The 59,383-nt window shown below is 42.2% G+C and overlaps 2 protein-coding genes across 3 annotated transcripts; one reads left to right on the plus strand and one right to left on the minus strand.

The window, feature by feature from the left end:
• Nucleotides 1-6,438: 6,438 nt before the first annotated feature.
• METTL9 (methyltransferase 9, His-X-His N1(pi)-histidine) lies at nucleotides 6,439-48,793 on the minus strand. Of its 2 annotated transcripts, none has more exons than XM_073362182.1 (5): nucleotides 48,474-48,793; nucleotides 33,610-33,800; nucleotides 30,092-30,301; nucleotides 19,881-20,065; nucleotides 6,439-7,164 (listed from the first exon to the last, which is right to left on the minus strand). In XM_073362182.1, exons 1-5 carry the CDS (start codon nucleotides 48,645-48,647, stop codon nucleotides 6,962-6,964), a joined length of 963 nt encoding a protein of 320 aa, XP_073218283.1. In that variant the 5' UTR covers nucleotides 48,648-48,793; the 3' UTR covers nucleotides 6,439-6,961. The 2 variants fall into 2 exon arrangements, with proteins under 2 accessions (XP_073218283.1, XP_073218282.1); XM_073362181.1 differs by having other exon boundaries at nucleotides 6,439-7,167.
• Nucleotides 8,182-16,148, plus strand: IGSF6 (immunoglobulin superfamily member 6). The gene is made up of 6 exons (XM_073362183.1): nucleotides 8,182-8,277; nucleotides 9,876-10,226; nucleotides 11,313-11,416; nucleotides 12,321-12,377; nucleotides 13,344-13,427; nucleotides 14,669-16,148. The coding sequence occupies exons 1-6, from the start codon at nucleotides 8,211-8,213 to the stop codon at nucleotides 14,708-14,710; spliced, it is 705 nt and encodes a 234-aa protein (XP_073218284.1). The 5' UTR covers nucleotides 8,182-8,210; the 3' UTR covers nucleotides 14,711-16,148.
• Nucleotides 48,794-59,383: the final 10,590 nt, after the last annotated feature.

Here is a 59,383-nt window from a genome sequence, read left to right on the forward strand (position 1 = left end):
TGAAAAACATAACTCTGTTTGAGATATTAAATGGTGCCCTCTCCTATAGATTGAATCTTAAAATAAAGATCCGTTCATTATTTTAAAAGTAATAATACAGATGATCATGCACACTGGACCATCCGGCACCTAACTTTGCGAGAGATCATTGTGTGGGTTTGCCTGCCTTGTTTCTGGTTAGTGCTATAGGGTGACATTTTAGCTGCATGCACATTCAAACACCCTGTCCATTTTTATTATAACAGAATTTGGACACATTGTCTTTTCTTCTGCGTTAAATTCACTGTTGCAAATGGTATTCGGATTCTGAAATTAGATGTTTATCTCTTTACTAAATTGCATGCTTCTACATTTTCATTTCTTTACATAGTGTGTATGTGCAAAGATTTATAATATTCTGTTACCATAACAAGTTTCCAGTTGCCTTCTACAAATGCCTCTATTAACTCTGTAACACGGATTATAAAATTAACAATGAACCAAACTTTTGGATGATGAAAGATTTTAAACATTTGGTTTTGAGAAGTTGCAGTCTCATGAGTCCTGTTCATTCTGCACAGACTAAAAAGCTCTGTGCACTTCCCTTTCAGCTATTCCATTCGGAGTTCTACAGGGCACCTGTCTCATTCAAACGTATCCAATTTCCCAGACAATGAACTTTCTTGTGTTAGTTTCTGCATTTGCCCTATTAATTTGGCAGTAAGGTTTAGAATTACACTGCACAGTTTAACAAATCATTCCACCACCTTTCTCAATCCTGATTTAGTCGTTCAAACTAACTTGATCTGATGTGTATGATTTTGTTTTAATTAAAGCATGTGCAGTAAACCTATAAGGAGGCTGAACTGAACTGGACAACTAACAGTTGCATGAGAAAACACTGCCATTAAATGGCCTTATTTAATGACAGTTTTGTAGTGTTCTGCTAAACACTGAAACTATCAAACAAAAATCAGTCAAAAAGAGTTCATCTTAAATTGTAAGCAGTTTTTTTATTTTATGGCTATGCCATTCCCGCCTTCCAAGGGATGACATGCAAGAAAGCTGCAGAATGTGTTTTGTCTTCAGATCTAGAATGCTTCCTTTTCATGATTTTGTTACAGGGACCTGCCATTGTCTTTATTTGCCCTTTTTATTCCAAATGGCAGTGTAGAGAAATTCCTGACTTTTTATCACAGTATTATTTGACTCAGTGCCCTACTGAAGCCTAATTGCTTTGTGTTAGGTCAGTGTTACCTCAGATAGCTATTCTCAATACTCACAGGCATGATTACTGATACAGAAACACAATGATAACACCTTTCATCCAAATTCTCCAAACCAGCGGCTCTGAATCTTTCCAGACTAGTCCTTTAACACTTAAAAACTACTTGCTTCCGAAGTCAAACATAAAAATACAAGTGTCACAGCACATTACTGAAAAATTGCTTACTTTCTCATTTTTACCATATAATTATAAACTAAATCAACTGGAATACAAATATTGCACTTACATTTCAGTGTACAGTATATAGAGCAGTGTAAACAAGTCACTGTCAGTATGAAATTTTAGTTTGTACTGACTTTGCTAGTGCTTTTTATGTAGCTTGTAAAACTAGGCAAACATCTAGATGTGCTGATGGACCCCCAGAAGACCTCCGCTGCAAGCCCGCAGTGGTACACCTACCCCTACTTGAGAATCACTCATCCAAACGGTTCAGCAATCTTTGCAAACTATTACCAGCGGCAGCTACTATATAGAGGGATCACTACAGGACCCAGCCGGGAACACAGCGGCATCTAAACAGTGCATGGCCGCACCACCCAGCAGGGTGGGGATGAAGCTGAAGAAACACCTTGCTTATCTGACTGATCTGAGAGGGGATGATTATTAATTATCATTAAGGACGGCCGAATACGGTTACCCAACTGGACTTTAGCCAGAATCCCAGCCTGAACACAACCGGAGACAGGTGCCCCAAACCTGGGCATGTTCCCGCATGTGAAGACGCTCCCTCACCCCTCAACGCGTCGCTACGAACTTTCCCCACCTCCCCCACCAGAGGAGCCCAGTAGCACCGGGTCGCCGTCGCCAGCCGAGGAACTTCCAACGCCCTGGCTTCCCTCCCGCGCTGAGGGCCCCAGTGCCAGCCCCGGCTGACCGGCCCCTCTGGCGGGGGCGCCTCGGAAAGGAGCGTGGGGCGAGGGCGGGACGTGGGCTGGACGGCGGAGGAGGGTGGAGACGGGAGGCTGAGTGGGGAGGGGAACGGAGGGGCGAGGGGCTGGCGGAGGAGGGAGGGAGTTGGCGCCAATGGGTCTCTCCCAGGGGATCCCCTGGCAGCCTCCGCCGGCCCCTTGACCTGCTGCTGCGGCGGGCGGCTCCGCTGCACTGGGCGCCCCCCGGGGAGGGCACGGACGCGGGGCTCGCCCAGGAGGGCAGGGAGGCGGCGGCCTCCCGGAGATGGCGGGAGCCAGGGCGCTCTGCTGCAGCCTGGCGGGCCGGGGGCTGGCGCCGGCTCCCTCGCAGGGAGCCCTGCCCGGCTCGCCGTGTCCGTGACCTGCACCGGGGCCCTCCGCTGTTCCTCGGAGCGGGGGACCTCGGGCTACTCAGCGGCGGCTGGGCTGCTTTTTCCCGTTCACAGCTTTTTCTCTTGTTCTAACCCGTTTTAATTTGCTCCCCAAACCATTCAATAAAAACCCTTATTTGAACACGAACCAAAAATGAAGAGGTAGACAGAATGATAATCTATTATACAGTGCCTTTTGTCCCGAAGGATCCCAAAGCAATTTAGAAGCCGAGCGCCTCCCTGTTTGTTTATTACACGTTAAGGGCGACACTTTCACATCGTTAATATATATAAAAGCAGCTTGCTAGTTTTAACTTTACCAATATTCGCACCCCAAAATGTACACAACCCCCTTTACTCTGCCAAAATTTAAACAGCAGACGCTTTGCTAAAAGCTAAATGCTGTGTGGTGTAGCTATAGCCTTACAAAAGACTTCATTACTGTTACAAAACATTTGCTACTCCATGGAAAAAATTAATTGCCATTAAGGTTGTATAATGAAACCTTGCCAACACGGAAGGTACAAAAGTGAAGGTAATGAACAATTACATAAAGATTACAAAGGTGGCCTGAAATGTCTAGAAACTGCTTAAGATTCCCAATCGCTAATTGAGTTTGTTTAGACTTAAAAACCAACAACAAAAGACACTAGATAAGTCAGTACAGTAGAACCTCAGCGTAATGAGCACCAGAGTTCGGAACTGATCTAACCACCCATCTCATTTGGAACGGAAGTACAAATCAGACAGCAGCAGAGAAAAGAGGGGAAAAAAGGCAAATACTGTGTAGTACTGTGTTAAAGGTAAACTAACAAAAAAGGGAAAGTTTAAAAAAAGATTTGACAAGGTAAGGAAACGATTTCTGTGCCTTTTTCATTTAAATTAAGATGGTTAACAGCAGCATTTTTCTTCTGCATAATCAAGTTTCAAAGCTGTATGAGGTCAATGTTCATTTGTCCTCTTTTGAAAGAACAACCATAACGTTTAATTCAGAGTTACGAACAACCTCCATTCTCCAGGTGTTCCTAACTGAGGTTCTACTAATTCTTTTACTTACTTGCTAATATTAGAGTTCTGAGCTCTGTGTTCTCTCAAAAGAGTTAGACACACCGTTTGCAGCAGAAGGTATGCAGCTGCTGTATCTGTATTTGGTGTTGGGGAAGCAGCTAATTGCTGCAATGAAATACAAAATCCTAAATGCCTGAACTTGGCTTAGTAGATGGCTAGCCTTTTTGTTCACCTTTTATTATAGTCAAGAATTGTGCCAAGTTAGTGAGAACTTTTAATTGCCTTATTTGAGAGGTCATATTTTTCACCAATGCTGCTCTCAAAATTAGATGTTCAAGAAGTAAGATTAATATAGTTCTAGAACCATTAAATAATGACCTAGGAGGTGAAAGGCTGCTGCCTCTCATTATCCAGCCTCTGAACTGTGCAATCCTCCACTAGCTTTTTTCCTAGCACACAATATACTTTAAACTGCAATTTTTCATATTTGAAAAAAAAACCAACTCTACTTAACTAGCATTTCAAACAAAGCTCAGATAATCCTCCTCTGAGGCATTCTGATGTGGCAGTTCTGGTCTCAACCAGCAATGAAAACATGGCTCTGAAAAACAGACAAATCTGTTTTTACTATATTATACTATATATACTATATTACAGTGCAGCTACCAGTCAGAGCCAGAAGTCCCATGTACCTTAGAAACAAAAGTTTCCTTTTGATACAATTACATATTTTTGGGGGTATTGTATCAGGTTTATTAAAATTAGTATTATACAACTCAAACTGGATACCATCAGATTAGGCCTGAATAAAGACTGGGAGTGGTTGGGTCATTACAAAGCCTAAACCTAATTTCCCCAATACTAATTTCTCCCTACTATTTCTCACACCTTCTTGTCAACTGTCTGTAATGGGCCACTCATTACCACTTCAAAAGTTATTTTTCCTCCCTTGGTATCCTGCTGTTAATTGATTTATCTCATTAGATGGACCTCAAACTTGGTAAGGCAACCCCCATCCTTTCATGTAATTTATGCCTGCTCCTATATTTTCCACTTCATGCATCTGATGAAGTGGGTTCTAGCCCACAAAAGCTTATGCCCAAATAAATTTGTTAGTCTCTAATGTGCCACAAGGATGCCTTGTTGTTTTTACAACTCTATATATAGTCTTCCTATATGTCAATCAGATTCCAGATGATTAGGAATATTAATCAGTACAATCTATATAGTTCATTATCCAAACTATTCTTTCCCACATAAATGATATCAGGACAACATAATCCAGTTTCAGCAAATCAGGGCTTTCAAATCAGATGTTTGGATAAATGAGGTTCTACTGTAAGTGAGATTTTGCCTTGTGCAGTTAAGATGATCTGTGGCCACCAGGAACCAGTTTCTAGGGCCAGATTTTAAAAGGTGTTTAGGCACCTCAAGGTGCAGATAGGTACCTGTAGGAGTTACATGTCAAAATTCTGCATCGTTAGGCACCTAACTTCCTTAAAAAATTTGGTCCTAAATCAATTAAAACAGCTTAGTTTTTATTTCAGCTTTCCCCAGGTAGGGTGTGAAACCTGAGATGGCAGATGTTGGGTGAGTCAGTTTTAATGGCTTGAAACTTCAAAATCCTTTTATTGCTAAAGTAACTAACTTCATTTATAAATAAGTTTAATGTAAAATCAACCTGAACTGTAGAAATCCAAAACACACAATGCTTGAGAACAAAGAGGAAGCTGGCAGAATAGGCATCTTCAAACTGTGGCCTGCATTAGATCCAATAGTGACATAGGACAAGACTGTACCCAGACCCTGCCTGGCTGCAAGGAGCCACTTCTATCGTCTGCAGTGTCAGTGATGTCGGTGTCAGTCCTTGTACCCTTAGACTGAGATTTTGTGAGCTACCTGAAAAATTTAGACACCCAATTTCTGTTAATGAAAATCCCTAGGTAGTGTTGAACATCTCAGCTTTGAAGTGGAAAGACTTTATAGAGCTGGTGTCACTATCTTCTCCAGCGGGGATAGGGAGAAGAGCCATGGTCCCACCCTGGTCTGCACAAGCGGCCAGGGACAGTGGGTACTACACCTTCTTCAGGGGTGCCACACCAGCTATGCCCCTCCAGTGCTCCTTAGACTCAGGGAAGCATTATTGCTACTGCAGGTACAGTGCTTTCCAGAGCTCTTGCCAGGGTGGCTGGATATCTACACTTCCCTTATCAAGAAGCTATGTCTACATGCCACGATCTAGTTCAGAGACTCTTCCAATTCATACAGCCAGCATGTCAAAGACAGCTTCTGGAGAAGCTTTCTTTGACAAAAAAAAAAAAAAGCTGGAGCTGATCCCTTCTTGGGCAGATTAAATTAAAATTTTAGTGAAACTCCCTGGAAGGGGAAGATTAAACTGTTTAATTTAAACTAAATGTTCAATCAAGCATGTGGAAGACTCCAAACAGACACCATAACAATGTTGCAGGGAAGGTAATTATCCTAGCATAAGTGTGTGTATATGGAAGTGGTGATGGAGGATCTCAGGTGAAAATTCCTACCTTAGTTCTTGAGTTGGAATTCTTTGGAGAAAATTTGCTCAACCTGTGGAAGTCTGTCATATCCATCAGTTTAAGGAACAGCTTTCATAAGTCCTGACTAACCCTCCTTCGCTGGAAATTGGTGTGTGCAAAAGCAAGGAGGATTTATGAGAGAGGAACATGGAAGAACCCCTCCAAAAATGATTTTTTAATATTTGATTATATTAGTCTTCTACACAATAGTTAAATGCTTTTAAATGAATTCAGTTGTACTGCTACAAGGTTCTTTTCTCTATATACGTAACAGTTTGTGCAAACAAGCATGGCTATGTTTACATAAATGAACACAAAAATTAATGCAAAGGTCATCTCAAAAAAAGTTTATTAGCATGATTAAAAAGATGTGTTGAAGAATGACAGTCAGAGATAAAATAACTTCTTAACATGGAAGAATATCCATTCCAACTCTATATTCAACAATGTTCTGAACTGAATGGACAGCTGTATTGCCAATTTTCACTTGATATCTTAAAGAACAATCCATACTGTGTATCGGTTCATGTATCATCATAACTACTGCTTTTGTCTGGTTATGATCCCTACTGCAGTTAAGTATAAAAAATATCTTCCATTAATGTTGGAATGCAGACTGCATTGTTGGGCTAAGAGTTGGTAAAAATTCTCAACTGAAGTCTGTTTTAAAAAAACTGTCCTTTTTAAAGATACTACAAAGAAATACATTAGTATTTTGGCCTTTAAAATTCTTACATGATATTTATTTAGAATGGCAATCCCAAAATTCCCTCCCATTAAGTAATCATAAATCAGACACCTCTATCAGAGGCTGCTTCTTGGGTTTGACTCTGGAGACTTCTACTTCGTATACGCTTACATGGGCTTGAGGACGAAGACAGCATCATCTAATACATAGTAGTCATTATACATATCACCTTCACATAAGTATGGCAGTCTGGTGAAAGCCTCTATGGCAAAACCAGCTTTTCTGAAAACTTCTGGCAGGCTATTCACCTGTTCTTCCCAAGTCTGCCCCTTGATTTCCAAAACTTCTGAGGGTTTTTCCCACTTGCCACCTACTGAGAAAACAAAACAATTGTATTTAAATTTTAAAAGGATCCTTTTCAATGTATGGCAGTCTCTTAAAGAAAGCATGCTATGCTGCTTACATTCCATTTCGGACTTTATGATCCATATTACCCAACACATGGTGGGTAGAGCATTTTCCAGGTCTACCTGAAGACCACAATATTCAGGGGTCTTGTTTGAGTATAGAGAGGGTTGCCACCCACAAAGCTCAGATTTTTTTTAAATCCTCTACTAATAGTTCTATGTGCAGGCCCACTTGACCAAATAACTATTTGACTAACAATAGTAAGATCACCTAGTGAAACTCAAATCTGGCAGATGTAGTCTGAGAAACTCTAAAATCTTGGCTAACATTAAAATGCCTTCTCATACTTATCTGTCATACTTCCGTGCTGGAACTGGCTTCAATTAGTTATAATAAATAAAGCCAGACGCTAACCACCATAATTTGTTATGAATTCTTCAGGAATACTGTGGTCATACTACTAGCTAAAAACCAAAATCAATCCCTTAGCCCCTCCCCCAAAAAATCCACCTCAAAAGACTCCACACCAAACTAGGAAAGAAATCCTAAGTCGGTCCTGTGGAACAGCATCTACAGAACTTCTGTTCATTCAAGGGCCATTTTGATAAGTGAGAAGAGAAGGATTATTTGTTTAGGGTCCTCTCAAAGAGGAAATGGAGTTCTGGATAATTTTATATAATAAAAAATAAAGTTGTCATTTGTTATAGCCAATGAAATCATCAGAAGCAATCGAGCAATGTAGTCGTTTTAAAATTTAAAAAAAAACAACTCGCTGTCAAAAAAATAGATTTTTACCAATCCCATCTAACTGAAAAGTGTAATTGATTATGTTTTAAATACATACTGTATCTTTAAGAAATTTACTGAACACAATGTTTAATTCCTGTAAATATATGCAAGTAGGAAGTATCTGAGCATGAAATTTAGAGCATTATGTAACTCCTAAAGTTTCCTAATTAACTTCCTCTTTTTTTGAGCAGAAACATTTCTGGACAAACACACAAAGAAATGGCAACTTTCAATAAATGCAAAGTCGTGCTACTGTTGGAATTCAACTGGATTCTATACTATGTCGGTAAGACTTTTTTTCCCCCCCCCCCAATTTACTGTCTTCTTCACCTGTTTTAAAAGATTCATATGTATTTCTTACAAATAAGATTGAAAATGCAGTGCTCTCATTTGGAACAAGTCTGTAAGATAAGAGGGGCAGGAAAAAATTCTGCTTTGGAGTTAGCTAATTTCTGCTGTCTTCATAAAGTTTCCTAATCAAATGAATATTAATGAAAGATTGTTCTTCCAAAGGATTATACAAAATGCCCTCATAACCTATGACCATCAGTCCAAATCCTCTGCCTCTTGTATAGCAGACCCCAGATGCAGCAAAATGGCTGCAGGTATGCTCTATGGAGTTGGTAAGAGGAAGTTTCTGGGAATCCAGCACATGGTGTCTGCATCAGCTGCAAGTCACAGAGTTCTGCTCCATAGGGGCATCCTCCAACCCAGTGAACAGTGGGCTTAGGGCAGGGACAGAGAGATTAGCTACTTGGTGGATATACTGTACCAGCCAATCAGTACCTTTCACAGAGTGGGAGTGCAGCAGCTGCTAGGGCTACTGCAGCCTCAAGGAAACAGTTGTGACCATGGGGTGGCTCTGCTGCTGCTTTGTGGCACAGAAAAAAAAGAAAGAGAATGCCCTCTCTCTGTTCCTGTGGAACCCCTATGAACTCAACCTGCCTGCATTTGGTCCACCAGGAGCTCGGACAGTACAAAGATGAAGAGTCACATAAGTATCCAGACTAAGGTGACCAGATAGCAAGTGTGAAAATCAGGACCGGGGGTGGGGAGTAATAGGCCCCTATATAAGAAAAAGCCCCAAATATTGGGACTGTCCCTATAAATCAGGACATCTGGTTACCCTAATCCAGACAATATTAAGTAGTAACATTCTATGCTACCCTAACTTTACATTTTTATTGTATTGATTACATACAATACATAATTTGTAATAATCCAAATCTGATCAAAGATGAGTCCACTTCAACTTATTTTTTGTTTTGTAATTTGTTTGCTAAATACTTTCTTGAAAGTAAAACAAAATAAAAAATGTTGGTTTAGCAATCTCTCATTTCTAGAGTGTCCATTCCAATTATCTAAATTTTAGGTATTTAACCATTACTTTGATATAATAATTTTGTCATATTTAAGTTTATTAAAGTTATTTATTTCTATAAGGTCTTGGTAAAAAAATGCATTTGTCATAACAGTTATAGTAAACAAAACTTGTAATTTGCTGGTGATTCAGTTCCTTAATTGAAGTTCTCTTTCGTGTTTAACCTTCCCTTGCCTTCTTTTTTCTGTATATTGCTTAATTTTAAAATGTCAGTATCAGCAAGTGGCACTGCTGACATGTGAAACCCATGATCAGTTAGCAATCACATTCATATTTTCCTATGTATATGAAAAATAATGAATAAAGTTCAAAATAGTATTTAGCCCATGAGGCAATCTTCTAAGAAGAAACTTAATGAAAACAACCGAAAGAGGTCCCACAGTGGAAATATCACCGCTTTCTCTCTCTTCCCCCCCTTTCTAAATTCAAGGTCACATATTTAATTTGCAACATCCCTTACTCTTAAATTCTCTCTCAATCAAGTATGTGTTTATTCTCAACAGGTCATGTTGTAGATACCTGCAAAGTTACCGTAAAACAACACCAATTTAAGGAAGTAGACGACAGTGTCAGCACTGTGAATGTAACATGCAGTTTCTCTGCTTCCGGATGTCATGGCTCCCCTCAAATGCTATGGTTTCGCTATAATGATTTTACACATGAGGCTTTGTGTACACCTCAATGCATAGAGAAGTTCCAAGTGATTGAATCACTGTCCGATCATAATGTTTTACTTCAGATCAACAAACTGACTGTAAATGACAGTGCCATTTATATCTGTGGAATAGCATTTTCAGATTCAGATACACACACATCCAAGCAAACCGGGGGAGGAACGATATTGGTGAAAAGAGGTCAGTCACTACTTCCCATGAACAATCGTAAAAAAATACATTATTTTGTTTTCTAAATATTTCTAATTATTTACACTTGCAAAATATGGTACGTTAATAGTTTACTGGAAACCTTGTTGATTTTACTATCAATTTGAACAGCAAATAAGACCCAATGTCATACTCTGGGTATGTGTGTTAAAGTCAAACTGACATGAACTGGAGTTCCAGGTGCAGAATTAAGATCAACTAGGGAGATACTTTGTTAACAAAGCTAAAAATCAGCAACTTTGTATGGTTTACTAACCAGATGCTGTACTATCATGTAATGCAAGTGACCCTTCAGAGATGTTCTATAGTAATCCAGGAGATTGGATGCTGTATTTTCCTTTTTGTTAACTGTCAAAACTGAACATACAAATACTCCATGTCAAGCTTCATGGAGGGTTTTGGGACTGGCACACAATAAATCATACACCAACAGTAATAGTCACAAACAAGTAAATGGCTTCTGTTGAGAAACTGCCATATTCAGGAGGGACTGTGTCTAGCAGACAGAGCAGGATTCTGGGACTCTGGGCTGATTCTCTGCCACTGATTCATTGTGTGAACTTGAGCAAATCATTTTACTTTGGTGTCTTTAGTATCTCCACCTATGTAACAGGGATAAAGATATTCACAGGGATGAGGAGGCTTAATTAACTAAATTTCTGGTTACATGTGCTTCAATAACAAGCTCTAGAAATATGTACAAAAGTTAAAAAAACCAAAACCCTAACTAATGGACTCTCTCTCCCCCTAACCGAGTTCCATACTCTCCCTGCATTCACCCCACCACTCACACTGCTAACGTCTGAACAAATACATGAGCCTTCTTCATACTTGTTACTTAAAAGTTAGATTTTAGACCAGAAGAGGGCTATGGTGGGAAGAAAACAAAATCCCAAATCAAGGGCTCTCCAGTCCCCAGCTGTTTGAGTCTAGTGACCCTTATCAAGTGAGTTCCTCAGATGAAAGTGGTTATAATACAAATATTATTCTTACTAAGAATATGATCAAAATAGAACAGGTTCCCATTATTCTAACAATTTTTTATTATGACTAAAGGGTCTGAGAAGTACAGCACTGAAGAATACATCCCCATGATAGTCCTCTCATCTTTGCTGTTTCTATACAGCACTGCCATACTTGCAATCTTTATATTCTATAAGGTGGGTTTAATTTTGACTTTTCTTATTTGGTTGTTTTCATTCTGACTTCTCAATAGCTTTAATGTTTTCCTCAGGATCCAAGGGTCATCATGGATTTTAATTACTTTTGCATCACAGACAGCAAACGAGTTTTACAAAGGTTGTGGTTGATGATTACATCTCATATGCATCTGCAGACTCTCACACATAGATTCAGATTAGATACTCATTACATCTCACACACATCACTTACCGATTTTTTTTTTTTTTAGAGAGAGTTTCAAGAGAAAAGCAGCAGAAACCAAACTATCCTTGGAACAATTTACAGCAAGTTTGGTATATATTGCCAGAAGTCACTTTGTAAATGAGACAGACTATCAAAAATACAAAAATATGATAAGATTCAAATATTTTGAAAGAAAAATAGTTATCAAATAAAGAGCATTACTACCAAATACACAGGTTGCAAGCTCCATGGATTAATGTCTATTGATAAACAAATAATGAAATTTATATAACACTAAATGCCAAGTGCAATGAAATTATTTCAGGCAATACTCTTACTTACATAATGAAGTCCTATTCAAATGATTGTAGGATGCATGGAAAAGGGAGTTGGAGGAGGGTTACAGGGCATCCTAAACTTGGAAAAGCTCCCCCAGAACCAGAGAGAGGATGTTTGCATGTTTAAAATGCACCCAGTTATTGAAGACACTGACATTGGTCTTTATTAAGAAAGTGTGGTGGTTTTTTGTGTGTTTTTGTTTTTAGAACAATCATCAATATTTGGAACCCTTAAATGAACTTGATAAATAATGAGATATCCCTAAATGTTATGAGCAGGCAATACATTTTGCTACAGTACCTCTTCAGTTATTATTTGGCATGGAGGGCTATGTAAATAAAGTTGATTTTTGTTTTGCAGTCAAAATCCAAACTGGTAAAGAAAACCAGGAAAGGAGATGTGAAAGGAGAGCACCATGTATGTTAATATTCACTTAACTTGTCTTGGGTGTCTTTGATTCATAGATTTTTTGTTTTTTAAATATAACCTTGAACACTTCCAGGGACATTAAATTGGCTAACTGAAGGCTCAGACAAAGGGGTTACCTGGGCTGGAAGTATATAGAGCTCAAACTGTAGATGTAAGTGATTAAGGGCTCCTGTGCTGAAGATTTATAGAAAACTATTTGCTGAATTTAGAGTCGGAGTTTAAAGATGAGACGGTCACCAACACCACCTAGCCACTCCCACACCAACCCCAACAACTAGAATTATATCAAAGTATCCTTCAGGAGACTAGGCTGTTATGTGCCACAGGCAGAAAACAGGAGAGACCAAGGTGCACCAATGCCCAGGTCCCCTATAATGGCAGGGAACTGATTAAGTAAGATATGCCCAGATGATCTAGCAAGTGACCTCTGCCCCAAGCTTTAAAGTTTCTGTTCATCGGTCCTTTTTGGCTAATTGGACAGTGAGAACTAAGCTAAGGGCCACCTCCAACAGGCAACTTCTTGTCTTAAGTGATGGCTTTTCAGTAACATCAAGATTACAAGTAAACCATGTTTGAACTATAGTTAAAAAGCCAACCTCTGCCATGCAACTGATTTTTCCTGGTCCCTTGGATGGTGGCTTTGGCTTTAGATGGGTTCCACCATACTTAAATCCTGTTTAGAATATATACTGCAACACCCTCTTGGAAAAAAAAAATCCACAAGTTAAAGAAGGAATTTAACTCGACAGTGAGAAATCATTACTGTTCTACAGCCAGGGCTCCCTTTGGCCACGAAACTTACTGTTTTGAAGTTGTGGTGACATCTTGATTAAATTTTAAAAAGTTAAAAAAAAAAAAGAAGAAATTAGCAAAGATATATCATAGAGGCAAGTGCATTTTTCCAAATCTGTCTCTAATGTAAAATTGTTGTTAACCACATTTTAACCACTGCAGAAAAATACGAGTGGGCGAACAGTTTGTCGAGCAATTGTACAAGAACTGTACAAGAAGAGATATGCTGAAGACCATCATCAGCCTGTGAGTAATGAGTAACATGAAAAGGGGGTTTCCAAAATCTTGTGGCTATTTACTGTAGTTCATTGTATGTGGAAAAAATGGAGAAGCAAATTTCAGAACTATATTACATTTTCTACAGAACTAGACTTCTTCGCTGTCTGAGTGTCAGGATTGGCAAGATTTAGTCCTGAACCAGCAATAGCTTTTCTATACTTACAATGCTAAAAGTTTCAGAAGTCCAATACTGTGCATCCCAGCAGGGTTAAATTGGGATCTACATACTGTTGCGGAGTGGAGATACCCCTCTTTCCAAAGGGATTTTGAACTCATTTTATGTCTGAGAAGGCCTGAGATGCCAGTCTTTAAAGCCATGACATATTTTAGGTATAGAAAAACATTGCAGTTCACTTTTGGAGGCATTTTAATTTAATTTTAATTTCTCTCCCCCTCTGAACACTGAATAGTTGGACCCATGGTAATGAAGGCACATGGCTTTACAAGTGGAGAGTTACAAAAAGTTACAATAAAAAGTTTTTTAAAAACCTCAAACATTCCTAAAACACTTATTGTAATATATGCAACATATACAGAATACTTCATGGTATTGTATCACAGAATGAAAGTTATTTCATCCTCCCAAATTTATAACAACATTTTTTAACCAAATCATAGTGTATTTTGCCATGTAAGTTACAGGAGAACTATTGTAGAAAAACTCACCACTTTCAAGTTAAGAAAACTACTCTTGAATCTACACTGCACAAGCAAAACAGCTCCTTTCTTATTCTAATCAGGGAGCAGAACATACACTTCCCAGATTAAGTACAAAAATGAAACAGGCATTCAGCACTGACAGGTCAAACACTTGCCCTCCCATAAAGCCTGTATTTTAATATTCTTACCCCTGACAGTTTTCCTCTATAACTGCCCTCCATAAAGCCATCAAACCCCTACTGATGTAATCCAGGACCTGGCAGATGTGGGCATACACATAATGTAAACATGACTGTCCTGCTGACTCTTTGTGCTCCCCTGGGAGCTGTATTCAGGGTAGTCAACAGTGAACGAAAAAGGTTAAGAATCCTGCAGATGCCACAAGTATGAAGGCATCTGGATAACGGACAGAAGGAAGGGGGAAGTATTCTTCAGCAGTAGCAAAGGAAAGGAAGTTTGCCCCACTAAGGAAATCTTTTTAGAAAGCCAACTATTACACAAACATTGTAACCTTTTACAATATATACTTTTTTTTTTTTTTTTTGCAGGAGTGTTTGGAACCAGATGACACCATCTATCAAAACAGATGATAAAATTCAAAGTACACACATACTCAAGATCCTTTATGTGAAATACAACTGAACATGTCTGAGACTTCAAAAATTAATTTTCTGAAAGAGTCGTACCTTGCTAAAAAAAATATGAATCCTCACTGAGCAGTGCTTTTTTTTTTTTTTAAAGTGTTTTGCAAATAGATCATCAAATACAAATGACAGTATTCCAGCTAAAGTGTGAATATTAATTATTACAGTCCTATGTTTAACATTACCAAGCCCTCTCCCTCTGAAAAATAAAAATATTGTAAAAGGACTTTATTTTCCATTGATGAACTACTAATACTTCATGGAAATTTTCATATTTAGGGTTAGTTCTACACAATTTTTTTTTTAATTTCTTTTGTGAATTTAATGCTTCTGAAAGGTTTGTGATAGGCACAAAAAGAAAATGATGCCTTGAGGTCAAATTCTGCTCTCACATTGGTGTAAATCAGCTATAACTACCACTGATGTCAATAGTAACTCAGGATTTAGACCAGAGTAAGAGGAGAATCTGGCTGGCTGTACGCAGAACAGGTACAAAAAATAGGCAATATAAAAGCATACACACTAATGTAATGTCAAAACTGATCCAGAGGGACCGTATGGCAGGTTAGGAAGGTAGCTTAGTCTACATGTCAATCCAAGGACTGCTCTTCTTTCAATGTTTATATGTATATGTGTTATGCAGACAGTATCCCCAAGTGCTAGCCAGAAGCAGTGCCTCATTCCCCATTAGAATGACACCCAGTCTCTACAAGGACATGAAGGGCATTCTATGAACCCTCTCCTTCTTCCCTTTGTGCATCTGCACAGAACTGGATATAACTTAGACTGTTGGACTACAGTCACGCTTCACCAGTTCTCACTTAGCTAATCTGCACACCTCAAGAATCTTACAAGATACCTGCTGGTCTCACCCATCCTTTCAGCAAAGAGTTAATTGTGTCCCGTAGTGAGGCCTCATCTAACATTTTGCAACTTAAGAACACTGGAACTGCCAGACTGGAGCAAAGCAGAGATCCGTCTAGTCCAGTGTCGCCTACATAGGCAAGTACCAAATATTTCACAGGAAGGTTTTAAAATGCACAAAAATCCACATTACATAATGGACAAATATAGGAGCAACATGTCTAATAAACTTTCTTCCTAATCCCAAGCAATTAATGGCTAGCTGCTTCTCTCTTCAAGCATGGTATCTTATACATTTTTATTCTAGTAACTAAAGTTATTCTTATTTGTATAAATATCAAATCCTTTTTTAAACCCTAAGCTTTTTGCCTCAATGATACACATAGGAGTGAGTTTCACAGATTAATTAGATAAGAAAGCATTTCTTTATAACACTCATTACAAAATACCTACTAGTGAAGTATAAATATTAAAGTACAAATGAACAGAGTACGTTTTGTAATGCACTATGATTAACTTATTAGTAAGATTTCTGCTTGTCAATTCATAAAATTTTGAACTCCACAATAACTTTGTGTTAGGGTGAATTAGTGAGGTTTTATGTACTTTGGAAAATAAAAACAAAGGTGTATTTCTCTCAAACTCTTTGGTAATAACTTGTGAATAAGCTACTTTGGACTCTAGATGTCATTGTAATTCCAGAAACATTTGAAAGAACAAAGTAATATTTCTTTTGTTTCTTATAGTTTTATAAGAACATTTGTTTCGGTCATTTAAAAAAATTAAGAACAAGGAAACAGAGGCTGTGTCAAGCATAGCAGAGTATAATTCTCATTAACAGTATAGTTAAATTATTCCATTTTCAGGCTCCAATCGTGCCATTGGATCCACACATAGGCTGACCCATTTGCTTACACATATGAGGTCTGAATCAGAGCTCATATCTGTAAAATAATAAAAGACTTTTCTAAAAGGGGTTTAAAACTCTTTAGTACAGTAATTGAAATACATGCTTTCTAGGATCTTCCACATGTTCCGAGTGTTTGTTCTTGTTTACAATGTACATATAGTGAATTCATTCTTTGCTTCTTTTAACATATCTTGTAAAATAATAAAAAGCTTTGATATCTTAACTACAACGTTTAGAACACTACTTGGTCTGACACAGAGCTTTTTGCATGACATACAATGTCATCCCAGTCTTGCACTGGAGAGTAGGTTAGACGGTTCAATGGGGAGAGTTTTAGTGGAGTATCTTCTGCTGATATTGATTTAAAATTTTCTATAAAAAGTTGTGTATGGGTCCAGAGTTCTGGACAGCCGGATTTACAAAATGGAATGAAAAAACCTTTGGAATGTGGGGAACCACCACTACATATAGTGGTGACCCCAGTCTATCATAATGGCATCTCTCTTTAAACAGAATCATAGACATCTGAGTGAATCAAATGGTACAATAATGTTTTATGAAATGAAGTTAATCACATCAATTAAGGAAGTCAGATTCTTATTTTGTGTTTGACATTTTAACTCAACTAAACATGTACAATGACATGATTCAAAATATTGACCTGGCCAGGATGGGACAGGGGATTGGATTGACATTTAAGTGATTATATAGTTTATGGTTAGTTTGCCTCTTAAAATAGACAGTTAAAATTGAAATTTAAGTCTAATTCTATTTTAAGGACCAGCTTTACATTAAAGCCATTGTTCTTTGTCTACTCTGCAAAAGTCCTAAGAATCTAGTGGTCCTGTCTGGTGCTTGCCTGATTTGATTATCTGAAACCACATATATAAGAGATTCTTCTTTCATCTGGATTTAGTAAGAGGTTTGTGGTTATTTAATTGCTGAAAAGAAGGAAGGCATTTCTTGTTAGAAGTTTGTAACAACTTGGAACAGGTTTTGTCCTAGCAGTTTGCATAATCTGAAGGTACCAAATTCAACTTTTAGAACATAAAGGTCAAAATTAATCAAATGCAATGGCTGCTTCACTATTACCATCTCCATTCCCCCAAGCAAAAAAAGTGCTCTTTACTTATTTGCTATTGGTCAATGTCTCATCAGAAATTGCTTTTAATACAATTAAAATATATTGAGAACCAGGCATGTTCAAAACTTAGAGACAGATAATTACTTCTTTAAAAATATCCAGATGTACATATACACCAATGGAGATATCCACTTTCAGATAGACAAAACTGGAATATCGAAGTGCTGCTGATAGCCAGTCTATAGCAGTGGGTAACAAACATGCTGGATGTGTTTCAAGATAAACAAAGGGTTCCCAAACTTGGATTGCGGCTTGTCCAGGGTAAACCCCTGGCGGGCCACAAGACACTTTGTTTACCTGAGCATCTGCAGGTACAGCCGCTTGCAGCTCCCAGTGGCCGTGGTTTGCTGTTCCCGGCCAATGGGAGCTACAGGAAGTGGTGCGGGCCGGCCCACCGCTTCCTGCAGCTCCCATTGGCTGGGAACGGCGAACCACGGCCACTGGGAGCTGCGAGCGGCCGTACCTGCAGATGCTCAGGTAAACAAAGTGTCTCGCGGCCTGCCAGGGGCTTACCCTGAACAAGCTGTGAATCAAGTTTGGGAACTTGAGATAGACACTGCATAACTGGAGCAGCCTTCACTGATAAGGGCTTACCAAAGCTATCATGACACACCACCCTGCAGGTCACACAAGACCATCAGGGAAAGCATTGTGATCTGATCTGAGATTAGAGAAAAGCAGCAACAACAAAGCAAGGGAAATGAAGCTGTCTGAAACAAAATGTCTCGTTTGCCACTGATCACCAGCACAAGCAAAGCTTCTTTCTGGTTTACAAGATGCCATACAGAAGATTCTAACAAGAAATGTCTTGAAGTTCCATATGCAGAGAACATGTTTTCAAGTCCTAGTGGCTTATTAGTCCAATAGCCAATTCTCCTTCCACTAGATACTAGGGGATTGAACCATGAGAAAGTAAAAGTGGATTCCTCAGATTTCTCTCTCTGTTTCTCCACCATCTGTTTTGCTAGAAAGTTGCATTAATTTTTTTTCAATATTGTTGTTACCTAACATGATGCAGGACTCGGAAAGAAAAAGACAGGAAAGCAGGTCCTGGATGGATCAGTGATTGCAAAACAGAGAAATTAAACTTAAGTGTATAATTATAAGGTACACAAGAAACAAGATAATATACAATCACTGCATATCACAGACTTTGCTTATATTTTTTCAATGTAGAATATAAAAGACACTGTTACACAGGCAGAACTGTATTTTACTATTAACTTGAATCTTATAGAAAATTTAGGACAGGAAGAAAATCTTTTCCATATTAAACAGAATAAGAAATTGTATCCAGATATGTTTGAAACATTGTATAGGTTCATTAAAAAAAATCCAGATTGGGACTCCTAACAGGGGCTGGATTTTTAGAAGTGCTGAACACCTATCCTCTGAAAAATCAGCCCCAGAACTAAGGCACATAAAACCACTAGTAACTTTTAAAGATTTAGGCCATGATGCTCATGATACTCATTGAGGGAAAAAACAGATATATTTGAAAAGTGCTCTCAGATTCTTCTCCAAAACTTAGACAAAGGGATAAAAGTTAATGATCAAACGTGAACCTCAAAAGAGATATGCTGGATCATTTAATACAGAGTAAAACAAACATGATCAGGTATTTATATATATATCAGTAATACTGTTTTAATTACTACTCACTCTGATGAATTTCTTGATGCAACTGAAGTCACTGACACTGAAGTATAGCGCTGTAAATAGTTTGATCCTAGCTACCCAAGAGACATCTCACCCTATGCACTACTGCACAGCAAAGATCAGTTAAGGTACTCTTGTTCACAGTATCTAGATCTAGATATCTGGGATTGCTTGTACCATGAATTCAGTGGAGGTCCCTTGTCTGAAATTTGCTTCCCGCATTGCTCCAACAGAGCCCAAGTATGAGAGCCTTCAGGATATGGTATAGGACCCATACATTTGCTCAGTCTTTCACTGATGGTAGTGAAAGGAGGGGGGAGGGGCAGTGAACAGTTTCAGTCCAAGTGCGTCCATCTACTTACAGTATATGTTTTATGTACAATTCTAGGAATTTTGAACATGCAATTAAGAGATATTGATCAGAACATTTTAAGTCTGATAAATATAAAGTTATTTTAGACAGTATTAATTCACAACACTATAACCTAAAACACCTTTCCCCTATGATCCCAAGTATCTTTTAATCTGTATCTACTTACCATTTTCCACATATGGATGAAAAGGCAAAACTAGTGCAAGAATGACTCTGCCTCTAGTTGGCTCCAATACACTTCTAATATCTTTTAATACAGTCAGTGGCTGATCACAGCGATCAAGCAAATTCAAGCAGCTGATAACGTCATACTGGAATCCTGTGTTCTGCCATTCATTTATACCGAGCACTCTAAAGAGAGAGAGAGAGAGATGGAAAGTGTTACAGTTAAACAACTGCAGGCTGAGTGCAGAGTTCTCAGTACACAGCCTGCCTATAGCAATTAGGAGAAGGAGATAATTCCCTACCACTGAGGCTGACCTTACCTTTATCAGACACTCTCTTTATACTGACAGGTTTCAGAGTAGCAGCTGTGTTAGTCTGTATCCGCAAAAAGAAAAAGGAGTATACTGAGAGCACATAGGGCTTGTCTGCATGGGGGACTTAGTTCGCACTGAGGGGATACACTGGTTGGTGTGCAATACGTAAGCCACACTAAGAGCATGCAGATGGGGTTGCTTTGCCCTCTTTTAATTTGCATCATTGTGTGTACACAGCAGGAGCTGGATGTGCATTAAGCATGCAGTATACTGTGTGCATTCTGGGATTTTTCTTGCTGAGCATTGTGAGATGCATAGCAGAAACCAGGGGAATTCTGGGACTTGGGGGGGGGGTCAAACTCCAAAAATCCCATGCTTTTACTTCTTCCATTCCATACTTCCCCTCTTTCTGGGTGGGCTAGCACCATTTTTGAATCACTGTCAGCTAGCATGGATTCAAGAATGCAGTGCATTACTTTGCTAGTACCTGGAATTTGCAAAACACACAGAAACTGTTTGTGCTCTATCTGAACTCTCAGAGCAAGGTAGCTTCAGTTTTGGAAGCCAACAGCAGCACCTGCAGTAACACCAGCAGGTGGAGAAGGATGATGACGATGACGACGACACTGAGGAAGAAGAGGTTACTTACCTGGTACAGTAAATGAGTTCTTCGAGATGTGTCCCACTATGGATGCTCCACTTGAGGTACTCATGTGCCTTTGATCAGTTTTTTTCAGCAGCAATGCTTGTTTGGTCCACACATGTGCCCTAGCCATCCTCATGTCCATACTGAGGATATAGGTCGGCATGGCACATTAGCAGCTGCACAGCAGAAGAGGATGCAGCCAGAAACCCAATTTAGAAAGTCTAGGTGGACACTGGTGTTACTTTAGCTCTCTGTGATAGAGAATAATAGTCTTGGAGAAATTTTAATAGGCTAGGTCCTCTCCAAATAGTAAACTAGCACCCTCTAATGTCTAAAGTATGAAGGGCAGCATCCTCCCTAGTCTGATGGGATTTAGAGTGGAAAACAGTGGATGAAAAGTCTGATATGTAAATTGGAGACTATTTTGGGTAGGAACCATGGGTGGTTGGAGGCATACGTTATCCTTGAAGACCATATAAGGCAGATCAGCCATCAAAGCCCCTAATTCACCAACTCTTTGAGTGGAGGTAATTGCCACTAGAAGGGCTGTTTTCATGGAAAGGTTTAGAAAGGTACACGTAGCTAGCAGCTAAAAGGGAGTTTTCATCAGAGAATTAAGAACTAAGTTCAAATCTCAGGCTGGGATGGGCTCTCTGACATTTAGGAAGAGGTTTGATAATTCTTCGATGAATCTCGAAGTTGCAGAATGAGCAAATACCAAAAAACCTTCCACAGGAGAATGAAAAGTTGTGATGGCCTCTAGGTGGACCTTAATGGAGCTTTAACAAAAGACCTCCTTTCTTCAGAGTGAACAGGAATTCCAGGACCTCCAAGAGGAGTGAGTCGACAAGAGACAGGGCAAAGGTAGGCGTAACAGTGGTAAAATCTCTTCCATTTCTGAAGGTAAATTTTCCTGGTGAGTTCCTTTCTGCTGTTCGAAAAGACTTCTTGAATCTCTCTGAAGCAAGGGAGTTCTAATCCCGAGACCTATCTAGGTACCAAGGCTTGAGCTGGAGAGCATCCAAGTTGGTATAATGAACGTTTCCCGAATCCTGAGGGAGAAGGCTGAATGTCAGCAGGAGATTGATGGCTAGCTGGGATGAGAAGTGAATGAGGTAAGGAAACCATACTAGTTTTGGCCAGGTTGGTGCAATCAAAATTACTGTGGCTTTGTCCTGTTCTGTTTTGTTTAGAACTCTGAGGATCAGAGTTGGAGGGAAGGCATATAAGGAGACTCTTTGACCAAGAGAGGAGAAAGGCATCCCCCATTTAATGGCAACCAAGATCTCCCCTTGGCAGAATTCACACATTTCCTTTTGGCAGCAGTGGCTGAAAGATTTATGTTCAGAAGACCCATACTCTGACAGATTTTTCTTACTTGGGCTCTATTGAGTTCCCACTCATGATCTTGGGTGAAGTGTCTACTGACGTAGTTGGCAATAGTGTTTTGGAGTCCAGGCCAAGATAAGGATACATTGAGCTATGCATTAGTTCCATAACTTGATTGTCTTTGAGCAGTGTGTGTGTGTGTGGGGGGGGGGCGGAATCTAGCACCCCTTTGTCAATTTATGTGGTGCATACTCAACTTGTTGTCTGTCATTATATGGAGCGATTGACCTATCATGGAGAAGAAGTGCTAGCAAGTATATCATATTGTTCTGAGCTTCAGAATGTTGATATGTAGAGTAGACTCCTGGGCAGACCATCTTCCCTGGATAGTGTGGCCCCATAGAAGAGCTCCCCATCCCAGGAGGGATGCGTCCAAAACCATTGTGAAAATGGGAGGAGGAAGACCGAAGTGAACCCCTGAGCACATGTAGTCCAGATTCTTCAATTAGTTGAGAGAGACTAGCACACAGCTAGGAATAGAGAACAACTTGTTTAGACTGTCTCTGTTGGGAATATGAGCTGTCCTGAGCCAGGCTTGGAAGCAGCATAGATATCAGTCTGTGTGCAATGTGACAAAGGTACATGCTGCCATGTGCCAGAGGGGCTGCAGGCACAATCTGTCAGTGACCTGTGGGCTCATTTGGACTCATGCTATTTAGTGTGTCAGAGTGAGAAACCTGTCCTCTTGGTGGTAGGCTCCGGAAGTCCTGGCATAGAGAGTGGCCCCTATGAACTCTATCAACTTTAGAGTGAAGAGGGAAGACTGTGCAGTGTTGAGTTGAAGGATGAGCATGCAGAAGAGAGACATAGCTTTCTTTGCAGTAGTTCGAACTTTGATGTAGGAATGCCACTTGAGATGTTTGTTGAAATGAGGAAGATAATTACTTCCCATTGGTTAAGCTGTGTGGTGATTAATACCATAATTTTTGTAAATATTTTGGTAGTAGTAGGGAGTCTGAAAGACAAGACTCAGTACTGATAGTGGTCCTGACACTAGTGGTAGGCATCTCTTCTGAGAGAGATGTATTGTGACACGAAAGTATGTGTCCTGAAGGTAAAGGGTTGCAAAACAGTCCCCCAGATTCATGGACGGAGTGATAGCTGCAAGTGTTACCATCTTTAACCTCTGTATCTTGACAAAGGATTCAGTATTGTGAGATCTAGAAATGCCCTCCCTTCTTTTTGGGAATCAGAAAGTACTTTGAATAGAATCCCCTTCCTGTGTACTGAGTGGGTACTGGTCCCATGGCCCCTATGCAGGAAGGAGAGAACCTCTTGTCTCAGGAGAGGTTTGTGAGATGTGTCCCTGAAAAAAAAAGAGATGGAGAAGTGGGGTTCAAGGGGGCTATGGAGTGGAAGTGGATGGAGTAGCCCGATGTTATAACCTCCAAAACTCATCTGTTGGAGGTAATCTGCTCCCATGAGGTGTGAAAAAGGGAGAGATGATCCCCAAAAGGTGGGAGGAAGGAAAGGGCAAGATAATTCAGCATCAAATCCAGATCATGGAGGTGTTTGAGGCTCTTGACTGAGACATCAAAACAAGCACTATGTAGATGGTGGCTGTTGCATCGATTCAAATTCAGCTGTTGAGAATTGTTCCCTCTGCCTTCTGGGTTTCTTTTTAGGCAGCTACTAGGCCTTATAGTAGATGGAAAACTGAGCTGGGTGGGATCTCAACTGTCTGAGACTAACAATCTCCTCTTGTTTGCCTGATGCAATATGCCCAGTGAACGAAGGGTCACCCTGGAATCCTTCAGAGAATGCACAGACTCACCTGTGGATTCATTAAATAATTGAAGACCATCAAAGGGGAGATCCTCTACAGTGTTTTGGACTTCACGCAGAAATCCTGATGACTGCAGCCATGAGGCTTGACACGTAACTACAGCTGTGGAGATGCAGTAGTGTCAGTGTCGACAGAGACCCATAAAGCTGTTCTGGCTAGGAGCTGTCATTCCACAATAATGGCCTGAAATTGCTCTTGTGAAAGGTGTTCAATACAGGAAATAAATTTCATATAACTAAGATAGTTGTATTTTTCCAAGATCACCTGATAATTACCAATTCTGCACTGCAGGACAGCAGAGGAATAGCTCTAATGATCTAAGCACTTGTGATCCTTATGTGAAGCCTCTGAATGGTGCTGCCTCCACAACCAAGGAGTTAGAGGTAGGGTAGGAAAATAACAATTCTGAACCCCTCGTCTGAACATACTACTTTCTGTCTGCCCTCTTGTTGGGGCGGGAGGAAGTGGGGTAGAGTACAGTCTGCTAAATTGTCTTGGCAGATTCAAACAATGCCTCATTTATGTGGAGAACCACATGGCCAAAGATGGTATAGAAAGAATGTCCAACAACTTAAGCTGTGTCTCTTTGAATTCTTCCAGCAATATTTGAAGAGTGTCTGCCACTTTCTTCATCAAGTCTTGAGACTGTTTGAAGTTGTCCACAGCAGATAGAGGGGGCATAACAGCTTCATCCAGGGAGGATGAGGAAACATTTGTCTGAGCAGTAGCAACCTCACCAGCCCTCGTCTCTTGCTCTTCAAACTTCTCCTGAAGTGGGGAGAGGATATTGGGGAGTATTGACCCTGCCATTCCCCATAAGCACTGGGTATCTCGGAGAATTACTGGCAGTATAAGAACATAAGAACAGCCATACTGGAGTAGACCAAAGTCCATCCAGCCCAGTATGCTGTCTTCCAACAGTGGCCAATGCCAGGTGCCCCAGAGGGAACGAACAGAACAGGTAAACACCAAGTGATCCATCCAACGATGCCCATTCCCAGCTTGTGGTTAACAGAAACTAGAGACATCATATCTGCCCATCCTGGCTAATAGCCATTGATGGACCTATCCTCCATGAACTTATCTAGTTCTTTTTTTGAACCCTTTTATAGTCTTGGCCTTCACAGCATCCTCTGGCAAGGAATTCCACAGACTGACTGTGCATTGTGTGAAAAAATACTTCATTTTCATAGAATCCTAGAACTGGAAGGGACCTCAAGAGGTCATCTAGTCCAGTCCCCTGCATTCAAGGCAGGACTAAGTATTATCTATACCATCCTTGACAGATTTGTCCAACCTGCTCTTAAAAATCCCCAATGATGGAGATTCCACAACCTCCAAAAGGCAATTTATCCCAGTGCTTAATCACTCTGACAGTTACAAAGCTTTTCCTAATGTCCAACCTAAACTGCCCTTGCTGCAATTTAAGCCCATTGCTTCTTGTCCAATCCTCAGAGGTTAAGAAGAACAATTCTTCTCCCTCCTCCTTGTAACAACCTTTTATGTGCTTGAAAACTGTTATGTCCCCTCTCAGTCTTCTTCTCCAGATTAAACAAATCCAATTTTTTCAATCTTCCCTCATAGGTCATGTTTTCTAGACCTTTAATCATTTTTGTTGCTCTTCTCTGGACTTTCTCCAATTTGTTCACATCTTTCCTGAAATGTGGAGCCCAGAACTGGACACAATATTCCAGTTGAGGCCTAATCAGCGTGGAGTAGAGTGGAAGAATTACTTCTCATGTCTTGCTTACAATACTCCTGCTAATACATCCCAGAATGATGTTTGCTTTTTTTTTTTTTTTTTTTTGCAACAGTATTACACTGTTAACTCATATTTAGCTTGTGATCTACTATGACCCCCAGATCCCTTTCTGCAGTACTCCTTCCTAGGCAATCATTTCCCATTTTGTATCTGTGCAACTGATTGTTCCTTCCCAAATGGAGTACTTTGCATTTGTCCTTATTGAATTTCATCCTATTTGCTTCAGACCATTTCTCCAGTTTGTCCATCATTTTGAATTTTAATCCTATCCTCCAAAGCACTCGCAATCCCTCCCAGCTTGGTATCGTCCACAAACTTTACAAGTGTACTCTCTATGCCATTATCCAAATCACTGAAGAAGATATTGAACAGAACTGGACCCAGAACCGATCCCTGCAGGACCCCACTCGTTATGCCCTTCCAGCATAACTGTGAACCACTGATAACTACTCTCTGGGAATGGTTTTCCAACCAATTATGCACCCACCTTATAGTAGCCCCATCAACGTTGCATTTCCCTAGTTTGTGGATGAGGTCACGGAAGACAGTATCAAAACTTTACGAAAGTCTAGATGTACCACGTCTACCACTTCCCCCCCAGCCACAAGGCTTGTTACCCTGTCAAAGAAAGCTATGAGGCTGGTTTGACACGATTTGTTCTTGACAAATCCATGCTGACTATTATTTATCACGCTACTATCTTCTAGATGTTTGCAAATTGCTTAATTATTTGCTCCGTTATTTTTCCAGGTAGAGAAATTAATCTGACTAGTATGTAATTCCTCAGGTTGTTCTTATTTCCCTTTTTATAGATTGGCATGCCTTCCTTACTTTCTCCACAACCAGTCATGATTTTATAGACCTCTATCACATCCCCCTTAGTTATCTCTTTTCAAAGCTGAAAAGTCAGTCTTATTAATCGCTCCTCATATGGAAGCCATTCCATACCCCTAATAATTTTTGTTGCCCTTTTCCAATTCCAATATATCTCTTTTCAGATGGGGCGACCACATCTGCACTCAGTATACAAGATGTGGCTGTACCATGGATTTATATAGAGGCAATATGATATTTTTGGTCTTATTATATATCCCTTTCTTAATGATTCTCAACATTGTTTGCTTTTTTGCCTGCTGCTGCACATTGAGTGGATGTTTTCACAGAACTATCCACAATGACTCCAAGATCTCTTTCTTGAGTGATAACAGCTAATTTAGACCCCATTGTTTTATATGTATAGTTGGGATCATGTTTTCCAATGTGCATTACTTAGCATTTATCAACATTGAATTTCATCTGCCATTTTGTTGCCCAGTCACCCAGTTTTGAGAGATCCTTTTGTAGCTCTTCGCAGTCTGCTTGGGACTTAACTATCTTGAGTAGTTTTGTATCATCTGCAAATTTTGCCACATCACTGTTTACTCCCTTTTTCCAGATCATTTATGAATATGTTAAATAGGACTGATTCCAGTACAGACCCCTTGGGGACACCACTATTTACCTCTCTCCAGTCTGAAAACTGATCATTTATTCCTACCCTTTGTTAACTATCTTTTAACCAGTTACCAATCCATGAGAGGACTTTCCCCTCTTATCCCATGACAGCTTACTTTGCTTAAGAGCCTTTGGTGAGGGATCTTGTCAAAGGCTCTCTGAAAATCTACGTACACTATATCTCCCTTGTGCACATGCTTGCTGACCCCCTCAAAGAAATCTAGTAGATTGGTGAGGCATAATTTCCCTTTACAAAAACCATGTTGACTCTTCCCCAACAAATTATGTTCATCTAGGTGTCTGGCAATTTTGTTCTTTACTATAGCATGCAGCCCAGGATCCCAATGTGGTCATTTGAGAGGCCATATGGGAACAGGGGAGGGATCCAGGATTCATCATACCAAGGAGGATGCTGAGGAAGTTGGGGCCTCGTGAGCCTTGAAGTATCCCTTGATGGAGTAAGCTCAGGAGAGTCTAGTCTAGACAGATAATCATAAGATCCCTGAACAGATATTTGAGAGTCTGAAGAACTCTCATCTACAAAGTCTAATGGAGGAGGAGATGAAGGAGGAGTGATGGTTTGTCTCTCTGTACACATGAGTAAAACGGTATTAGGCAGTACTGGTGATAGGCAAGGTACCAAAGATAGCAGAAGTCTAACTGAGTTCAATAAAAGGACATTCAGATTTACAGGAGATTAACAAATCCCTGGAAAATCTGAACTCCTGCAGCATCAGGTGAGGTTGCACAGGAACCTGGTGAACTGTGAATGTAGAGGCCTGCAGCACCGAGGGCAGCGCATATGGTGCTAATATTTGCTGCTCTGTTGGTCAAGATATTAAACATGCTGCAGGCAGTACTGACTTCTTTGGTGCAGAGCCCATAGAACCTCGGTCATGCTTCTTTGGTACTGACCAATGGGTACCTTGTGATTTAGATGAGCTCGAGGACTTCAATTTAGTGCTCTTGGCTTGGGATCTCCAATACTGCAGATCTCTTAGAGCTGTGTTTTTTCTGAGGAGATTTAGTACTCCTCTAGATAGAAGTCTTTCCTGCATCACTTGCAGGTCTGCCAGAGGCTGACAGAGCACTGTGGTCGCTTAGAGGCTGCTATACCGGGGGCAGGCGTTGGGCTCCGTAGTGGCATGACAACTAAAAATCTTGTCCGGCTCCTCAAGAAATAGGAAGATTGAAGAGACAGCACTGGATTTTCTGTTCTATCTTTGTAACATTTGCTTTAGCTGTTTGGTTTTTATATGGCACTGAAAGGCGTTCCAGCTGTGACCCTTTTTGGCCATCTGTTTGGAGATCTCCTTGAAGAGTTTCTTATTGCTGTGGCTTGTCACAAGAGCTACTTGCACTGCTGATTGTCCTCAAATGGTGAGGAGATCAAGGACTAGATCATGGTTACAAGCAGCTGCTTGAGGAATGTTGTACAGCTTCTGGATAATATCACATTAATACTGATACATTTGAATCCAGCAGCAAATGAGCAAATTCTGGCCCTGGTCAAGTTTTTTAAACAGGAGAGGGGACATCTGGTCAATTTGACCCCAGAGCAGCAAAGGGTACACAGGTAAACAGGCAGGTGGATCACAGATGCCCACAAAGCAGTGGGATAGCAGGTGGAGGATTGCCAAAGTACTCCACAGCAGCATGGCGTCCACACAAACAGTCCACACTAACTCAATTTGCAACAAACTTTGTACACTTTGCAAGAGGACTGCAAAATTCACACCATACAGGGGGTTAGTGCGCTTTAAGCATTTGCATCATGTGTATGCAAGCTTTTTCAATCCATACTAACTCGAGTTCGTACGAACTAAAACCCAAGTGTAGCCATGCCTATAGATATGGTCTTTCCACTCCTCTAGGCAAGAGGGAATTAACATTCTCCCAGCCAACCACTGGACAGCTTTATATACCCCACCACAGAAACATCTGAGTTTGGACCTTCTTTGGAATTACTACATAAAAATATTTACAGAAATGTGCTACCCTGGTATTAAATTTGATACAATTTGGAGAAATAGCAAAGCTCAAGTGTCACAGTAGCTACGTCTTGGTCTCCTCTCAGTCTCTGAGAGTGCGACCCTTCAGGTGTTAGGCCTCTTGCATTCACCTGTTCTGGGGTGGAACCTCACACATCCCCCATTCTTTAGACTGGCTCCTGAGATATAGTACCTTGTGCACTAACTGATTACTCAGCAGGCCTGACTGGATTCAGCTACCTGCAAGACTTCCTTTCAAGAGCTGTGATTACAGTGCCACAAACCAACACTTTCAAAACAAAACAGTGTTTAATCTCAACACTACAAACAAAGCACAACAACAAAAGCAAACACAGCACAACAGTCTTTAAAACAACAAAAAGTCTACACGCATAACTGTCTCACCTAAAGCTTAGATGTGCCTCACTTATCCAGACATTTCCACTTCTCAGAATTGGGGTTCAGTCTGTTTCCCCGAAATCCCTGTCTCTCTCATGTCTCAGAGCTGTCCATTTATCGGTTCCAAAGCTCTTTGCCAGTCTATATCTCTTGAACCTGTTTGTCACCCTGCATCTCTTATGCACCCCATCGTGGGGGTCAGGATAGACTTTAAAGCCGTTGTTCTCTGCACTGCATTGATAAATGGTGTTTGTCTGCCTTCCTATCTATGTGCAGGTCAGCTCATGCCTCAACTATCATCCCCTGAAATCATATAGCAAGCAAGACAATAATAAAATAGATGGAACACATAATAGTCATAAAATATTAAAGGCAGTTGCTACGTCCTTCACATCAAGTATTACATCAAGTCAACCTATGTAGTACAATACCTGTATTTCTTTTTCTGAAGCTGCCATATCATAGTTTCAGACAACTCAGTGGCATAGATTTCTTCAAAGTGAGGACTCATGACTTTAGTGACCTCTCCATCTCCAGCCCCTAAATCGAGAAGTCTGTGGGATTTCCACTCTGGGTTTATTTTGAGTAGTCTCTGAAATTGTTCTGGTGAAAATACAAACATTGAGCCTCTTCCCAGCAACCTGAAATGTAAAGATGGCAGTGTCTGATTTTGTGCAAACTTAAACAGGGAAGACTTTAAATTCTTGATGCTCCTATTGCACTCTGTAAATTATTTCAAACAAGTAACAGATAAGGTCCCTGCTCAGAGGAATTTGCAATCTAATTTAGACAAATGCAATACGCAGGTTGAAAGATCAAACAACAAATGCATGCAGATAGCATTGGTGTGGGCTTTACGAAGAAATCTGATGGGCAGAGGGAAGTCATTTGGTTCCTGGAAAGAGGGACGCAGTTCTAAGAGAAGGGAGTCATACAAAAAAGGGACAAAGCCAAGAGCGGGAAGAAGAGACAAAGCCCAAATCCTGCTCTTTGTACTTGCATGAGATGACTCTCTGGCTTCAACAGGCAACTGACCTCATGTGAGCACAGCAAGTGGGATTTGGCCCTAAAGGACCCGATAAGAGGAAATAGGAGGTGAAAGCAGAGATGTAGGTAGGCACAAAGCATGAAGAATTTTATGTGGAAATGGAAAGGAAGCCCGTGAAGAAATGTGAAGAGCAGACAGGGTAACATGTTTGGAATAGTGGGAGAGAAAAAGGATTATTTTTAGAACTGTATGATGTAGTGACTCAACTTCAGTGGTCGAGGCTGCTAGATGAAGCTCCTATATGTGACAGAAAAGGATGTGGAATAGAAAATGAGCAATTCATTAAGGAATTGGCTGCAGGTGACAATTGGATTCTCTACAGATCATGTCAATGACATCTCCACCTGTGACTGTTTGAAGAGTATATATTGTAAGATTACAGCTGTTGTGACAGAAGTTCAGAGGATGAAAGAGTTTGGACAGCAGATGGGGAAGAAAGAATTGGTCAGTAACTGATGCAAGGGGGAATAAAGAATATTATTTCTGTCTACCTTGAGGTATGAAGTCAAACTTAGGAAAGACAATGACTAGTACAAATAGGCCATAGCAGTATACAGATTTATGATCAAGAGCAAGGGCAAGGAAACTAAAGAGAATAAGCAGCAAAGATGATGTAACAGGATGATGGGTGAGAAAGAAGTCACCCAGGAAAGGTAGAATTTATTAGTAATGGATACACACTGAATTAAGTGAAATAGAAGAAACCATCAGTTAAATTTCTAGCACAGAGGCTAAGGGGGGGGGGAGTGTTAAATGTAGAGTACAGCCCATATAAGCAGAGCCCTCTTGCAGTACATTTATATCAGTCTACACTGTATAATTGGCTCATGGCTATTGTTCCTAAAGTCACTGTGAGGTGTCATTCAAAGCACTAGAAAGTGTTCGAGAAAAAGAAAGATGGAGGAGAAAGGAAAAAGGGGAGACCAAAGGGACCTATATATAAAGCTACAAGTAACTAAGAACTCCACAGGAAAGCTCACTTGAACATCTGGTTGGAAAATAAGGTGAAAGATAATTTTTCTAGCCATAGTAACGAGACACTATTCTCAGATCATACTGTGTAGCCAAACAAGGGAAGTTTAAAAAAAAAGGTCAAGCATGTAGCTATAATAAAATGCATTCTCCACAAAGTATCAGACCTGAGGTGAACTTGGACATATGCCTGATTGTGGTGGAGTGGGGTGGGGAAGGGAAGAGATTGTAATAGTAAGGGAATTTTTGTATAGTCTGCAGAAATGAGGATACCAAATGAACAGCCTTCAGAATCTGGAATTTGGGTTCACTGTGTAATTTTATGTCCATCTGAAGCCAATCAAGGAAGAGACCAACAGAATAATATTGGCCAAGCTTGCCTGTTTAATAAGCTTCTCTTCACTCACTCTCTCTCCCCCCAGCCCTAGCCAAGATACCCACCAGTCAAGCTTGACATCTTGTTTGGGATGGGTTCCTTGACTGCCCAGAAACAAAATGATACACAAATAGATTTTATATTTTAAAGCACGTGTTCCCAAACTGGGGGTTGGGATCCCTGAGGGGGGTCATGAGGTTATTACATGGGAGGTTGCGAGCTGCCAGCCCCCGCCCCAAACCCTGCTTTGCCGACAGAATTTATAATAGTGTTAAATATATTAAAAAGTGTTTAATTTATAAAGCGGGGGGGGTCGCATTCAGAGGGTTGCTATGTGAAAGGGGTCACAAGTACAAAAGTTTGAAAACCACTGTTTTAAGGGTTAGAAGATAGCACTGAATATTGTGCTGACCAATTTTACAAGCTTAAGTGTACCACAAAAGCTTTAATATAGCTTTAGGCCTCCAAGCATCCCATGTGGTGTATAAAATTAAATTATCAAAACATCACTTTTTCGGTTTGAATTTGTTTCATCATCAAGTTAGTTAATAAATGTTAAATAATAAAGTTGAAATCAAAATGAATTTAAACAAAATGTTTCAATTGACTAGATCTGAAGGTTTTTGCATGGTGGTGTTTTTTTACACTATCAATTCATAAAAGTTTGAGATTTTGACTTTTGTCCCGATTCAGGAGCGGAAAATTATTTTAAATCTCAAAAATTCTCATGGGACAAAATTTTTTTCCCCCACTGAGCCCTAGTGGACACCCAAAAAGACTGATTTCCAGAGTGGGGTTTGAGTCTAAGCCCATGGCCCTGTGGTAACTGTTCCATATTGTATTATGCACGAAATCTAGGCTAGGTTTCTGTATCTTGTCTCTTGCTCCATTCCCAGTAGAACTACAGAGGCAATGCACGCAGCCTTGAAAGGAAAGTGGAAGAAGAATTTTCAAATGCTCTGCAGCAATCTCACCAATAAATGCAGGAGCTATCCTCCTGGGTTGTGCTGCAGAGATGGTTTCATACAACCATCTTCAATTAGAATAGTCACCACCACATATGCTCTCTAGAGACGGGAAGGTAAGTAAAAATAGTGGGGGGAAATAACTGTTGAAGCACGAGGAGGGCACCCCTACTCTATGGTAAATTTGGGAGCAAACGGAGAAAAAGTAGCCCTTATGTTCTAATTTAGAGTCCCATGATCTTCTTTTGCCAATTTTTTTTTTAAAATAGGAGGTAGGATTCTTTATCATTTAAAAAGGTACAGGCTTTTCTGACCTGCTAGATATTTACATTTTTCTTTTATCACAGCCTAACTGAAATTAGTAAAATGTCATTGAATACATAGATCAAATAATTTACATAAAGGTAGTTTAGATGCATTTGACAGAATGAAGAAAATGAAGCTAAGTGTATCTTGGAAAAGACCTGATTACTCTCTGCATGGCGGGGCATCAAGTGGCAGGACGGAGCACCTGGTAATCCAAATCCAGAGTTTTCTTATCCTATCTTCGTTTACAAAAAACTGAACTAGTACCACCTTTTCACTTACCCATTGATAGATGTCCTAGACATAAACAGGCTAAAAACTGAGGACACGAAAGAGTGATAGAGCTGGATAAAGAGCCAGCCTGATTTCTCAATGCTGTTGTTTAAGAAGATCTGTGTTCCCTGGTCAAGGTAACTCTGGACAAAGATAGGTTGAAGAGATTCACACAACTGCTCTGTGTTGCACATGTACCACTACAGAGAAAGAAAGGAACAACATTTTAAAACTTAAGCAATAAAAAACAGTAGTTCAAAAAATAATGAAAATCACATATGACCAAAATCAAGCTGTTCTATAAATAACAGGAACTCTATAGACTAATAAATTCAAGATGAATTTAGGTTTGGATTGTAATCAAACGCAGGCAGACTAATCTTGAAGAAATAATACTTTAAAACTGCATTTTACATAGTATTCTGGACAGTTATTTCACAAAGTATCTTCTATAAAAACAGCTGAATGATTAGACTCCACTGGGTAACTTCCATTTTCTAACTCAATCATTCAGCCCTTCATGGGGCCTCCTACCAAACGGAATTCAGGAATACACCTGCAATGCCTTCCCTGGAAAGAAAATAAAGTATCTAATCTATATTGCAAGCCAATACCCTTCCTCTCTCCACTGACTCTATATGTTACCTTTGAACACTCCTTGCAAAACTGACAGTTTCCTGCTATTCTGGTACCAACAAGTTGGTCCACAAATCTTGCTAAATGACTATTGCTATGCTATACAGCTTCTTCCTGACATCACTATTAAAAACACTAAATAGATAGGTAAGTTTTGCCATGCAAAGCAAACATTAGCATCAGGTAAATGGCAGCACTATCCTTTCAGCCTGGTGGACAAATGAAATCTGGATAGGAGAGCTCCTCTCATCATGTGCTATTTAACAACAATCATTTCCACACAAACTGTATAAGACATTTCTAGTTGCAACCAGGGCATTGCTTCTCTGCTTCAGTGACATCTCTGACTGTATTCTCGATTTTTGCCTTCCACTATTAAATTAACAATCACCGATTTATTTCCCCACTACTTTTGCTCATTCTTCCATGCCATTAAATATTTATCACCTACACATCCACTGGCTCTTTACACCTCACCATGCAATTCCATCCTTGCTAATCACTAGCTATTTTGTATTATTCTTCTTGTCCTCCATTCCTACTTGAGTCCTCCAATGCTGTCTTTGTCTAAACCTTATTTCTCATACTTCCCTGTTAATAATTAAGATGAATGTAGCCAAAAAAATAAAATAAATAAATAAAGGCCTGCTAAATAGGTCATTTGCACAGTCTAGCCAGGACCTACTATGAGCAAAGTAGAACCATTAATAAAAGACCTCAAGACAGCAGTTGTTTAGAGGTAGTGCACCACCAAACCCAGGGAACCCTGGGTTTGAATGCTGAACTAAATCCAGCTTCTTGTGCCAGCAGGAACAGGCAGCGCTACAAGACAGTGCTCTCAGATGTGAAAGTGAACCTCATTTAATGATCACCACCACCACCACCTTCCAGCCAATTAGGATCAGCATTATGTCTAGAGAGCACAGTTCAGCCTGATCATGATTCCAGTTGCACAAGCCTAGGGAAAATGGGGAGATGGGAGTGACAGAGGAAGGGAGCAGCATCAGGGAGAGATTAAACAAAGGAGGCGTGCTTTTCAGTCTCCCCTGCTCAGCTTTATCCCAGCTCTTTCTTGGGCCCCAATTTCATGGCTCAACCCTGACTGCACAGAAGAACTCCATTCTAAAAGAAAGAGGACTCAGTGGGCTGGAAGGGTAGTTATACCACTGGGAAAGACAAGGTTGCTCCTCCATAGCTTGCAGCACCACACTTAAATCCCACACCCCTTAATATGCAGATGTTGCAACAATTTTGCCAAACTCAGAACCTTTACAATACACGGCCACTAGGACAGATTGCTCTGCATATTTTGGTCTTGTTTACTTTGATCAGGGTGACCACCTTTACCTTCCTACTGTATTAAAATCAAGGCCTGGTGATAGCCCTTAATCTAGGAATTCTAAAACCTGTGGAATCGGTGACTTTAAGTATTATTCCCTGTGACCAAACCGCTCTTCTGCTAAACTTTCCATTCAGGATGTGCCTACAAATAGATCCAAGAATGAGCAGTTTTCAGATGGAATTTTGCTTTGGTCTCTCTTTTAAAGAAGTTAAAGTCTCTGGGGGTAAAGAGTCATTTTCCTGTTAAAAATTACTGCAAACCCTCAGCAAAGCCAATTACTGGTATGAAAATCTTTGTTAAGACCCTCAGAACTGCTGATACACCAAACTGTGATGAGGGAAATTTTAAGAACCTCCTGAGGCATCAACCAATCAGAATTTGTAGGCACATATTTGCCAGATCCAAAGAAGATATCAAAGAGTTTCCATCACAAAGTTAGCAAATTTAATCGTTCAGCCTTTTCATGATCAGGGTTTGCTTTAATACTCTATTTGGGATGGGGGACAAAAAAAAAAAAAGAGCACAGTATAACCCCAAGAATGTCCAGAATTAGTTCTGCTGTTCTTATCCATTATGAGCTAAATTTGAGAACGATGCAAGTCTTTCTTGCACCTACATCTACTAATTTACCAACATGTCTAAACTGATGTAATTTGCAAACTGAGGAGCTGGAATAAAGTGTAATTCACACCCTCTTACTAGTGATTTTCTTACTTCACTGTTTTCTTTTGGCCTTTCAGCACGGACGCTGCAGCCTTTTTACACATGAAAATTAATCTGGAATAAGAAAGGGTGTGAATTAAAAGTGGATTAATTATTCATTCCTCATTAACTAATGTGTGGATGCTCTTATACCAGAGTAAGAGTCTTTTTCCAAATTAGTTCAACTCACATCCAAAGTGGATTAAACTAATTCTGGAATAGGGCACTAATTCTGGAATAAGAGAATCCACACATCTTGTTAATCAGGAGTACCTAATCAGAAACAGCAAATCCTGAAAACCTCCAAATGTAGATAAGCTTTTAGATTCAACTGCCCAAGTCCAAAAGTAATGTGAAGGGGGAATGCAAGTTTCATGGTAAGGTGATACAACGATAAGGTCCCAATCCTGAAATAACAATCGACAAGAGTGCAGACTTGTGCCAATGTGGTCCCCTGCAGAAGTCAACATGGCTCTGTGCAGATCTGGCTACAGGAGTGAGGCCTAAGCAAGCAAGCCAGAATTTTATGTTAGCATAAAAGACATGGGAGTAAATTATGCAAACTGAGGGATTCCCTGTTATCGCTCTGAATTTGCTCTGATGTTATATTGTTGATTGGCTTCTTTATTAAATTCCTTAGTGGGGGAGATTGATGGAAATATGACATGACAGAGACGATGTCTCTCAATAACATGGGTCATGAAGGTAAAATGAAGGAAACTTACTAGCAGCAGATGGCCTGTAATTAGTCCTACCAGTTTTTATTCAAAGTACGGGTCTACGTCTTTCAAAAGGGACAGTGACAGTGACTCAGATATTTTGTGTGCGTGTGGAATAATTTCTGCTGATTTAATTTAATCATCAAAGTTGAGGATACTTTTCCCATCTTGTGCATCATCAAGATTGTTTACTAAGGGCACATCTACACTTGCAAAGTTACATTGCCAGCAGTTACAGCGCCGAAGGAAAACCGCTGTTGTGTGTTCACACTGACAGCTGCCTGCGCAATAGCATGTTCACACTTGTGGCACTATTCTGAGTGGTGCACTCTGGGCAGCTATCCCACAGAGCACCTCCTTCTCTTTTGCCGCTAAGACTTGTGGGAAGGCGGAAGAGGCCACAGGGCATCCTGGGTACTGTCCCAATGCCCCGTGATGCATTGCTTCGCATCCCAGCTTCTTTCCACATGTGCTTCCTTCCACATTTGGCGCCATCTTTCAACCATTTGTGTACTGTGCGCTCTGCCCTGCCTCTTTCGGGCTGCAGGAATGGATCCCGAGCTGTTGACCAATATGCTGCTCGCACTGACCAACACATCACAAGTGGCAGTGGAGTTATTCCTTAAACTACAAAGACAAGAGGAGTGTGACATTGATCTCACCATGCATACTAGCTACAACATGAGTGTGCTTGTGGCATTCACGGAGGTGCTGACCACAGTGGAATGCTGCTCTTGGGCTCGGGAAACAAGCACTGAGTGGTGGGATCACATTGTGATGCATGTCTGGGATGACAAGCAGTGGCTGCAGAACTTTCGCATGAGGAAAGCCACATTCATGGGACAGTGTGATGAGCTCGCCTCAGCCCTGTGGCGCAAGGACATGAGAATGATAGGTGCCCTGTCGCTGGAGAAGCGTGTGACAATTGCACTGTGGAAGCTGGCTACTCCAGACTGCTACCAATCAGTCGCTAACCAGTTCGGAGTGGGAAAGTCGACTGTTGGAGTCGTGTTGACGGCAGCGTGCAGGGCCATTAATCTCTGAAAGACCGTGACTCTGGGCAACGTACATGACATTGTGGATGGTTTTGCACAAATGGGCTTCCCTAACTGCGGATGGGTGATTGATGGCATGCACATTCCAATTCTGGCACCAGACCACCTAGCCACCGAGTATATTAATCACAAGGGGTATTTCTCAATGGTTCTCCAGGAGCTTGTGGATCACCGTGGGTGTTTCACAGACATTAACACAGGCTGGTCCGGAAAGGTGCATGATGCAAGCATCTTTCAGAACACTGGCCTGTTCAAGAAGCTGCAAGCAGGAACTTTCTTCCCTGACCAGAAGATCATGGTAAGGGAAGTCGAAATGCCCACTGCGATCCTAGCAGATCCCGCCTACCCCTTAATGCCATGGCTCATGAAGCCATACACAGGGCGACTTGACAGCAGCAAGGAGCAGCTCAACAACAGGCTGAGCAAGTGCAGAATGACTGTGGAGTGTGCATTTGGCCGTTTAAAAGCCCGCTGGTGATGCCTGTATGAGAAGCTGGACATGGCAGATGACAATATTCCTATGCTTATGCTCCATAATATTTGTGAAGAGAAGGGTGAAAGCTTCACTCAGGGCTGGACTGCAGATGCTCAGTGCCTGGAGGCTGAGTTTGAACAGCCAGAGACCAGCCCTATTAGAGGGGCACAGCGCGGGGCCATAAGGATGAGGGATGCTTTGAGGCTGCAATTTGAAGCTGAAAGCCACTAATGTTTGTTGCTGTGCTCTGGATTGCAGTGCTTGTAATGCTAGGAGGCGATTGGTGCACATGATGCAAGAAGGGGCCTTAACATAATTGTATGTTGCTTTGCAGTGCTTTTTGCTTTCACTTAATAGAATACAGATTGCTTTCAAACAAACACAATTCCTTCATTGAACAACAATAACCAGAGGAGAGAGTCAAATGAAAAAAAAATCATCAGCAGGGAGGAGGATGGGGGAAGGGAAGGTCTCAAGAGGAGGAGGGGTCCCGGGACGGCTACAGATTTGTGTATGTCCAGGGATCATACCCAACCTTCTCCTTTGGAGTACGATGCAGCAGGTGCTGTACTTCAGCATGGGCAAACTGCAGAGGGATGGGTGTTGAGTGCCGTGGGAGTCCACACTGCTGGATTATGAGGAGGGAGGAGTGGAATGCTGCGGGGAGAGAGTAGAGCCAGGAGGTTGATAAGAGTGTGTTGGCCATGGGGGGGGGGGGGGGGGAGAGGAGTTTTGCGACAGTGGCTGCAGGGGAGGGCGGGTGAAGAGCTGCTTGGTTTGAAGAGCTAGTATGGCCTAGAGCATGTCTGTTTGGCGCTTCATAACTGTTAAGAGCCGCTGCGTGGCTTCTTTCTGGTGTGCCACGTTCTCCTTTCGGTCTCTCTTCTCGCTGTCCTGCCACTCCGTCAATTCCTTTTTCTTGGTGGCAGAGTGCATCATAACCTCACGCATAAAGTCCTCCTTAGTTCTTCTTGGACACTTTCTAATTCTGTGCAGCTGTTCTGCCACCGATAACAAAGAGGGAGGCTGTGCTCCCAATGTCATCTCTGTTAAGTTTAAATGCAATATTTTACAGAAACAGTATTGTTTGCAACACAGACAAAGATGGTTTCAGTGCTTTAAAACACAGCCAGTACTCACACACCTGTCACTAACTGGCTGACCCCAGGCAAGCATACATGAGCCACAAGACCCCCAAATGGTGAGTAGCTGCAGGGGCAGGGTAAATCACTGTTCCCAGACCCTGCTGTACACTGGGGACATGGCTCTTGAGCACTTGGGGAGAGCCAGCACCATAGGGGGGACTTGATAATCATTCCTGTCCCCACACTTTCCACAGGAGGTGATCATTATGGAAGATATCTCGCTGCTGAGGTAGAGCAGGGAATCAAGGGAGGGTCTTCTCCAAGCCTGTGGCTTCTGCCCTGGCACCTATGTGGCTAGCTGTGTGCAGCAATGGTTCCCCCACCCATCATGGCAAAGTAGCGCAGGAAAGTTACCGTTAATGGAGCAAGAAACAAAGCAGCTCTGCTGAGGAACCTGCGGCAACGGATTGCCTAGTATTTCCACAAGAATTTTCTGGAGATCTCTGAGGGAGATTCCTGTGATGTGAGAGAGTGTATCAACAGCTTGTTCCACCACTCAGACTAGACATGAGGTGGGAGACAAGCCTGCTTCCTGCAACTCTCCTGCTCCGAACAACCTGCTTCAACAGTTCCCAAAATCAGATCCACTTACCAGAGGCATCCTCTCCTGTTTGCACTTCACCAAGATCCGACTGCTGTGACTGGCTAGGCTCCTCCGGGGTAGAAAAGAGCTCCTGACTGCATGCATCTCTGGCCTCCGAGTCATCCTCTGCTTCTGGATCCCCCTCCCCCTCTTCGTCCAAAATTGCCTCCTCCTGGCTCGGTCCACTCTTGACTGGCACGCAAGCCAACGAAGTATCCACAGGGTCCTTTGCAGTGGAGGTGGAGTCACCACCGAGTATTGCGTCCAGCTTTTGTAGAACCAGCAGCTCGTGGGCACAGCATTGGAATGGCTGTTTGCCTCCCACGCCTTGTGGTAGGCGTTCCGCAGCTCCTTCGCTTTGACCCTGCACTGCAGTGTGTCCTGGTCATGGCCCCTTTCTATAATGCATCTAGAAATCTGTCATGGCCCCTTTCTATAATGCATCTAGAAATCTGTCCATAGGTATCATAATTCCAATGGCTGGAGCACAGCTGGGACCGCACTGCCTCCTCTCTCCAAATACCAATGAGGCCCAGCAGCTTGGCATTGCTCCAAGCAGGAGATCGCCTGGTGCATGAAGCAGACGTGGTCACCTGGAAAGATGTGCTGAGACCACTGCACGCATCACCGAGCAAACAGGAAGGGGACTTTCAAATTTGCAAAGGAATGGGGAGCTGATGGTTGGTCACCTGAGGACAGGGCAGTAGAGTTCAAACCGATGGCCAGAGAGGTGAGAACAGGCATTGTGGGACACCTCCCAGAGGCCAATCGCAGTGCTGTAATCACCACAGTGTCTACATTGACACCGCAGCACTGTATCCCCAGTGCAGAAAGTTCTACGCCTCTCATCGGGGTGGTTTTTTTTAGAGCACTGCATCTGTGCAGTTTCTGCGCACTAAGTGGCTTGGCAGTGTGTACACTTCGGGAGTTACAGCGCTCAAAGCTGCATTACTGTGCACAAACTTGCCAGTGTAGACAGGGCCTAAGTTCCAATCATTTACATCAGTGCCGCACCACTGAAAAAAAAGGGCATTGCTCTGGTGTCACTGAAGGCCTCATTTGAAGATAGTGTAGTTGCAGAGATGTAGAAAGGTAATTTGGCATGCAGAATCTTTACTACTGTTGCTAATGCATCAGAAGGAAAGAAGCTAGCTTGATTTTCAGAGTTCAGACTGAATCTGCAGGAACCAGCAATTAGAAAAGGCATCTTTTTATTTGTTAACTGAGCAAATTTGATATGGAAACCACTGAGAAACAAACACTATACCATTTTTATAAGCAAAAACACACTGTAATATCACTGCACATATTTATGTTTTGCTTATTAGCTCTGCTGTGGTGAAATTATAGGATACTGATGTGCACTGTCTATACTAAAAATATAACCATGTTGGGAGATATAACAACACAATTAAAGGGGGATTGCAAATTACAGTGTAGAAGGGACTTTTTACGTTATCATGGTGCCTAAGAGCTCTAGTCATGGACCAGGACCCCACTGTATTAGGCGCTGTACAAACAGAACAAAGAGACAGTTCCTGCCACAAAGATCTTACAAACCATGCCCCAAAGTCTGCTAAAGCCTTGAATTATCCAAATTGCAACTGAACTGTGTCAGGGCTGCCATGTTGCAACAGAATTCCATAATGTGATTCTATTTGTAGTGTAGATGGGGTCTTGCAAGGCTCTCATTTAAAAGCTGAAATGTGTAGTGTAAATAGGGTCTTACAAAAAACCTACACAGCAGCACCAATTGATGATGATTAGGCAAGTGGCCAGCTGGGAGAGCCGACACTGATACGTTTATTTTAAAACAAAACAAAAAACAAACACAAACTGTCCTAACACCTAAAATTGTGCAGGTAGCAATGCTATGCAAAAACACATACATATCCTGTCCCACCTCACCATTTGTTCGTTACATTAACTTGCTGAGAGAGGAACTGTCTCTTAATGTATATTTGCACAGTGTTTAACACAATGAGACTTCTAGGTACTACTGTAATACAAATAATGATACAGGATTTATGTTTCAATATCCTGCTGGCTCACAATAACAGTGCCAGCAAGCAGACAGCTGCAACAAGGCAAATAGTCCAGCTTCTCAAGTAGTGACTCCATCAAAACAAAGACCCAGAGCAAAGAGGTGTTTTAGGGTCTTTCCACACAGAAGCGAATTCTACACTAGCTTCAGAATGTTTCATAAGCTAGGTACAGTTCTAGTAAAATCATGTTTCAAATAGCTCTTTCAAATATGTTTGCAGGTAGCATGGTTTGAAGCTTCAATTCTTATCTACACTAAGCTTTTTTTCTTAAAGTTTTCTGCTGTTGATACCACCATTGTAGCTCCAGCAGTGGTAGAAACAGTGAGAGCTCGATTGTGGAGAAATTGTTGGAAGCCAAGAGCTTTTTAACTCCTACCCTGAACAAATTAGAGGACAGTGATTAAAACAATCAGCGGCTGATCTACTCTAGCACTTTGGTGGTAACAACATGGAAAATTGTAACCAACTGTAAAGAAAGAAAGCCTCATTCTACAGGTTTTTTTTGCAAAATTATCTGCTTGTACTATTTTCGCCTTTCTCCTATCTATAGAAATGTTAGTTTGGGCCATCAAGTTAGACGATGGAGAGATCTAGTATATCACAGACATATTACTGCACATCATAGAATACAACATGGTAGGTCCTTCTTGTAAGCTTAAAGCCTTGTAGCATTATTCTAAAGAAAAAGGATAGAAGAAGAGACCATGCGAAGTATGGTGCAATAAAATCCATAACTCTCCATTTCAATCAGCTCCTTAAAGGGATCAATCATGGACAGCTTCACAGGATATGAATGCAGCTGACAGTAAACTTTAATATCTATTAATGTAAAGGTCTTAGCAGAGCTGCTACCTTGAAAAATTATCTAACATTTGAACCCAAAAATTCAGAGGTAAGACCAAAGCATATTATCATCAGCTTACAATACAGAACCACTGCAGTTCAAATTACCTTTGATCTGTAGGGGAGCAATAAAACATCAGAAACCAACAATTTGGCTATTTTGTATGGAAAAAAAAGTCCAAGTTCCTTATTCCATCCAACTAAGAAGATATTTCAATACTAGAAGACAACACTGTACACCATTATGCAAGTTTCTAACAAAGCTCTGAAAAAAACAACTGAAAGTTGTTGTTTTTAACTGCTTGCACATGAGCAGAAATGTTAGCTGAGTTCCAGCCTGGATCAAGTTTTTGCAAATGATTTATAAACAACTGAAAAATAAGGGTTTGTAATGGAACAATAAAAAAACCAGTAACTATAATTACCAAAAGAAACTTTCAAAACTCTCTATTACTATTATTGCCAAAACTTGTTAACAACAAAAACAAAACCTGACTGGTGAGTTAACTACTTTACATAAGAATGAAAAGCCAAACAGTATAATTTAAAAGTAAGGCCATGTCTACACTAGCACTTATATCAGCTAAACTTTTGTCATTCAGAGGTACACTGCTGAGCAATGTAAGTTTTGCCAACATAAGCACTCGTGCGCACAGCGCTATGTCGGCAGGAGACACTCTCCCACTGACATAGCGATCGCTGCTCGTTGAGATGGTTTTATTATGTCAATGGGAGAGCGCTCTCTTGTCAGCATCACACAGCTACACTACTGCTTGTACAGCAGCACAGCTGTATCAGTACAGCTGTAAGCTTGTAAGTGTAGACATGGCCTTAGATAGTACTTAGGACCCCATCATACTGATTCACGCAAGAAGCCCCATGGAAATCAGTCAGCTTTTATTCATCATAATTTCTTTAGGATCATAGAATCATAGAATATCAGGGTTGGAAGGGACCCCAGAAGGTCATCTAGTCCAACCCCCTGCTCAAAGCAGGACCAATTCCCAGTTAAATCATCCCAGCCAGGGCTTTGTCAAGCCTGACCTTAAAAACCTCTAAGGAAGGAGATTCTACCACCTCCCTAGGCAACGCATTCCAGTGTTTCACCACCCTCTTAGTGAAAAAGTTTTTCCTAATATCCAATCTAAACCTCCCCCACTGCAACTTGAGACCATTACTCCTCGTTCTGTCATCTGCTACCATTGAGAACAGTCTGGAGCCATCCTCTTTTGAACCCCCTTTCATGTAGTTGAAAGCAGCTATCAAATCCCCCCTCATTCTTCTCTTCTGCAGGCTAAACAATCCCCGCTCCCTCAGCCTCTCCTCATAACTCATGTGTTCCAGTCCCCTAATCATTTTTGTTGCCCTTCGCTGGACTCTCTCCAATTTATCCACATCCTTCTTGAAGTGTGGGGCCCAAAACTGGACACAGTACTCCAGATGAGGCCTCACCAATGTCGAATAGAGGGGGACGATCACGTCCCTTGATCTGCTCGCTATGCCCCTACTTATACATCCCAAAATGTCATTGGCCTTCTTGGCAACAAGGGCACACTGCTGACTCATATCCAGCTTCTCGTCCACTGTCACCCCTAGGTCCTTTTCCGCAGAACTGCTGCCTAGCCATTCGGTCCCTAGTCTGTAGCTGTGCATTGGGTTCTTCCGTCCTAAGTGCAGGACCCTGCACTTATCCTTATTGAACCTCATCAGATTTCTTTTGGCCCAATCCTCCAATTTGTCTAGGTCTTTCTGTATCCTATCCCTCCCCTCCAGCGTATCTACCACTCCTCCCAGTTTAGTATCATCCGCAAATTTGCTGAGAGTGCAATCCACACCATCCTCCAAATCATTTATGAAGATATTGAACAAAACCGGCCCCAGGACCGACCCCTGGGGTACTCCACTTGATACCGGCTGCCAACTAGATATGGAGCCATTGATCACTACCCGTTGAGCCCGACAATCTAGCCAGCTTTCTACCCACCTTGTAGTGCATTCATCCAGCCCATACTTCCGTAACTTGCTGACAAGAATACTGTGGGAGACCGTGTCAAAAGCTTTGCTAAAGTCAAGAAACAATACATCCACTGCTTTCCCTTCATCCACAGAACCAGTAATCTCATCATAAAAGGCAATTAGATTAGTCAGGCATGACCTTCCCTTGGTGAATCCATGCTGGCTGTTCCTGATCACTTTCCTCTCATGCAAGTGCTTCAGGATTGATTCTTTGAGGACCTTCTCCATGATTTTTCCAGGGACTGAAGTGAGGCTGACTGGCCTGTAGTTCCCAGGATCTTCCTTCTTCCCTTTTTTAAAGATTGGCACTACATTAGCCTTTTTCCAGTCATCCGGGACTTCCCCGGTTCGCCACGAGTTTTCAAAGATAATGGCCAATGGCTCTGCAATCACAGCCGCCAATTCCTTCAGCACTCTCGGATGCAACTCGTCCGGCCCCATGGACTTGTGCACGTCCAGCTTTTCTAAATAGTCCCTAACCACCTCTATCTCCACAGAGGGCTGGCCATCTCTTCCCCATTTTGTGATGCCCAGCGCAGCAGTCTGGGAGCTGACCTTGTTAGTGAAAACAGAGGCAAAAAAAGCATTGAGTACATTAGCTTCTTCCACATCCTCTGTCAGTAGGTTGCCTCCCTCATTCAGTAAGGGGCCCACACATTCCTTGGCTTTCTTCTTGTTGCCAACATACCTGAAGAAACCCTTCTTGTTACTCTTGACATCTCTGGCTAGCTGCAGCTCCAGGTGCGATTTGGCCCTCCTGATAACATTCCTACATGCCCGAGCAATATTTTTATACTCTTCCCTGGTCATATGTCCAACCTTCCACTTCTTGTAAGCTTCTTTTTTATGTTTAAGATCCGCTAGGATTTCACCATTAAGCCAAGCTGGTCGCCTGCCATATTTACTATTCTTTCGACTCATTGGGATGGTTTGTCCCTGTAACCTCAACAGGGATTCCTTGAAATACAGCCAGCTCTCCTGGACTCCTTTCCCCTTCAAGTTAGTCCCCCAGGGGATCCTGGCCATCCGTTCCCTGAGGGAGTCGAAGTCTGCTTTCCTGAAGTCCAGGGTCCGTATCCTGCTGCTTACCTTTCTTCCCTGCGTCAGGATCCTGAACTCAACCAACTCATGGTCACTGCCTCCCAGATTCCCATCCACTTTTGCTTCCCCCACTAATTCTACCCGGTTTGTAAGCAGCAGGTCAAGAAAAGCGCCCCCCCTAGTTGGCTCCTCTAGCACTTGCATCAGGAAATTGTCCCCTACGCTTTCCAAAAACTTCCTGGATTGTCTATGCGCCGCTGTATTGCTCTCCCAGCAGATATCAGGAAAATTAAAGTCACCCATGAGAATCAGGGCATGCGATCTAGTAGCTTCCGCGAGCTGCCGGAAGAAAGCCTCATCCACCTCATCCCCCTGGTCCGGTGGTCTATAGCAGACTCCCACCACTACATCACTCTTGTTGCACACACTTCTAAACTTAATCCAGAGACACTCAGGTTTTTCTGCAGTTTCGTACCGGAGCTCTGAGCAGTCATACTGCTCCCTTACATACAGGGCTACTCCCCCACCTTTTCTGCCCTGCCTGAAAAGGTGAGGCTTACTAAACATTCAATAAATCCATGCTAAATCCTAAAACCCAGACCAAAAGTTAGAGATGGAAAAGACCCATTAGTTCATTCAATCCATCTATCTGCAAATGACAAATTGTTCCCTATCGCACATGTTCTTGATCTATTGTTGTTTCCAGATTAGTTTTAAACATCTCAAATTACGGAGCTTCCAAAGTCTCCTTTGTTCCACCGTGAGGAAGTTTCCTTTGACACTTAGCCTATATTTTATCCCTCAGTCTCATCCAATCACTCAGACTAGTTATACACTCATGAGTCACACGAAGACCCTGATCCTGCAAAACCTTTGTGTCCACCTCAGTGCAAAGGCATTGATCCTGCAAGTCCAAAGTAATTAATCTCCCTCCTCTGTGTTTGTACCCTTCAAGTATTTATAGACTATATTTCCCCCAATAAAACAAGATATGTATATTATACTCAGTTTTTCCTCTGTAAGTCAATTCCTTCAGTATCATGATAATTTGTATTTCTCTTTCTTGAACTCCCTCCAGGTTTTCAGTATATTCCAGGTGCAGTCATATCACATAAGAGCTGGACTGAAAAGGTGTAGTCCCTTCTTCCTCCATGAAATGACCAATACACATGCCTATGCAGCCCAAAAACTGAATTAAGTTTTCATTGTAGTCATATCATATTGCAAACTCATATCTAGCTTGTTGTCCACCATCAATCCAAGTGTCTCTAAACTTTGTTGCTGCCCAGTTTCTCACTCATTATATTTCAGATTATTTCCCCCCAGTTATATTAGTTTTCATTTCTTGGTCTTCCTATTTGTAACCCCACCAAATTTAACACCATCTGCAACTGTCATTAAGGTTCTGTTTACTCCCTTATCTAGATCATCAAGAATTGAAATAAAGATCCTAACATGAATCACAAAAGTGCAGGACTGGAAGGGACCTCGAGAAGTTATCAAGTCCAGCCTCTAGCATGGAGGTAGGACCTCAGGAATCCTTTTTAGACACCTTTCTGCAACTTGAGACTTTATTTATTGTTACTATTTATTTTCAACCTTTGAGCTAATCTTCAATCCATATGTTGCTATCCTAGATTATTTTAATTAACATTTACAACTGTACTGAAGTGCGCTGTACAATTTAGTAAAATCCACATATATTGCACTAACATTTTTCCTCTCTATGCTGCTTTTCTCAACTTATATACAGTACTAAAATTTCCTAAATATCTTTTACACAGAGAACAAACACAAACTTTCTAATCAATAAGAATCAGCTATCCACTCCCTTTGTTTCACGCAAGCAGACATTTGCCTGGACTCTCTGCTCTGGGTCCTTCTCACTACACTCCACAAGCGTCTTACTCCTTGTACTCTGTGCCCCACAGATCCTACCCTCGTGCACTTCCCTGTGCTCAGTGCCCCCATCCCCGTTATACTCTGTGCCCCCCCATATGCACCCACACCCATCTAGCCCTGTTCCCTGGGGGTGGGCAGCTTCTAAGGGGCTGGATGGGGGCAAGAGTCCCCGTGCATGGTGCTCTCAGCAGAGTCCCCCCCGACCCCGTTCCTTGGGGGAGGGGTGCTGCCTCTCGGGGGCCGGATGGGGGCGGGGAACCCCCGCCCCTGAGGGGGAGAGGTTCTGCCTCTCGGGGGTCGGATGGGGGCGGGGAGTCCCCTGCCCCGATGGGTGGCGGGGGGGGAAGCTGCTGCCTCTCGGGGCTGTACCTGGTGGTTCTCCTTGGTGCCCGGGGCTGGCTGGCTGTGGCTGCCCATCATATTCATGTAGAGGGACCTGGATAAAGGGCTCCTCAGGTACCTGGCAGGGCCAGACCACATCCTCCTCCTCAGCACCCACAGGGACAGGGTGTAGCAGCCCAGCCAGGCCAGGCACAGTCTCATCGGGGGAAGGTGCGCGGAGTCACCCCCTCCCGCAGCCACCGCCTCCTCTCTCCATAGTGGCGGCGGTAGCGGCGGCAGCACAGATCTCGCCCAGCCCAGCCAGCTCCCGTTCAGGGCCCGCACACACTGAGAGTGGAACTCAGAAAGCGGGGGCAGCGGAACCGGCCGGACCGCATTACCGGGACACGCCGGGGCCTGGCACGAACCAGCCCCCTCCCTGCCTCTGGACCAATCACAGCGCGGCGTGGGCGCACGGCGGGGCGCGGCTTTCAAACCAGAGCGGAGCACAATGGGGCGGTGACTCCCCCCCCTTCTTTCCGGTGGGAAGGGCTGCGAACTCCCCCGTTCAGAGACCCACCCCTCCCCCAGAGGGCACATGGCACTCCCCTACCGCCCCTCCCTCGGGGCATGTGCCACGCCAGGCAGACAGACCGACTGCCCCTCCCAGCAGACAGAGGGCATGTGTCTCCACCCCACTCGGAAAGGGGGCATGGGTCACTCGCCCGCAGACAGATCCGCTTCACTGTCCCCTCCCTTTCCCCACTCAAAGGCCATCTCCCCCGAACAGGTGGGAGCATGTGCCACTCACATCCAGGCAGACCCACTGCTAAAGGGCATAAGTCACTCACCCACAGGCTCAGACAGATCAACTACCCTTCCTTTCTCCTCCTCCCCCCCCCGAAACATAATAACGGCCACACTGGGTCAGACCAAAGGTCCATCCAGCCCAGTATCCTGTCTGCCGACAGTGGCCAATGCCAGGTGCCCCAGAGGGAATGCACCTAACAGGTAATGATCAAGTGATCTCTCTCTTGACATCCATCTCCACCCTCTGACAAAAAGAGGCTAGGGCCACCATTCTTTACCCATTCTGGCTAATAGCCATTAATGGACTTAACCTCCATGAATTTATCCAGTTCTCTTTTAAGCCCTTTTATAGTCCTAGCATTCACAACCTCCTCAGGCAAGGAGTTCCACAGGTTGACTGTGCACTGAGTGAAGAAGAACTTCCTTTTATTTGTTTTAAACCTGCTACCCATTCATTTCATTTGGTGGCCCCTAGGTCTTAAATTATGGGAACAAGTAAATAAAGTGACATCTCTCTCCCCCACACAGACAGATGGGGGCATATCCCCCATGATTACTTGTTATGGAGCGTGGTGGCAGCTGCTGTGTGTATGTGTTTTTGTACACTTAAACCTACTCCCTCTACTTCCTTCACAGAGACCCATCCGTCCCTCCTACCCCACAGGCACAGGGGTGCTTCCCGAACCCAAGCAACACATTGCCCACTTCGCCCAAATGAGATGAGAATCATAGAAGATTAGGGTTGCAAGGGACCTCAGGAGGTACCTAGTACAACCTCCTGCTCAAAGCTGGACCAACCCCAATTAAACGTCTAAGGACGGAGATTCCACTACCTCCCTAGGTAACCCATGAGTGTGTTGTATAGAGCTTTCCACATACACAGTTACGGCCCTGCCCCCTCCTTTGAGCAGGAAAGCAAGACATCATCCCCTTCCATCTTTTCATACATATCCCTGTTGCCATCAACATCTTTAATGCCTACACAGAGCAGACTCAATTCTTAAAGTAGCATCGAAAAGCAGATAATAAAAAGAACGAGGAGTACTTGTGGCACCTTAGTCTCTAAGGTGCCACAAGTACTCCTCCTTCTTTTTGCTGAGACAGACTAATGTAGCTACCACTCTGAAACCTGTCACAGATAATAATATGGACCTGAACTTTATCTCAGAATTACAAAACTGTTAAGTCAGCCCTGCCAAGTTTTTGAACCTATGATGCCAGTGAGTTCAAGACTTAATCCGTAGACCTTCCAGCTTTATGGTTCTAAACTTATTTTTAACAAAATATGTTTACAACTGTACAACAGCAATCTTGGTTTCCCTAACTTGTCCACTGTTGGTGACAGCGCTTTCTCTGCATCTCCCACCATCTAGAACAGCCTTCCTGTTCTGCTCTGCCTCATCAGCTATTTTACAATCTGATCTTAAGGTATCTTTAATCTTTTGCCTATGCTTCTTATTTCTCTCAGTTATTAGTTTTGTAACTGAACACTAATTTAACCATATCATACCTTTACAACAATTTTTCTATAGTTTAACATATACAATCTGTGGAGTTGTGAATTTTATTTCTGAAAATACTTATGGGGCAATGTGTATATGAAATGTGCTACACTTGGTGGAAAGTTGTACTGTATATAATGTCTTACCGACAGATCCCAAAGAGCTTTATAAACGAACTACACACAGAATCACTTTACCTAGTAGGACCACTAGGGGGGAATGCAGCAGATATTTAACAGCATGCAGCAATGCTGCATAACTGATAAGGGACAGTTGTAACCAGTTGGTCTTTGGCTTTCTTGACACCACCTTGCTCCAATCTATTCCGATTTTGCTATCAAACTCATTTTCCTCACTAATCACACTGATCACATGGCTCCCTTCACTGGTTCTGCATTCCCTTCCACATCACCCCTCTCCTATTTATCCATGCCAGCTCTGTCAGTTTTATCTCCCTTCAAGCCCCCTTTGTTCCTTTCTCCCATGCCTGTAACCTAGCTTGTTCCTTCTTGGCTCTTTCTGGTCATAGTTGTGGCTGCTGTTCAGTATACCCTGCTTCTACTTGATAGCATGGGTTTATTTAATCACCATCCCACAGCTAACACTAGTGTTGTTTCAGGGGTATCCAAGGGAATGGCACCAGACCACATTGCCAAAAACCTACGCATTTTAACTTCGCCAGAGTCCTTACACAGCAGTGCCTGCCTCACCTAGAGCCTGCAACCATCAGGTCCATCCTGCCAAAAGAATGCTTTGTTCAGTTTCCATTCTCCTGCCTCTCTTAAACTAAACCCACCTATTGAGGGATGGAAAGGCCATCATGAAGTCATAGTAGGTTCCTCAGGAAGTTCTTCAGGTTATAACAATTTCAATACATTTATTGGCTTGACAAGGTACTCGCTACAAGTGTTGCAAACAGGTGTCTGTCTATAAAGAGATAAGGAGTACTTGTGGCACCTTAGAGACTAACAAATTTATCTGAGCATAAGCTTTCGTGAGCTCCAGCTCACTTCATCGGATACATGCAGTGGAAAATACTGCATGCATCCGATGAAATGAGCTGTAGCTCATGAAAGCTTATGCTCAAATAAATTTGTTAGTCTCTAAGGTGTCACAAGTAATCCTTTTCTTTTTGCAGATACAGACTAACACGGCTGCTACTCTGAAACCTGTCTATAAAGAGGTTCACATTAATGATGATGTCTTATTTAGTAGACCTTGAATTGTTGTCCATTTCTGATTTGGTAGAAAGCCATCACTTGGGATGTTACTTCAGGCTATTAGAAAATAATACTTTTTTTGTATTCCCCATAGAAGTTTGTCCAATAAAATATATTACCTCATCCACCGTGTGCTTCAATATTCTACCCAGGCAATCAGAGCATCAGGGGATAGCTCAGGACTATACCAAGAGTGACAATATATAAGTAATGACAGGTTTCAGAGTAACAGCTGTGTTAGTCTGTATTCGCAAAAAGAAAAGGAGTACTTGTGGCATCTTAGAGACTAACCAATTTATTTGAGCATAAGCTTTCGTGAGCTACAGCTCACTTCATCGGATGCATACTGTGGAAAGTGTAGAAGATCTTATATACGCACAAAGCATGAAAAAATACCTCCCCCCACCCCACTCTCCTGCTGGCAATAGCTTATCTAAAGTGACCACTCTCCTTACAATGTGTATGATAATCAAGGTGGGCCATTTCCAGCACAAATCCAGGGTTTAACAAGAATGTCTGAGGAGGGGGGGGCGTTAGGAAAAAACAAGGGGAAATAGGTTACCTTGCAATAATGACTTAGCCACTTCCAGTCTCTATTCAAGCCTAAGTTAATTGTATCCCCAACACCGCTTTCTACAAGCCATTACCCTCTGATCCCACTGAGAGTTACCAAAAGAAACTACAGCATTTGCTCAAGAAACTCTCTGAAAAAGCACAAGATCAAATCCGCACAGACACACCCCTGGAACCCCAACCTGGGATATTCTATCTACTACCCAAGATCTATAAACCTGGAAATCCTGGGCGCCCTATCATCTCAGGCATTGGCACCCTGACAGCAGGATTGTCTGGCTATGTAGACTCCCTCCTCAGGCCCTACGTTACCAGCACTCCCAGCTACCTTCGAGACACCACTGACTTCCTGAGGAAACTACAATCCATCGGTGATCTTCCTGATAACACCATCCTGGCCACTATGGATGTAGAAGCCCTCTACACCAACATTCCACACAAAGATGGACTACAAGCCATCAAGAACACTATCCCCGATAATGTCACGGCTAACCTGGTGGCTGAACTTTGTGACTTTGTCCTTACCCATAACTATTTTACATTTGGGGACAATGTATACCTTCAGATCAGCGGCACTGCTATGGTACCCGCATGGCCCCACAGTATGCCAACATTTTTAGAGCTGACTTAGAACAACGCTTCCTCAGCTCTCGTTCTCTAATGCCCCTACTCTACTTGCGCTATATTGATGACATCTTCATCATCTGGATCCATGGAAAAGAAGCCCTTGAGGAATTCCACCATGATTTCAACAATTTCCATCCCACCATCAACCTCAGCCTGGTCCAGTCCACACAAGAGATCCACTTCCTGGACACTACAGTGCTAATAAACGATGGTCACATAAACACCACCCTATACCGGAAACCTACTGACCGCTATTCCTACCTACATGCCTCCAGCTTTCACTCCGTCCACACCACACTATCTATTGTCTACAGCCAAGCTCTGCGATACAACCGCCATTTGCTCCAACCCCTCAGACAGAGACAAACACCTCAAGATCTCTATCAAGCATTCTTACAACTACAATACCCACCTGCGGAAGTGAAGAAACAGACTGATAGAGCCAGAAGAGTTCCCCGAAGTCACCTACTACAGGACAGGCCTAACAAAGAAAATAACAGAACGCCACTACCCGTCACCTTCAGCCCCCAACTAAAACCTCTCCAATGCATCATCAAGGATCTACAACCTATCCTGAAGGATGACCCAACACTCTCACAAATCCTGGGAGACAGGCCAGTCCTTGCCTACAGACAGCCCCCCAACCTGAAGCAAATGCTCACCAGCAACCACATACCACACAACAGAACCACTAACCCGGGAACCTATCCTTGCAACAAAGCCCATTGCCAACTGTGCCCACGTATCTATTCAGGGGACACCATCACAGGGCCTAATAACATCAGCCACACTATCAGAGGCTCGTTCACCTGCACATTCACTAATGTGATATATGCCATCATGTGCCAGCAATGCCCCTCTGCCATGTACATTGGTCAAACTGGACAGTCTCTACCTAAAAGAATAAATGGACACAAATCAGATGTCAAGAATTATAACATTCATAAACCAGTCGGAGAACACTTCAATCTCTCTGGTCACGCGGTTACAGACATGAAAGTTGCAATTCTTCAACAAAAAAACTTCAAATCCAGACTCCAGCGAGAAACTGTTGAATTGGAATTCATTTGCAAATTGGATACAATTAACTTAGGCTTGAATAGAGACTGGGAGCGGCTAAGTCATTATGCAAGGTAACCTATTTCCCCTTGTTTTTTCCTAACGCCCCCCCTCCTCAGACGTTCTCGTTAAACCCTGGATTTGTGCTGGAAATGGCCCACCTTGATTATCATACACATTGTAAGGAGAGTGATCACTTTAGATAAGCTATTACCAGCAGGAGAGTGGGTTTGTGTGGGGGGGGGGGGGTGAGAAAACCTGGATTTGGGTTGGAAATGGCCCAACTTGATTATCATACACATTGTAAGGAGAGTGATCACTTTAGATAAGCTATTGCCAGCAGGAGAGTGGGGTGGGGGGAGGTATTTTTTCATGCTTTGTGTGTATAAAAGATCTTCTACACTTTCCACAGTATGCATCCGATGAAGTGAGCTGTAGCTCACAAAAGCTTATGCTCAAATAAATTGGTTAGTCTCTAAGGTGCCACAAGTACTCCTTTTCTTTTTGCAAATATATAAGTAATGTAATTAGACAGCTTTCAATCATGCAAGTAACCCTTATTTTGTCTAGATGTGGGGGCATGGGCCTTCTGAAGTGTGAGCCACTGCAGCTAAAACTGAAGGAAGGGGCAATACCTTTAAGCATTAACACAGCTCACAGAATTCCAGTCACATTATTTCCTATAGTGAAAGAGGAACTAGGCAGAATGATAAACCTGCAAATAATTGCAGCCATAACAGAACCTAGAGAATGAAGCACACCTACAGTTCCTGTCATAAAAAAGAGCAGAGTGTGAGAATGTGTGTTGATTTGATTTGTATTTAATCAGCTAAAAGAAAAAGATATGTTCTTCCCACACTAGGGGATATAATCCCCAAATTAGCATATGCACATATTTTCCTCACTGCTTAATTCTGCAAGTGGATTTTGGCAGATCCTGCTGCATCCAGATAGTGCTAAACTCACAGAACCTGATTTTGCTCTCAGTTGCACCAGTTTAAATCTGAAGTAACTCCACTGAAATCAGTGTAGTGAAACTTATGTAAAACCTGTGTAAGTAAATTCAGAATCTAGTCTGCTATATTAATTACTTAATTCAGATGTTACTGTTTCCAGCATTTATCTTTCGGCATTAGCAGTTCTCCTGAAATCTTCCAATGCAAAGATGGAAGGATTGCAGGAGGTGGTTGTACATGTGGAAAGTATTTTGATTTAGGCCAGTACAAAGCCAGGAGCACAAGAAAAGGTTTTTAAGTGTCCTGAGTAATATATAGTCTATAGGACTAATGCTGAACAAAGAAAATTGTGTCCTTGGGGAGAAGCAGCTACGTTATTTAGGGCACCACATAGATTAACACAGTTTGAGCCCAGATTCTGAGGAAGACCCCACCCCAATAGCCCTTCCCATCACTTTACCTTAAAAGCATCCCCACCTTCTTTATCTCCCCATCTACAAATCTCCCTCACCTACACTGGGTGAATCACATCCCAGAAGGGCTCAGACAGGGAAAAACCCTTTGTTGTTACTTCACACAATAGGGTCCACAAGGGCCTATCACAGAGGCTCTTGAGAGCTTTGGGCAAGGGGGTCCAGGCCTCTGTGTCCTGAAAAGATGACATTCCTGCACCAAACAAGCTGTGTATGGCTTGTGGAAACATAGGGAAAATTTCTAAAAGAGAAGAAATTCCTCTATGCTTTACCCTACCATTTAATGGCCAACATGCCCTCATAACAACCATCCACCACTGCAGCTCATCCACACCAAAATACACTGAGTTCCACCTCAGCTTCTAGGCCTGTAGCTACTAAACAGCTTTACTTGCAGCCTCACCACCAGTTTAGGGCAAGGGAAGCCAACTCGCTATGTTTCTCTTGAAGCTACTGAGGCTCCATTTTACTTTAAGTACAAGGCATCTCATAGAAGAACATACAAATATGATACCAGTAACACAATCACCGTGATTTGTGTGAGGTTACACTAAAACCCAGCCTCCCTTCCCCACCCACAAAACACATTCACATATTTTAATTCATTAGGAACCTCATCTAGGAGTCCTGACCTCTCAGGATTTAGCAAATTGCTTATGGAACAGAGAATGTTAGCCTCAGTTGTGCAGTTATGACCAAGGTTCTTCTGACTAGTTCCCACAGGGCAACTCAACTGACACGTTGTGTTTGCTTTTTGAGGAGGCATCTGCTCGGTGTTGACTATGGCACAGAGACGTCACTCAAGACTTACCCAAGACCGCGCAGTGAATCACTGGTTCAGAAAAGATTAACATCAATCCAGAGAGACTCCTTGTACTTACTGCCTCTTGTGGCTCCAGTTAAGGTCCAGAATTTTGGGGCTTGATCCTCATCTGCAGCAATTCCTAGCTGCTATTGCAATGGTAAAAATTAAAGGAGGAAGTGGTACTTTTTTATATTTTTGGAGGAGATTTGGAGTTATATTTTGCTTCCATTCCCTATTGGAATGCAAGTTCTTCCTGCATACAGAAATCTAAAGTAAACAAGTGCAGCGAACAGTCCCATGAAAAAGGCACATTTAAAATGGATTGGTCATCACAGGCCTCTTCAAAAAGGGCCTTCAGATTAAAGATTCCACCTCTGCTAAATATGAGATCAGGCTTAAGGCCCTCAAATTTGCATTGTTATCATCTCCTCCCTTTGGTAATGGCTCAAAATATACTTTTATAGTGGGTTGTTACTGTAGGATTTTGTTTTAATAAGGACTCTTGGGATGGGAGTATGATCTTGTGATTAGAGTGGGGAGGCTGTGGAGGGAGGGCTCCTGCGTTCTACTTGCAACTATGGGATGCATCTTGTGTGTTAAAAGCACAGGAATCTGGGAGTCAGGACTCCCGAGTTCTATTCCTGGGTCTGGGAATACAGTGGGACCCTATTAGGATAGAGCACGGAGGACTGGGAGCTGGAATTCCTAGTTTCTGTTCCCAGCTTATACTCTGTCTTGCTGTGTCACCTTTGGCAAGTCCTTTTCTCATTGGTCCTTGTTTCCTCATCTGTAAAATAGAACTAACGATACTCATCAGGGACTGAATTAAGGCATAAGCATTATAGATGTGTACCTGGGGCCCTGGCTCCTGGAGTCATATGGTGACAGAATCTAAGCTTCAATGCAAAAATAGTTTCTAGCCTTCATAACTGTGACAAAACCCATGGAAATGAGGCCTGTGCCTAACCAATGCAGTGATGTATGACTAGGTTTGCAGATAGCCTGAAATAAGAGCTCTACAAGGCAAGAGCTGCCCCTTTCATCTTACTAAGGTCAGCAAGTTGTTATTACCCCAGTAGCATGGGACCTTGCTGCTGCCACCCCCTCATAACTCTCTGGGGTGATGTTGGCTGGCAGGAGATCTGCTACCACTTCTCCTTGGGTAGGTTGGGGCTTTCCCGATCATCAGATCATTATTCCCTGACTTCAGACAGGCTGGGACCCCTACCAGAAGAGGGAGGAATCAGCCTCCACCCACCCATAGTCCTCTGCTTAAGTGCGTGGAGGCTGATTCCTCCCTCTTCTGGTAGGGGTCCCAGCCTGTCTGAAGTCAGGGAATAATGATCTGATGATCGGGAAAGCCCCAACCTACCCAAGGAGAAGTGGTAGCAGATCTCCTGCCAGCCAACTAGATGCCTCATATATTGGTGGCTGGGCCCCAATCACTGCTTCTCCAAGTAATGGTGGGGCAACATTGTGGGAATGGGGCCACAAGCTGCTCTGTGTGGAGTGGTGGGGCAACAATCTTCTTGGCTTACATGTATGAGCATAAATCTTTGCAGGTCCAGAGCCTTAGACTGTAAACTCTTTGGGACGGGGATTGTTTTACGTGTCTAGTACCATCATACACAGCTATGGTGCTATATACAATGTTACTGATGACAGCATTTTAGGAATGAAAGTGAAGAATACCTATCTAATTGAAACAGCAAGAGAATTTAGACAGAGCCCACCTAACTGCTTAAACTAAACTCTGACTGTGGCACCAGGGCTAATACCTTTAATCTTGCAGAACGTGCCCTAACTTTAATGACCCCAGTAGTTTGCACCTTGACTTTAGATCTCATTTTAAGAGCTCTCCAGCACTCCCTAACATCATGTTTGGGTTCAAGCCTGACTCATTGTTAAGAAGAGCACTCACTAAAATCAACACTAGCACTTCACACTGCATCCTAGGATCTTCCTGGAGGCTTTCTAGCCAAGTACCAATCAAATCCAATGCTGCTTAGCATTATAAAATTCTAACAAGACCATAACAAAAGCATTGCTAAACAATCTTTTTGTTTCAGAGTAACAGCCGTGTTAGTCTGTATTCGCAAAAAGAAAAGGAGTACTTGTGGCACCTTAGAGACTAACCAATTTATTTGAGCATGAGCTTTCGTGAGCTACAGCTATTACCAGCAGGAGAGTGAGTTTGGGGGGGGACGGGGGGGACGGAGGGTGAGAAAACCTGGATTTGTGCTGGAAATGGCCCAACTTGATGATCACTTTAGATAAGCTATTACCAGCAGGACAGTGGGGTGGGAGGAGGTATTGTTTCATGGTCTCTGTGTGTATATAATGTCTTCTGCAGTTTCCACGGTATGCATCCGATGAAGTTAGCTGTAGCTCATGAAAGCTCATGCTCAAATAAATTGGTTAGTCTCTAAGGTGCCACAAGTACTCCTTTTCTTTTTGTTAACTTGACTATCGTTTATGTTTAGCCTCTTTAAGGAAAGTTTTTGATGTGAGAGGTTTAGACATTTGCCAGTGGCAGGGTTTTTTTTGTTTAAACCAGATATTTTTTTCTCCCTTTGCTATTTACAAAGACTTCAGCCTATTCTGCCCTCAAGGAATAAAACAGCTTCACAATCAAAACTCCGAATGACAATAAAGTTAACTTTGCTGCTTTTGAACAGACATCTGCTTGCAATGTATACACTGCCAAATAAATTGCTCCAGGTTAGTTACATGTAGTTTTACAACCCTCAAGTCTTTTCCTTCCTGCTTGTCTTTCCCAACAGCCCCTCTATTAAAATACACCAACATATTCAGACAATAAATATCCCACTAATCAGCTCAACATACAGTATTCATAAATTACAGCAGGCACCTGGGGAAGTAAATGCTATATTTGCCAAACACCTTCCATAAAAGACTGTCCCTCTCTGTTT

This window comes from Lepidochelys kempii, chromosome 10 (assembly GCF_965140265.1).
Source record: "Lepidochelys kempii isolate rLepKem1 chromosome 10, rLepKem1.hap2, whole genome shotgun sequence".
NCBI lineage: Eukaryota > Metazoa > Chordata > Testudines > Cheloniidae > Lepidochelys > Lepidochelys kempii.

What these genes read in the sequence shown, in the direction of transcription:
- METTL9 (XM_073362181.1), bottom strand. Translation starts at nt 48,647, where the DNA reads ATGAGACTGTGCCTGGCCTGGCTGGGCTGCTACACCCTGTCCCTGTGG. An exon ending in GCACCAAGGAGAACCACCAG is followed by an intron (nt 33,801 to 48,473) that starts GTACAGCCCCGA and finishes CTTTCTCTGTAG; the next exon opens with TGGTACATGTGCAACACAGA. An exon ending in TCTAGGACATCTATCAATGG is followed by an intron (nt 30,302 to 33,609) that starts GTAAGTGAAAAG and finishes TTTACATTTCAG; the next exon opens with GTTGCTGGGAAGAGGCTCAA.
- IGSF6 (XM_073362183.1), top strand. Translation starts at nt 8,211, where the DNA reads ATGGCAACTTTCAATAAATGCAAAGTCGTGCTACTGTTGGAATTCAAC. An exon ending in CTGGATTCTATACTATGTCG is followed by an intron (nt 8,278 to 9,875) that starts GTAAGACTTTTT and finishes TATTCTCAACAG; the next exon opens with GTCATGTTGTAGATACCTGC. An exon ending in CTGAAGACCATCATCAGCCT is followed by an intron (nt 13,428 to 14,668) that starts GTGAGTAATGAG and finishes TTTTTTTTGCAG; the next exon opens with GAGTGTTTGGAACCAGATGA.